Source organism: Cucurbita pepo, chromosome 17 (genome assembly GCF_057944985.1).
Source record: "Cucurbita pepo subsp. pepo isolate OVF chromosome 17, ASM5794498v1, whole genome shotgun sequence".
NCBI lineage: Eukaryota > Viridiplantae > Streptophyta > Magnoliopsida > Cucurbitales > Cucurbitaceae > Cucurbita > Cucurbita pepo.
The window spans coordinates 6,953,038-7,023,884 of NC_141814.1; the positions used below are offsets into that span (position 1 = coordinate 6,953,038).

Sequence of the window (70,847 nt, forward strand, 5' to 3'; positions counted from 1 at the left end):
ATGGTTTATGACATCTCGTGTGTTAACAAATAATATGTGTTCAGAGGTCGTTGCAGTGGTACAGTGGTGAGTATTTCCGCTTGTCGCTCGAGTTATTATGTTCCAGAGGTCGTTGCAGTACAAGGGTGAGCATTCCTGCTTGTCGCTCGAGTGACCCGACTTTGATCCCCGACAATAACAAGTTTAATCTTGTTTTGACAATTTTAATCGGATTCAAAATTGGACTACTCTCTGTAACGGCGATGGATGAAATCTGGTGTGTTAACAAATATTATAATTTTTCGAAAGTCGTCGTTGTAGAGTGGTGAGTACTCCCGCGAGTTTGATCCCCCGCAGCGACGATTTTAATTTTCTTTTGGTTTGTTTTAATTGAATTCGAAATTCGGCAGTGGTGAACCGGATGATTTGGGTTTGTTCCCCAACAACGAAATTCGGAATTGGATTCCTTTTTCTCTCGTGTGTGTTAGCGAATAATATATTTTACAGAGGTCGATGCAATACAGTAGTGAGTATTCCGGCTTGTCACTCGAGACACCTGAGTTTGAACCCCGACAATAATAAGTTTAATTTTCTTTTGACAATTTTCACCGGATTTGAAACTGGATTGCTTGTTCCGAATCTTCGACTGATAAAATCTAGAGCGTTAACGACGGATCACTCTTTCTAAAGACGATTGGTAAAATCTGGAGCGTTAACAAACAATTTATCTTTTATGAGTCGTTGTAGTATAGTGGTGAGTATTCCTGCCTGTCACGCAGGTGACCACCCGGGTTCGATCCCCGGCAACGGCGCGCGATTTTCATTTTATTTTCCGTAGTTTTGACGGAATTCGAAATTGGACAGCGGTGAACCTGGGTTCGGTCCCCGGCAACGGCGATTTTAATTTTTCATTTTATTTTCCGTAGTTTCGACGGAACTCGAAATTGGACAGCGGTGAACCTGGGTTCGGTCCCCGGCAACGGCGATTTTAATTTTATTTCCGTAGTTTTGACGGAACTCGAAATTGGACAGCGGTGAACCTGTCATGCCGGCAGTTTGGGTTCGATCCCCAACAACGGTAGTTGGACGAAAGTCGGAACTGGATTGCTGTTCCTAGCCTAAAAAATGGTTTATGACATCTCGTGTGTTAACAAATAATATGTGTTCAGAGGTCGTTGCAGTGGTACAGTGGTGAGTATTTCCGCTTGTCGCTCGAGTTATTATGTTCCAGAGGTCGTTGCAGTACAAGGGTGAGCATTCCTGCTTGTCGCTCGAGTGACCCGACTTTGATCCCCGACAATAACAAGTTTAATCTTGTTTTGACAATTTTAATCGGATTCAAAATTGGACTACTCTCTGTAACGGCGATGGATGAAATCTGGTGTGTTAACAAATATTATAATTTTTCGAAAGTCGTCGTTGTAGAGTGGTGAGTACTCCCGCGAGTTTGATCCCCCGCAGCGACGATTTTAATTTTCTTTTGGTTTGTTTTAATTGAATTCGAAATTCGGCAGTGGTGAACCGGATGATTTGGGTTTGTTCCCCAACAACGAAATTCGGAATTGGATTCCTTTTTCTCTCGTGTGTGTTAGCGAATAATATATTTTACAGAGGTCGATGCAATACAGTAGTGAGTATTCCGGCTTGTCACTCGAGACACCTGAGTTTGAACCCGACAATAATAAGTTTAATTTTCTTTTGACAATTTTCACCGGATTTGAAACTGGATTGCTTGTTCCGAATCTTCGACTGATAAAATCTAGAGCGTTAACGACGGATCACTCTTTCTAAAGACGATTGGTAAAATCTGGAGCGTTAACAAACAATTTATCTTTTATGAGTCGTTGTAGTATAGTGGTGAGTATTCCTGCCTGTCACGCAGGTGACCACCCGGGTTCGATCCCCGGCAACGGCGCGCGATTTTCATTTTATTTTCCGTAGTTTTGACGGAATTCGAAATTGGACAGCGGTGAACCTGGGTTCGGTCCCCGGCAACGGCGATTTTAATTTTTCATTTTATTTTCCGTAGTTTTGACGGAACTCGAAATTGGACAGCGGTGAACCTGGGTTCGGTCCCCGGCAACGGCGATTTTAATTTTATTTCCGTAGTTTTGACGGAACTCGAAATTGGACAGCGGTGAACCTGTCATGCCGGCAGTTTGGGTTCGATCCCCAACAACGGTAGTTGGACGAAAGTCGGAACTGGATTGCTGTTCCTAGCCTAAAAAATGGTTTATGACATCTCGTGTGTTAACAAATAATATGTGTTCAGAGGTCGTTGCAGTGGTACAGTGGTGAGTATTTCCGCTTGTCGCTCGAGTTATTATGTTCCAGAGGTCGTTGCAGTACAAGGGTGAGCATTCCTGCTTGTCGCTCGAGTGACCCGACTTTGATCCCCGACAATAACAAGTTTAATCTTGTTTTGACAATTTTAATCGGATTCAAAATTGGACTACTCTCTGTAACGGCGATGGATGAAAAATGGTGTGTTAACAAATATTATAATTTTTCGAAAGTCGTCGTTGTAGAGTGGTGAGTACTCCCGCGAGTTTGATCCCCCGCAGCGACGATTTTAATTTTCTTTTGGTTTGTTTTAATTGAATTCGAAATTCGGCAGTGGTGAACCGGATGATTTGGGTTTGTTCCCCAACAACGAAATTCGGAATTGGATTCCTTTTTCTCTCGTGTGTGTTAGCGAATAATATATTTTACAGAGGTCGATGCAATACAGTAGTGAGTATTCCGGCTTGTCACTCGAGACACCTGAGTTTGAACCCCGACAATAATAAGTTTAATTTTCTTTTGACAATTTTCACCGGATTTGAAACTGGATTGCTTGTTCCGAATCTTCGACTGATAAAATCTAGAGCGTTAACGACGGATCACTCTTTCTAAAGACGATTGGTAAAATCTGGAGCGTTAACAAACAATTTATCTTTTATGAGTCGTTGTAGTATAGTGGTGAGTATTCCTGCCTGTCACGCAGGTGACCACCCGGGTTCGATCCCCGGCAACAGCGCGCGATTTTCATTTTATTTTCCGTAGTTTTGACGGAATTCGAAATTGGACAGCGGTGAACCTGGGTTCGGTCCCCGGCAACGGCGATTTTAATTTTTCATTTTATTTTCCGTAGTTTCGACGGAACTCGAAATTGGACAGCGGTGAACCTGGGTTCGGTCCCCGGCAACGGCGATTTTAATTTTTCATTTTATTTTCCGTAGTTTTGACGGAACTCGAAATTGGACAGCGGTGAACCTGTCATGCCGGCAGTTTGGGTTCGATCCCCAACAACGGTAGTTGGACGTAAGTCGGAACTGGATTGCTGTTCCTAGCCTAAAAAATGGTTTATGAAATCTCGTGTGTTAACAAATAATATGTGTTCAGAGGTCGTTGCAGTGGTACAGTGGTGAGTATTTCCGCTTGTCGCTCGAGTTATTATGTTCCAGAGGTCGTTGCAGTACAAGGGTGAGCATTCCTGCTTGTCGCTCGAGTGACCCGACTTTGATCCCCGACAATAACAAGTTTAATCTTGTTTTGACAATTTTAATCGGATTCAAAATTGGACTAATCTCTGTGACGGCGATGGATGAAATCTGGTGTGTTAACAAATATTATAATTTTTCGAAAGTCGTCGTTGTAGAGTGGTGAGTACTCCCGCGAGTTTGATCCCCCGCAGCGACGATTTTAATTTTCTTTTGGTTTGTTTTAATTGAATTCGAAATTCGGCAGTGGTGAACCGGATGATTTGGGTTTGTTCCCCAACAACGAAATTCGGAATTGGATTCCTTTTTCTCTCGTGTGTGTTAGCGAATAATATATTTTACAGAGGTCGATGCAATACAGTAGTGAGTATTCCGGCTTGTCACTCGAGACACCTGAGTTTGAACCCCGACAATAATAAGTTTAATTTTCTTTTGACAATTTTCACCGGATTTGAAACTGGATTGCTTGTTCCGAATCTTCGACTGATAAAATCTAGAGCGTTAACGACGGATCACTCTTTCTAAAGACGATTGGTAAAATCTGGAGCGTTAACAAACAATTTATCTTTTATGAGTCGTTGTAGTATAGTGGTGAGTATTCCTGCCTGTCACGCAGGTGACCACCCGGGTTCGATCCCCGGCAACGGCGCGCGATTTTCATTTTATTTTCCGTAGTTTTGACGGAATTCGAAATTGGACAGCGGTGAACCTGGGTTCGGTCCCCGGCAACGGCGATTTTAATTTTATTTCCGTAGTTTTGACGGAACTCGAAATTGGACAGCGGTGAACCTGTCATGCCGGCAGTTTGGGTTCGATCCCCAACAACGGTAGTTGGACGAAAGTCGGAACTGGATTGCTGTTCCTAGCCTAAAAAATGGTTTATGAAATCTCGTGTGTTAACAAATAATATGTGTTCAGAGGTCGTTGCAGTGGTACAGTGGTGAGTATTTCCGCTTGTCGCTCGAGTTATTATGTTCCAGAGGTCGTTGCAGTACAAGGGTGAGCATTCCTGCTTGTCGCTCGAGTGACCCGACTTTGATCCCCGACAATAACAAGTTTAATCTTGTTTTGACAATTTTAATCGGATTCAAAATTGGACTACTCTCTGTAACGGCGATGGATGAAATCTGGTGTGTTAACAAATATTATAATTTTTCGAAAGTCGTCGTTGTAGAGTGGTGAGTACTCCCGCGAGTTTGATCCCCCGCAGCGACGATTTTAATTTTCTTTTGGTTTGTTTTAATTGAATTCGAAATTCGGCAGTGGTGAACCGGATGATTTGGGTTTGTTCCCCAACAACGAAATTCGGAATTGGATTCCTTTTTCTCTCGTGTGTGTTAGCGAATAATATATTTTACAGAGGTCGATGCAATACAGTAGTGAGTATTCCGGCTTGTCACTCGAGACACCTGAGTTTGAACCCCGACAATAATAAGTTTAATTTTCTTTTGACAATTTTCACCGGATTTGAAACTGGATTGCTTGTTCCGAATCTTCGACTGATAAAATCTAGAGCGTTAACGACGGATCACTCTTTCTAAAGACGATTGGTAAAATCTGGAGCGTTAACAAACAATTTATCTTTTATGAGTCGTTGTAGTATAGTGGTGAGTATTCCTGCCTGTCACGCAGGTGACCACCCGGGTTCGATCCCCGGCAACGGCGCGCGATTTTCATTTTATTTTCCGTAGTTTTGACGGAATTCGAAATTGGACAGCGGTGAACCTGGGTTCGGTCCCCGGCAACGGCGATTTTAATTTTTCATTTTATTTTCCGTAGTTTTGACGGAACTCGAAATTGGACAGCGGTGAACCTGGGTTCGGTCCCCGGCAACGGCGATTTTAATTTTATTTCCGTAGTTTTGACGGAACTCGAAATTGGACAGCGGTGAACCTGTCATGCCGGCAGTTTGGGTTCGATCCCCAACAACGGTAGTTGGACGAAAGTCGGAACTGGATTGCTGTTCCTAGCCTAAAAAATGGTTTATGACATCTCGTGTGTTAACAAATAATATGTGTTCAGAGGTCGTTGCAGTGGTACAGTGGTGAGTATTTCCGCTTGTCGCTCGAGTTATTATGTTCCAGAGGTCGTTGCAGTACAAGGGTGAGCATTCCTGCTTGTCGCTCGAGTGACCCGACTTTGATCCCCGACAATAACAAGTTTAATCTTGTTTTGACAATTTTAATCGGATTCAAAATTGGACTACTCTCTGTAACGGCGATGGATGAAATCTGGTGTGTTAACAAATATTATAATTTTTCGAAAGTCGTCGTTGTAGAGTGGTGAGTACTCCCGCGAGTTTGATCCCCCGCAGCGACGTTTTTAATTTTCTTTTGGTTTGTTTTAATTGAATTCGAAATTCGGCAGTGGTGAACCGGATGATTTGGGTTTGTTCCCCAACAACGAAATTCGGAATTGGATTCCTTTTTCTCTCGTGTGTGTTAGCGAATAATATATTTTACAGAGGTCGATGCAATACAGTAGTGAGTATTCCGGCTTGTCACTCGAGACACCTGAGTTTGAACCCCGACAATAATAAGTTTAATTTTCTTTTGACAATTTTCACCGGATTTGAAACTGGATTGCTTGTTCCGAATCTTCGACTGATAAAATCTAGAGCGTTAACGACGGATCACTCTTTCTAAAGACGATTGGTAAAATCTGGAGCGTTAACAAACAATTTATCTTTTATGAGTCGTTGTAGTATAGTGGTGAGTATTCCTGCCTGTCACGCAGGTGACCCGGTATCGATCCTCGGCAACGGCGCGCGATTTTTCATTTTATTTTCCGTAGTTTTGACGGAATTCGAAATTGGACAGCGGTGAACCTGGGTTCGGTCCCCGGCAACGGCGATTTTAATTTTATTTCCGTAGTTTTGACGGAACTCGAAATTGGACAGCGGTGAACCTGTCATGCCGGCAGTTTGGGTTCGATCCCCAACAACGGTAGTTGGACGAAAGTCGGAACTGGATTGCTGTTCCTAGCCTAAAAAATGGTTTATGAAATCTCGTGTGTTAACAAATAATATGTGTTCAGAGGTCGTTGCAGTGGTACAGTGGTGAGTATTTCCGCTTGTCGCTCGAGTGACCCGACTTTGATCCCCGACAATAACAAGTTTAATCTTGTTTTGACAATTTTAATCGGATTCAAAATTGGACTACTCTCTGTAACGGCGATGGATGAAATCTGGTGTGTTAACAAATATTATAATTTTTCGAAAGTCGTCGTTGTAGAGTGGTGAGTACTCCCGCGAGTTTGATCCCCCGCAGCGACGATTTTAATCGTCTTTAGGTTTGTTTTAATTGAATTCGAAATTCGGCAGTGGTGAACCGGATGATTTGGGTTTGTTCCCCAACAACGAAATTCGGAATTGGATTCCTTTTTCTCTCGTGTGTGTTAGCGAATAATATATTTTACAGAGGTCGATGCAATACAGTAGTGAGTATTCCGGCTTGTCACTCGAGACACCTGAGTTTGAACCCCGACAATAATAAGTTTAATTTTCTTTTGACAATTTTCACCGGATTTGAAATTGGATTGCTTGTTCCGAATCTTCGACTGATAAAATCTAGAGCGTTAACGACGGATCATTCTTTCTAAAGACGATTGGTAAAATCTGGAGCGTTAACAAACAATTCATCTTTTATCAGTCGTTGTAGTATAGTGGTGAGTATTTCTGCCTGTCACGCAGGTGACCCGGGTTCGATCCCCGGCAACGGCGCGCGATTTTCATTTTATTTTCCGTAGTTTTGACGGAATTCGAAATTGGACAGCGGTGAACCTGGGTTCGGTCCCCGGCAACGGCGATTTTAATTTTATTTCTGTAGTTTTGACGGAACTCGAAATTGGACAGCGGTGAACCTGTCATGCCGGCAGTTTGGGTTCGATCCCCAACAACGGTAGTTGGACGAAAGTCGGAACTGGATTGCTGTTCCTAGCCTAAAAAATGGTATATGAAATCTCGTGTGTTAACAAATAATATGTGTTCAGAGGTCGTTGCAGTGGTACAGTGGTGAGTATTTCTTCTTGTCGCTCGAGTTATTATGTTCCAGAGGTCGTTGCAGTACAAGGGTGAGCATTCCTGCATGTCGCTCGAGTGACCCGACTTTGATCCCCGACAATAACAAGTTTAACCTTGTTTTGACAATTTTAATCGGATTCAAAATTGGACTACTCTCTGTAACGGCGATGGATGAAATCTGGTGTGTTAACAAATATTATAATTTTTCGAAAGTCGTCGTTGTAGAGTGGTGAGTACTCCCGCGAGTTTGATCCCCCGCAGCGACGATTTTAATCGTCTTTTGGTTTGTTTTAATTGAATTCGAAATTCGGCAGTGGTGAACCGGATGATTTGGGTTTGTTCCCCAACAACGAAATTCGGAATTGGATTCCTTTTTCTCTCGTGTGTGTTAGCGAATAATATATTTTACAGAGGTCGATGCAATACAGTAGTGAGTATTCCGGCTTGTCACTCGAGACACCTGAGTTTGAACCCCGACAATAATAAGTTTAATTTTCTTTTGACAATTTTCACCGGATTTGAAACTGGATTGCTTGTTCCGAATCTTCGACTGATAAAATCTAGAGCGTTAACGACGGATCACTCTTTCTAAAGATGATTGGTAAAATCTGGAGCGTTAACAAACAATTTATCTTTTATGAGTCGTTGTAGTATAGTGGTGAGTATTCCTGCCTGTCACGCAGGTGACCCGGGTTCGATCCCCGGCAACGGCGCGCGATTTTCATTTTATTTTCCGTAGTTTTGACGGAATTCGAAATTGGACAGCGGTGAACCTGGGTTCGGTCCCCGGCAACGGCGATTTTAATTTTATTTCCGTAGTTTTGACGGAACTCGAAATTGGACAGCGGTGAACCTGTCATGCCGGCAGTTTGGGTTCGATCCCCAACAACAGTAGTTGGACAAAAGTCGGAACTGGATTGCTGTTCCTAGCCTAAAAAATGGTTTATGAAATCTCGTGTGTTAACAAATAATATGTGTTCAGAGGTCGTTGCAGTGGTACAGTGGTGAGTATTTCCGCTTGTCGCTCGAGTTATTATGTTCCAGAGGTCGTTGCAGTACAAGGGTGAGCATTCCTGCTTGTCGCTCGAGTGACCCGACTTTGATCCCTGACAATAACAAGTTTAATCTTGTTTTGACAATTTTAATCGGATTCAAAATTGGACTACTCTCTGTAACGGCGATGGATGAAATCTGGTGTGTTAACAAATATTATAATTTTTCGAAAGTCGTCGTTGTAGAGTGGTGAGTACTCCCGCGAGTTTGATCCCCCGCAGCGACGATTTTAATCGTCTTTTGGTTTGTTTTAATTGAATTCGAAATTCGGCAGTGGTGAACCGGATGATTTGGGTTTGTTCCCTAACAACGAAATTCGGAATTGGATTCCTTTTTCTCTCGTGTGTGTTAGCGAATAATATATTTTACAGAGGTCGATGCAATACAGTAGTGAGTATTCCGGCTTGTCACTCGAGACACCTGAGTTTGAACCCCGACAATAATAAGTTTAATTTTCTTTTGACAATTTTCACCGGATTTGAAACTGGATTGCTTGTTCCGAATCTTCGACTGATAAAATCTAGAGCGTTAACGACGGATCACTCTTTCTAAAGACGATTGGTAAAATCTGGAGCGTTAACAAACAATTTATCTTTTATGAGTCGTTGTAGTATAGTGGTGAGTATTCCTGCCTGTCACGCAGGTGACCCGGGTTCGATCCCCGGCAACGGCGCGCGATTTTCATTTTATTTTCCGTAGTTTTGACGGAATTCGAAATTGGACAGCGGTGAACCTGGGGTCGGTCCCCGGCAACGGCGATTTTAATTTTATTTCCGTAGTTTTGACGGAACTCGAAATTGGACAGCGGTGAACCTGTCATGCTGGCAGTTTGGGTTCGATCCCCAACAACGGTAGTTGGACGAAAGTCGGAACTGGATTGCTGTTCCTAGCCTAAAAAATGGTATATGAAATCTCGTGTGTTAACAAATAATAAATGTTCAGAGGTCGTTGCAGTGGTACAGTGGTGAGTATTTCCGCTTGTCGCTCGAGTTATTATGTTCCAGAGGTCGTTGCAGTACAAGGGTGAGCATTCCTGCTTGTCGCTCGAGTGACCCGACTTTGATCCCCGACAATAACAAGTTTAATCTTGTTTTGACAATTTTAATTGGATTCAAAATTGGACTACTCTCTGTAACGGCGATGGATGAAATCTGGTGTGTTAACAAATATTATAATTTTTCAAAAGTCGTCGTTGTAGAGTGGTGAGTACTCCCGCGAGTTTGATCCCCCGCAGCGACGATTTTAATTTTCTTTTGGTTTGTTTTAATTGAATTCGAAATTCGGCAGTGGTGAACCGGATGATTTGGGTTTGTTCCCCAACAACGAAATTCGGAATTGGATTCCTTTTTCTCTCGTGTGTGTTAGCGAATAATATATTTTACAGAGGTCGATGCAATACAGTAGTGAGTATTCCGGCTTGTCACTCGAGACACCTGAGTTTGAACCCCGACAATAATAAGTTTAATTTTCTTTTGACAATTTTCACCGGATTTGAAACTGGATTGCTTGTTCCGAATCTTCGACTGATAAAATCTAGAGCGTTAACGACGGATCACTCTTTCTAAAGACGATTGGTAAAATCTGGAGCGTTAACAAACAATTTATCTTTTATGAGTCGTTGTAGTATAGTGGTGAGTATTCTTGCTTGTCACGCAGGTGACCCGGGTTCGATCCTCGGCAACGGCGCGCGATTTTTCATTTTATTTTCCGTAGTTTTGACGGAATTCGAAATTGGACAGCGGTGAACCTGGGTTCGGTCCCCGGCAACGGCGATTTTAATTTTATTTCCGTAGTTTTGACGGAACTCGAAATTGGACAGCGGTGAACCTGTCATGCCGGCAGTTTGGGTTCGATCCCCAACAACGGTAGTTGGACGATAGTCGGAACTGGATTGCTGTTCCTAGCCTAAAAAATGGTTTATGAAATCTCGTGTGTTAACAAATAATATGTGTTCAGAGGTCGTTGCAGTGGTACAGTGGTGAGTATTTCCGCATGTCGCTCGAGTTATTATGTTCCAGAGGTCGTTGCAGTACAAGGGTGAGCATTCCTGCTTGTCGCTCGAGTGACCCGACTTTGATCCCCGACAATAACAAGTTTAATCTTGTTTTGACAATTTTAATCGGATTCAAAATTGGACTACTCTCTGTAACGGCGATGGATGAAATCTGGTGTGTTAACAAATATTATAATTTTTCGAAAGTCGTCGTTGTAGAGTGGTGAGTACTCCCGCGAGTTTGATCCCCCGCAGCGACGATCTTAATTTTCTTTTGGTTTGTTTTAATTGAATTCGAAATTCGGCAGTGGTGAACCGGATGATTTGGGTTTGTTCCCCAACAACGAAATTCGGAATTGGATTCCTTTTTCTCTCGTGTGTGTTAGCGAATAATATATTTTACAGAGGTCGATGCAATACAATAGTGAGTATTCCGGCTTGTCACTCGAGACACCTGAGTTTGAACCCCGACAATAATAAGTTTAATTTTCTTTTGACAATTTTCACCGGATTTGAAACTGGATTGCTTGTTCCGAATCTTCGACTGATAAAATCTAGAGCGTTAACGACGGATCACTCTTTCTAAAGACGATTGGTAAAATCTGGAGCGTTAACAAACAATTTATCTTTTATGAGTCGTTGTAGTATAGTGGTGAGTATTCCTGCCTGTCACGCAGGTGACCCAGGTTCGATCCCCGGCAACGGCGCGCGATTTTCATTTTATTTTCCGTAGTTTTGACGGAATTCGAAATTGGACAGCGGTGAACCTGGGGTCGGTCCCCGGCAACGGCGATTTTAATTTTATTTCCGTAGTTTTGACGGAACTCGAAATTGGACAGCGGTGAACCTGTCATGCTGGCAGTTTGGGTTCGATCCCCAACAACGGTAGTTGGACGAAAGTCGGAACTGGATTGCTGTTCCTAGCCTAAAAAATGGTATATGAAATCTCGTGTGTTAACAAATAATAAATGTTCAGAGGTCGTTGCAGTGGTACAGTGGTGAGTATTTCCGCTTGTCGCTCGAGTTATTATGTTCCAGAGGTCGTTGCAGTACAAGGGTGAGCATTCCTGCTTGTCGCTCGAGTGACCCGACTTTGATCCCCGACAATAACAAGTTTAATCTTGTTTTGACAATTTTAATTGGATTCAAAATTGGACTACTCTCTGTAACGGCGATGGATGAAATCTGGTGTGTTAACAAATATTATAATTTTTCAAAAGTCGTCGTTGTAGAGTGGTGAGTACTCCCGCGAGTTTGATCCCCCGCAGCGACGATTTTAATTTTCTTTTGGTTTGTTTTAATTGAATTCGAAATTCGGCAGTGGTGAACCGGATGATTTGGGTTTGTTCCCCAACAACGAAATTCGGAATTGGATTCCTTTTTCTCTCGTGTGTGTTAGCGAATAATATATTTTACAGAGGTCGATGCAATACACTAGTGAGTATTCCGGCTTGTCACTCGAGACACCTGAGTTTGAACCCCGACAATAATAAGTTTAATTTTCTTTTGACAATTTTCACCGGATTTGAAACTGGATTGCTTGTTCCGAATCTTCGACTGATAAAATCTAGAGCGTTAACGACGGATCACTCTTTCTAAAGACGATTGGTAAAATCTGGAGCGTTAACAAACAATTTATCTTTTATGAGTCGTTGTAGTATAGTGGTGAGTATTCCTGCCTGTCACGCAGGTGACCCGGTATCGATCCTCGGCAACGGCGCGCGATTTTTCATTTTATTTTCCGTAGTTTTGACGGAATTCGAAATTGGACAGCGGTGAACCTGGGTTCGGTCCCCGGCAACGGCGATTTTAATTTTATTTCCGTAGTTTTGACGGAACTCGAAATTGGACAGCGGTGAACCTGTCATGCCGGCAGTTTGGGTTCGATCCCCAACAACGGTAGTTGGACGAAAGTCGGAACTGGATTGCTGTTCCTAGCCTAAAAAATGGTTTATGAAATCTCGTGTGTTAACAAATAATATGTGTTCAGAGGTCGTTGCAGTGGTACAGTGGTGAGTATTTCCGCTTGTCGCTCGAGTTATTATGTTCCAGAGGTCGTTGCAGTACAAGGGTGAGCATTCCTGCTTGTCGCTCGAGTGACCCGACTTTGATCCCCGACAATAACAAGTTTAATCTTGTTTTGACAATTTTAATCGGATTCAAAATTGGACTACTCTCTGTAACGGCGATGGATGAAATCTGGTGTGTTAACAAATATTATAATTTTTCGAAAGTCGTCGTTGTAGAGTGGTGAGTACTCCCGCGAGTTTGATCCCCCGCAGCGACGATCTTAATTTTCTTTTGGTTTGTTTTAATTGAATTCGAAATTCGGCAGTGGTGAACCGGATGATTTGGGTTTGTTCCCCAACAACGAAATTCGGAATTGGATTCCTTTTTCTCTCGTGTGTGTTAGCGAATAATATATTTTACAGAGGTCGATGCAATACAGTAGTGAGTATTCCGGCTTGTCACTCGAGACACCTGAGTTTGAACCCCGACAATAATAAGTTTAATTTTCTTTTGACAATTTTCACCGGATTTGAAACTGGATTGCTTGTTCCGAATCTTCGACTGATAAAATCTAGAGCGTTAACGACGGATCACTCTTTCTAAAGACGATTGGTAAAATCTGGAGCGTTAACAAACAATTTATCTTTTATGAGTCGTTGTAGTATAGTGGTGAGTATTCCTGCTTGTCACGCAGGTGACCCGGGTTCGATCCTCGGCAACGGCGCGCGATTTTTCATTTTATTTTCCGTAGTTTTGACGGAATTCGAAATTGGACAGCGGTGAACCTGGGTTCGGTCCCCGGCAACGGCGATTTTAATTTTATTTCCGTAGTTTTGACGGAACTCGAAATTGGACAGCGGTGAACCTGTCATGCCGGCAGTTTGGGTTCGATCCCCAACAACGGTAGTTGGACGATAGTCGGAACTGGATTGCTGTTCCTAGCCTAAAAAATGGTTTATGAAATCTCGTGTGTTAACAAATAATATGTGTTCAGAGGTCGTTGCAGTGGTACAGTGGTGAGTATTTCCGCTTGTCGCTCGAGTTATTATGTTCCAGAGGTCGTTGCAGTACAAGGGTGAGCATTCCTGCTTGTCGCTCGAGTGACCCGACTTTGATCCCCGACAATAACAAGTTTAATCTTGTTTTGACAATTTTAATCGGATTCAAAATTGGACTACTCTCTGTAACGGCGATGGATGAAATCTGGTGTGTTAACAAATATTATAATTTTTCGAAAGTCGTCGTTGTAGAGTGGTGAGTACTCCCGCGAGTTTGATCCCCCGCAGCGACGATCTTAATTTTCTTTTGGTTTGTTTTAATTGAATTCGAAATTCGGCAGTGGTGAACCGGATGATTTGGGTTTGTTCCCCAACAACGAAATTCGGAATTGGATTCCTTTTTCTCTCGTGTGTGTTAGCGAATAATATATTTTACAGAGGTCGATGCAATACAGTAGTGAGTATTCCGGCTTGTCACTCGAGACACCTGAGTTTGAACCCCGACAATAATAAGTTTAATTTTCTTTTGACAATTTTCACCGGATTTGAAACTGGATTGCTTGTTCCGAATCTTCGACTGATAAAATCTAGAGCGTTAACGACGGATCACTCTTTCTAAAGACGATTGGTAAAATCTGGAGCGTTAACAAACAATTTATCTTTTATGAGTCGTTGTAGTATAGTGGTGAGTATTCCTGCCTGTCACGCAGGTGACCCAGGTTCGATCCCCGGCAACGGCGCGCGATTTTCATTTTATTTTCCGTAGTTTTGACGGAATTCGAAATTGGACAGCGGTGAACCTGGGTTCGGTCCCCGGCAACGGCGATTTTAATTTTATTTCCGTAGTTTTGACGGAACTCGAAATTGGACAGCGGTGAACCTGTCATGCCGGCAGTTTGGGTTCGATCCCCAACAACGGTAGTTGGACGAAAGTCGGAACTGGATTGCTGATCCTAGCCTAAAAAATGGTTTATGAAATCTCGTGTGTTAACAAATAATATGTGTTCAGAGGTCGTTGCAGTGGTACAGTGGTGAGTATTTCCGCTTGTCGCTCGAGTTATTATGTTCCAGAGGTCGTTGCAGTACAAGGGTGAGCATTCCTGCTTGTCGCTCGAGTGACCCGACTTTGATCCCCGACAATAACAAGTTTAATCTTGTTTTGACAATTTTAATCGGATTCAAAATTGGACTACTCTCTGTAACGGCGATGGATGAAATCTGGTGTGTTAACAAATATTATAATTTTTCGAAAGTCGTCGTTGTAGAGTGGTGAGTACTCCCGCGAGTTTGATCCCCCGCAGCGACGATCTTAATTTTCTTTTGGTTTGTTTTAATTGAATTCGAAATTCGGCAGTGGTGAACCGGATGATTTGGGTTTGTTCCCCAACAACGAAATTCGGAATTGGATTCCTTTTTCTCTCGTGTGTGTTAGCGAATAATATATTTTACAGAGGTCGATGCAATACAGTAGTGAGTATTCCGGCTTGTCACTCGAGACACCTGAGTTTGAACCCCGACAATAATAAGTTTAATTTTCTTTTGACAATTTTCACCGGATTTGAAACTGGATTGCTTGTTCCGAATCTTCGACTGATAAAATCTAGAGCGTTAACGACGGATCACTCTTTCTAAAGACGATTGGTAAAATCTGGAGCGTTAACAAACAATTTATCTTTTATGAGTCGTTGTAGTATAGTGGTGAGTATTCCTGCCTGTCACGCAGGTGACCCAGGTTCGATCCCCGGCAACGGCGCGCGATTTTCATTTTATTTTCCGTAGTTTTGACGGAATTCGAAATTGGACAGCGGTGAACCTGGGTTCGGTCCCCGGCAACGGCGATTTTAATTTTATTTCCGTAGTTTTGACGGAACTCGAAATTGGACAGCGGTGAACCTGTCATGCCGGCAGTTTGGGTTCGATCCCCAACAACGGTAGTTGGACGAAAGTCGGAACTGGATTGCTGATCCTAGCCTAAAAAATGGTTTATGAAATCTCGTGTGTTAACAAATAATATGTGTTCAGAGGTCGTTGCAGTGGTACAGTGGTGAGTATTTCCGCTTGTCGCTCGAGTTATTATGTTCCAGAGGTCGTTGCAGTACAAGGGTGAGCATTCCTGCTTGTCGCTCGAGTGACCCGACTTTGATCCCCGACAATAACAAGTTTAATCTTGTTTTGACAATTTTAATCGGATTCAAAATTGGACTACTCTCTGTAACGGCGATGGATGAAATCTGGTGTGTTAACAAATATTATAATTTTTCGAAAGTCGTCGTTGTAGAGTGGTGAGTACTCCCGCGAGTTTGATCCCCCGCAGCGACGATCTTAATTTTCTTTTGGTTTGTTTTAATTGAATTCGAAATTCGGCAGTGGTGAACCGGATGATTTGGGTTTGTTCCCCAACAACGAAATTCGGAATTGGATTCCTTTTTCTCTCGTGTGTGTTAGCGAATAATATATTTTACAGAGGTCGATGCAATACAGTAGTGAGTATTCCGGCTTGTCACTCGAGACACCTGAGTTTGAACCCCGACAATAATAAGTTTAATTTTCTTTTGACAATTTTCACCGGATTTGAAACTGGATTGCTTGTTCCGAATCTTCGACTGATAAAATCTAGAGCGTTAACGACGGATCACTCTTTCTAAAGACGATTGGTAAAATCTGGAGCGTTAACAAACAATTTATCTTTTATGAGTCGTTGTAGTATAGTGGTGAGTATTCCTGCCTGTCACGCAGGTGACCCGGGTTCGATCCCCGGCAACGGCGCGCGATTTTCATTTTATTTTCCGTAGTTTTGACGGAATTCGAAATTGGACAGCGGTGAACCTGGGTTCGGTCCCCGGCAACGGCGATTTTAATTTTATTTCCGTAGTTTTGACGGAACTCGAAATTGGACAGTGGTGAACCTGTCATGCCGGCAGTTTGGGTTCGATCCCCAACAACGGTAGTTGGACGAAAGTCGGAACTGGATTGCTGTTCCTAGCCTAAAAAATGGTATATGAAATCTCGTGTGTTAACAAATAATGTGTTCAGAGGTCGTTGCAGTGGTACAGTGGTGAGTATTTCCGCTTGTCGCTCGAGTTATTATGTTCCAGAGGTCGTTGCAGTACAAGGGTGAGCATTCCTGCTTGTCGCTCGAGTGACCCGACTTTGATCCCCGACAATAACAAGTTTAATCTTGTTTTGACAATTTTAATCGGATTCAAAATTGGACTACTCTCTGTAACGGCGATGGATGAAATCTGGTGTGTTAAGAAATATTATAATTTTTCGAAAGTCGTCGTTGTAGAGTGGTGAGTACTCCCGCGAGTTTGATCCCCCGCAGCGACGATTTTAATCGTCTTTTGGTTTGTTTTAATTGAATTCGAAATTCGGCAGTGGTGAACCGGATGATTTGGGTTTGTTCCCCAACAACGAAATTCGGAATTGGATTCCTTTTTCTCTCGTGTGTGTTAGCGAATAATATATTTTACAGAGGTCGATGCAATACACTAGTGAGTATTCCGGCTTGTCACTCGAGACACCTGAGTTTGAACCCCGACAATAATAAGTTTAATTTTCTTTTGACAATTTTCACCGGATTTGAAACTGGATTGCTTGTTCCGAATCTTCGACTGATAAAATCTAGAGCGTTAACGACGGATCACTCTTTCTAAAGACGATTGGTAAAATCTGGAGCGTTAACAAACAATTTATCTTTTATGAGTCGTTATAGTATAGTGGTGAGTATTCCTGCCTGTCACGCAGGTGACCCGGGTTCGATCCCCGGCAACGGCGCGCGATTTTCATTTTATTTTCCGTAGTTTTGACGGAATTCGAAATTGGACAGCGGTGAACCTGGGTTCGGTCCCCGGCAACGGCGATTTTAATTTTATTTCCGTAGTTTTGACGGAACTCGAAATTGGACAGCGGTGAACCTGTCATGCCGGCAGTTTGGGTTCGATCCCCAACAACGGTAGTTGGACGAAAGTCGGAACTGGATTGCTGTTCCTAGCCTAAAAAATGGTTTATGAAATCTCGTGTGTTAACAAATAATATGTGTTCAGAGGTCGTTGCAGTGGTACAGTGGTGAGTATTTCCGCTTGTCGCTCGAGTTATTATGTTCCAGAGGTCGTTGCAGTACAAGGGTGAGCATTCCTGCTTGTCGCTCGAGTGACCCGACTTTGATCCCCGACAATAACAAGTTTAATCTTGTTTTGACAATTTTAATCGGATTCAAAATTGGACTACTCTCTGTAACGGCGATGGATGAAATCTGGTGTGTTAAGAAATATTATAATTTTTCGAAAGTCGTCGTTGTAGAGTGGTGAGTACTCCCGCGAGTTTGATCCCCCGCAGCGACGATTTTAATCGTCTTTTGGTTTGTTTTAATTGAATTCGAAATTCGGCAGTGGTGAACCGGATGATTTGGGTTTGTTCCCCAACAACGAAATTCGGAATTGGATTCCTTTTTCTCTCGTGTGTGTTAGCGAATAATATATTTTACAGAGGTCGATGCAATACACTAGTGAGTATTCCGGCTTGTCACTCGAGACACCTGAGTTTGAACCCCGACAATAATAAGTTTAATTTTCTTTTGACAATTTTCACCGGATTTGAAACTGGATTGCTTGTTCCGAATCTTCGACTGATAAAATCTAGAGCGTTAACGACGGATCACTCTTTCTAAAGACGATTGGTAAAATCTGGAGCGTTAACAAACAATTTATCTTTTATGAGTCGTTATAGTATAGTGGTGAGTATTCCTTCCTGTCACGCAGGTGACCCGGGTTCGATCCCCGGCAACGGCGCGCGATTTTCATTTTATTTTCCGTAGTTTTGACGGAATTCGAAATTGGACAGCGGTGAACCTGGGTTCGGTCCCCGGCAACGGCGATTTTAATTTTATTTCCGTAGTTTTGATGGAACTCGAAATTGGACAGCGGTGAACCTGTCATGCCGGCAGTTTGGGTTCGATCCCCAACAACGGTAGTTAGACGAAAGTCGGAACTGGATTGCTGTTCCTAGCCTAAAAAATGGTTTATGAAATCTTGTGTGTTAACAAATAATATGTGTTCAGAGGTCGTTGCAGTGGTACAGTGGTGAGTATTTCCGCTTGTCGCTCGAGTTATTATGTTCCAGAGGTCGTTGCAGTACAAGGGTGAGCATTCCTGCTTGTCGCTCGAGTGACCCGACTTTGATCCCCGACAATAACAAGTTTAATCTTGTTTTGACAATTTTAATCGGATTCAAAATTGGACTACTCTCTGTAACGGCGATGGATGAAATCTGGTGTGTTAACAAATATTATAATTTTTCGAAAGTCGTCGTTGTAGAGTGGTGAGTACTCCCGCGAGTTTGATCCCCCGCAGCGACGATCTTAATTTTCTTTTGGTTTGTTTTAATTGAATTCGAAATTCGGCAGTGGTGAACCGGATGATTTGGGTTTGTTCCCCATCAACGAAATTCGGAATTGGATTCCTTTTTCTCTCGTGTGTGTTAGCGAATAATATATTTTACAGAGGTCGATGCAATACAGTAGTGAGTATTCCGGCTTGTCACTAGAGACACCTGAGTTTGAACCCCGACAATAATAAGTTTAATTTTCTTTTGACAATTTTCACCGGATTTGAAACTGGATTGCTTGTTCCGAATCTTCGACTGATAAAATCTAGAGCGTTAACGACGGATCACTCTTTCTAAAGACGATTGGTAAAATCTGGAGCGTTAACAAACAATTTATCTTTTATGAGTCGTTATAGTATAGTGGTGAGTATTCCTTCCTGTCACGCAGGTGACCCGGGTTCGATCCCCGGCAACGGCGCGCGATTTTCATTTTATTTTCCGTAGTTTTGACGGAATTCGAAATTGGACAGCGGTGAACCTGGGTTCGGTCCCCGGCAACGGCGATTTTAATTTTATTTCCGTAGTTTTGATGGAACTCGAAATTGGACAGCGGTGAACCTGTCATGCCGGCAGTTTGGGTTCGATCCCCAACAACGGTAGTTAGACGAAAGTCGGAACTGGATTGCTGTTCCTAGCCTAAAAAATGGTTTATGAAATCTTGTGTGTTAACAAATAATATGTGTTCAGAGGTCGTTGCAGTGGTACAGTGGTGAGTATTTCCGCTTGTCGCTCGAGTTATTATGTTCCAGAGGTCGTTGCAGTACAAGGGTGAGCATTCCTGCTTGTCGCTCGAGTGACCCGACTTTGATCCCCGACAATAACAAGTTTAATCTTGTTTTGACAATTTTAATCGGATTCAAAATTGGACTACTCTCTGTAACGGCGATGGATGAAATCTGGTGTGTTAACAAATATTATAATTTTTCGAAAGTCGTCGTTGTAGAGTGGTGAGTACTCCCGCGAGTTTGATCCCCCGCAGCGACGATCTTAATTTTCTTTTGGTTTGTTTTAATTGAATTCGAAATTCGGCAGTGGTGAACCGGATGATTTGGGTTTGTTCCCCAACAACGAAATTCGGAATTGGATTCCTTTTTCTCTCGTGTGTGTTAGCGAATAATATATTTTACAGAGGTCGATGCAATACAGTAGTGAGTATTCCGGCTTGTCACTCGAGACACCTGAGTTTGAACCCCGACAATAATAAGTTTAATTTTCTTTTGACAATTTTCACCGGATTTGAAACTGGATTGCTTGTTCCGAATCTACGACTGATAAAATCTAGAGCGTTAACGACGGATCACTCTTTCTAAAGACGATTGGTAAAATCTGGAGCGTTAACAAACAATTTATCTTTTATGAGTCGTTGTAGTATAGTGGTGAGTATTCCTGCCTGTCACGCAGGTGACCCGGGTTCGATCCTCGACAACGGCGCGCGATTTTTCATTTTATTTTCCGTAGTTTTGACGGAATTCGAAATTGGACAGCGGTGAACCTGGGTTCGGTCCCCGGCAACGGCGATTTTAATTTTATTTCCGTAGTTTTGACGGAACTCGAAATTGGACAGCGGTGAACCTGTCATGCCGGCAGTTTGGGTTCGATCCCCAACAACGGTAGTTGGACGAAAGTCGGAACTGGATTGCTGTTCCTAGCCTAAAAAATGGTTTATGAAATCTCGTGTGTTAACAAATAATATGTGTTCAGAGGTCGTTGCAGTGGTACAGTGGTGAGTATTTCCGCTTGTCGCTCGAGTTATTATGTTCCAGAGGTCGTTGCAGTACAAGGGTGAGAATTCCTGCTTGTCGCTCGAGTGACCCGACTTTGATCCCCGACAATAACAAGTTTAATCTTGTTTTGACAATTTTAATCGGATTCAAAATTGGACTACTCTCTGTAACGGAGATGGATGAAATCTGGTGTGTTAACAAATATTATAATTTTTCGAAAGTCGTCGTTGTAGAGTGGTGAGTACTCCCGCGAGTTTGATCCCCCGCAGCGACGATTTTAATTTTCTTTTGGTTTGTTTTAATTGAATTCGAAATTCGGCAGTGGTGAACCGGATGATTTGGGTTTGTTCCCCAACAACGAAATTCGGAATTGGATTCCTTTTTCTCTCGTGTGTGTTAGTGAATAATATATTTTACAGAGGTCGATGCAATACAGTAGTGAGTATTCTGGCTTGTCACTCGAGACACCTGAGTTTGAACCCCGACAATAATAAGTTTAATTTTCTTTTGACAATTTTCACCGGATTTGAAACTGGATTGCTTGTTCCGAATCTTCGACTGATAAAATCTAGAGCGTTAACGACGGATCACTCTTTCTAAATACGATTGGTAAAATCTGGAGCGTTAACAAACAATTTATCTTTTATGAGTCGTTGTAGTATAGTGGTGAGTATTCCTGCCTGTCACGCAGGTGACCCGGGTTCGATCCTCGGCAACGGCGCGCGATTTTTCATTTTATTTTCCGTAGTTTTGACGGAATTCGAAATTGGACAGCGGTGAACCTGGGTTCGGTCCCCGGCAACGGCGATTTTAATTTTATTTCCGTAGTTTTGACGGAACTCGAAATTGGACAGCGGTGAACCTGTCATGCCGGCAGTTTGGGTTCGATCCCCAACAACGGTAGTTGGACGAAAGTCGGAACTGGATTGCTGTTCCTAGCCTAAAAAATGGTTTATGAAATCTCGTGTGTTAACAAATAATATGTGTTCAGAGGTCGTTGCAGTGGTACAGTGGTGAGTATTTCCGCTTGTCGCTCGAGTTATTATGTTCCAGAGGTCGTTGCAGTACAAGGGTGAGCATTCCTGCTTGTCGCTCGAGTGACCCGACTTTGATCCCCGACAATAACAAGTTTAATCTTGTTTTGACAATTTTATTCGGATTCAAAATTGGACTACTCTCTGTAATGGCGATGGATGAAATCTGGTGTGTTAACAAATATTATAATTTTTCGAAAGTCGTCGTTGTAGAGTGGTGAGTACTCCCGCGAGTTTGATCCCCCGCAGCGACGATCTTAATTTTCTTTTGGTTTGTTTTAATTGAATTCGAAATTCGGCAGTGGTGAACCGGATGATTTGGGTTTGTTCCCCAACAACGAAATTCGGAATTGGATTCCTTTTTCTCTCGTGTGTGTTAGCGAATAATATATTTTACAGAGGTCGATGCAATACAGTAGTGAGTATTCCGGCTTGTCACTCGAGACACCTGAGTTTGAACCCCGACAATAATAAGTTTAATTTTCTTTTGACAATTTTCACCGGATTTGAAACTGGATTGCTTGTTCCGAATCTTCGACTGATAAAATCTAGAGCGTTAACGACGGATCACTCTTTCTAAAGACGATTGGTAAAATCTGGAGCGTTAACAAACAATTTATCTTTTATGAGTCGTTGTAGTATAGTGGTGAGTATTCATGCCTGTCACGCAGGTGACCCGGGTTCGATCCTCGGCAACGGCGCGCGATTTTTCATTTTATTTTCCGTAGTTTTGACGGAATTCGAAATTGGACAGCGGTGAACCTGGGTTCGGTCCCCGGCAACGGCGATTTTAATTTTATTTCCGTAGTTTTGACGGAACTCGAAATTGGACAGCGGTGAACCTGTCATGCCGGCAGTTTGGGTTCGATCCCCAACAACGGTAGTTGGACGAAAGTCGGAACTGGATTGCTGTTCCTAGCCTAAAAAATGGTTTATGAAATCTCGTGTGTTAACAAATAATATGTGTTCAGAGGTCGTTGCAGTGGTACAGTGGTGAGTATTTCCGCTTGTCGCTCGAGTTATTATGTTCCAGAGGTCGTTGCAGTACAAGGGTGAGCATTCCTGCTTGTCGCTCGAGTGACCCGACTTTGATCCCCGACAATAACAAGTTTAATCTTGTTTTGACAATTTTAATCGGATTCAAAATTGGACTACTCTCTGTAACGGCGATGGATGAAATCTGGTGTGTTAACAAATATTATAATTTTTCGAAAGTCGTCGTTGTAGAGTGGTGAGTACTCCCGCGAGTTTGATCCCCCGCAGCGACGATTTTAATCGTCTTTTGGTTTGTTTTAATTGAATTCGAAATTCGGCAGTGGTGAACCGGATGATTTGGGTTTGTTCCCCAACAACGAAATTCGGAATTGGATTCCTTTTTCTCTCGTGTGTGTTAGCGAATAATATATTTTACAGAGGTCGATGCAATACAGTAGTGAGTATTCCGGCTTGTCACTCGAGACACCTGAGTTTGAACCCCGACAATAATAAGTTTAATTTTCTTTTGACAATTTTCACCCGATTTGAAACTGGATTGCTTGTTCCGAATCTTCGACTGATAAAATCTAGAGCGTTAACGACGGATCACTCTTTCTAAAGACGATTGGTAAAATCTGGAGCGTTAACAAACAATTTATCTTTTATGAGTCGTTGTAGTATAGTGGTGAGTATTCCTGCCTGTCACGCAGGTGACCCGGGTTCGATCCTCGGCAACGGCGCGCGATTTTTCATTTTATTTTCCGTAGTTTTGACGGAATTCGAAATTGGACAGCGGTGAACCTGGGTTCGGTCCCCGGCAACGGCGATTTTAATTTTATTTCCGTAGTTTTGACGGAACTCGAAATTGGACAGCGGTGAACCTGTCATGCCGGCAGTTTGGGTTCGATCCCCAACAACGGTAGTTGGACGAAAGTCGGAACTGGATTGCTGTTCCTAGCCTAAAAAATGGTTTATGAAATCTCGTGTGTTAACAAATAATATGTGTTCAGAGGTCGTTGCAGTGGTACAGTGGTGAGTATTTCCGCTTGTCGCTCGAGTTATTATGTTCCAGAGGTCGTTGCAGTACAAGGGTGAGCATTCCTGCTTGTCGCTCGAGTGACCCGACTTTGATCCCCGACAATAACAAGTTTAATCTTGTTTTGACAATTTTAATCGGATTCAAAATTGGACTACTCTCTGTAACGGCGATGGATGAAATCTGGTGTGTTAACAAATATTATAATTTTTCGAAAGTCGTCGTTGTAGAGTGGTGAGTACTCCCGCGAGTTTGATCCCCCGCAGCGACGATTTTAATCGTCTTTTGGTTTGTTTTAATTGAATTCGAAATTCGGCAGTGGTGAACCGGATGATTTGGGTTTGTTCCCCAACAACGAAATTCGGAATTGGATTCCTTTTTCTCTCGTGTGTGTTAGCGAATAATATATTTTACAGAGGTCGATGCAATACAGTAGTGAGTATTCCGGCTTGTCACTCGAGACACCTGAGTTTGAACCCCGACAATAATAAGTTTAATTTTCTTTTGACAATTTTCACCCGATTTGAAACTGGATTGCTTGTTCCGAATCTTCGACTGATAAAATCTAGAGCGTTAACGACGGATCACTCTTTCTAAAGACGATTGGTAAAATCTGGAGCGTTAACAAACAATTTATCTTTTATGAGTCGTTGTAGTATAGTGGTGAGTATTCCTGCCTGTCACGCAGGTGACCCGGGTTCGATCCTCGGCAACGGCGCGCGATTTTTCATTTTATTTTCCGTAGTTTTGACGGAATTCGAAATTGGACAGCGGTGAACCTGGGTTCGGTCCCCGGCAACGGCGATTTTAATTTTATTTCCGTAGTTTTGACGGAACTCGAAATTGGACAGCGGTGAACCTGTCATGCCGGCAGTTTGGGTTCGATCCCCAACAACGGTAGTTGGACGAAAGTCGGAACTGGATTGCTGTTCCTAGCCTAAAAAATGGTTTATGAAATCTCGTGTGTTAACAAATAATATGTGTTCAGAGGTCGTTGCAGTGGTACAGTGGTGAGTATTTCCGCTTGTCGCTCGAGTTATTATGTTCCAGAGGTCGTTGCAGTACAAGGGTGAGCATTCCTGCTTGTCGCTCGAGTGACCCGACTTTGATCCCCGACAATAACAAGTTTAATCTTGTTTTGACAATTTTAATCGGATTCAAAATTGGACTACTCTCTGTAACGGCGATGGATGAAATCTGGTGTGTTAACAAATATTATAATTTTTCGAAAGTCGTCGTTGTAGAGTGGTGAGTACTCCCGCGAGTTTGATCCCCCGCAGCGACGATTTTAATCGTCTTTTGGTTTGTTTTAATTGAATTCGAAATTCGGCAGTGGTGAACCGGATGATTTGGGTTTGTTCCCCAACAACGAAATTCGGAATTGGATTCCTTTTTCTCTCGTGTGTGTTAGCGAATAATATATTTTACAGAGGTCGATGCAATACAGTAGTGAGTATTCCGGCTTGTCACTCGAGACACCTGAGTTTGAACCCCGACAATAATAAGTTTAATTTTCTTTTGACAATTTTCACCCGATTTGAAACTGGATTGCTTGTTCCGAATCTTCGACTGATAAAATCTAGAGCGTTAACGACGGATCACTCTTTCTAAAGACGATTGGTAAAATCTGGAGCGTTAACAAACAATTTATCTTTTATGAGTCGTTGTAGTATAGTGGTGAGTATTCCTGCCTGTCACGCAGGTGACCCGGGTTCGATCCTCGACAACGGCGCGCGATTTTTCATTTTATTTTCCGTAGTTTTGACGGAATTCGAAATTGGACAGCGGTGAACCTGGGTTCGGTCCCCGGCAACGGCGATTTTAATTTTATTTCCGTAGTTTTGACGGAACTCGAAATTGGACAGCGGTGAACCTGTCATGCCGGCAGTTTGGGTTCGATCCCCAACAACGGTAGTTGGACGAAAGTCGGAACTGGATTGCTGTTCCTAGCCTAAAAAATGGTTTATGAAATCTCGTGTGTTAACAAATAATATGTGTTCAGAGGTCGTTGCAGTGGTACAGTGGTGAGTATTTCCGCTTGTCGCTCGAGTTATTATGTTCCAGAGGTCGTTGCAGTACAAGGGTGAGCATTCCTGCTTGTCGCTCGAGTGACCCGACTTTGATCCCCGACAATAACAAGTTTAATCTTGTTTTGACAATTTTAATCGGATTCAAAATTGGACTACTCTCTGTAACGGCGATGGATGAAATCTGGTGTGTTAACAAATATTATAATTTTTCGAAAGTCGTCGTTGTAGAGTGGTGAGTACTCCCGCGAGTTTGATCCCCCGCAGCGACGATTTTAATCGTCTTTTGGTTTGTTTTAATTGAATTCGAAATTCGGCAGTGGTGAACCGGATGATTTGGGTTTGTTCCCCAACAACGAAATTCGGAATTGGATTCCTTTTTCTCTCGTGTGTGTTAGCGAATAATATATTTTACAGAGGTCGATGCAATACAGTAGTGAGTATTCCGGCTTGTCACTCAAGACACCTGAGTTTGAACCCCGACAATAATAAGTTTAATTTTCTTTTGACAATTTTCACCCGATTTGAAACTGGATTGCTTGTTCCGAATCTTCGACTGATAAAATCTAGAGCGTTAACGACGGATCACTCTTTCTAAAGACGATTGGTAAAATCTGGAGCGTTAACAAACAATTTATCTTTTATGAGTCGTTGTAGTATAGTGGTGAGTATTCCTGCCTGTCACGCAGGTGACCCGGGTTCGATCCTCGGCAACGGCGCGCGATTTTTCATTTTATTTTCCGTAGTTTTGACGGAATTCGAAATTGGACAGCGGTGAACCTGGGTTCGGTCCCCGGCAACGGTGATTTTAATTTTATTTCCGTAGTTTTGACGGAACTCGAAATTGGACAGCGGTGAACCTGTCATGCCGGCAGTTTGGGTTCGATCCCCAACAACGGTAGTTGGACGAAAGTCGGAACTGGATTGCTGTTCCTAGCCTAAAAAATGGTATATGAAATCTCGTGTGTTAACAAATAATATGTGTTCAGAGGTCGTTGCAGTGGTACAGTGGTGAGTATTTCCGCTTGTCGCTCGAGTTATTATGTTCCAGAGGTCGTTGCAGTAGTACAAGGGTGAGCATTCCTGCTTGTCGCTCGAGTGACCCGACTTTGATCCCCGACAATAACAAGTTTAATCTTGTTTTGACAATTTTAATCGGATTCAAAATTGGACTACTCTCTGTAACGGCGATGGATGAAATCTGGTGTGTTAACAAATATTATAATTTTTCGAAAGTCGTCGTTGTAGAGTGGTGAGTACTTACGCGAGTTTGATCCCCCGCAGCGACGATTTTAATCGTCTTTTGGTTTGTTTTAATTGAATTCGAAATTCGGCAGTGGTGAACCGGATGATTTGGGTTTGTTCCCCAACAACGAAATTCGGAATTGGATTCCTTTTTCTCTCGTGTGTGTTAGCGAATAATATATTTTACAGAGGTCGATGCAATACAGTAGTGAGTATTCCGGCTTGTCACTCGAGACACCTGAGTTTGAACCCCGACAATAATAAGTTTAATTTTCTTTTGACAATTTTCACCGGATTTGAAACTGGATTGCTTGTTCCGAATCTTCGACTGATAAAATCTAGAGCGTTAACGACGGATCACTCTTTCTAAAGACGATTGGTAAAATCTGGAGCGTTAACAAACAATTTATCTTTTATGAGTCGTTGTAGTATAGTGGTGAGTATTCTTGCCTGTCACGCAGGTGACCTGGGTTCGATCCTCGTCAACGGCGCGCGATTTTTCATTTTATTTTCCGTAGTTTTGACGGAATTCGAAATTGGACAGCGGTGAACCTGGGTTCGGTCCCCGGCAACGGCGATTTTAATTTTATTTCCGTAGTTTTGACGGAACTCGAAATTGGACAGCGGTGAACCTGTCATGCCGGCAGTTTGGGTTCGATCCCCAACAACGGTAGTTGGACGAAAGTCGGAACTGGATTGCTGTTCCTAGCCTAAAAAATGGTTTATGAAATCTCGTGTGTTAACAAATAATATGTGTTCAGAGGTCGTTGCAGTGGTACAGTGGTGAGTATTTCCGCTTGTCGCTCGAGTTATTATGTTCCAGAGGTCGTTGCAGTACAAGGGTGAGCATTCCTGCTTGTCGCTCGAGTGACCCGACTTTGATCCCCGACAATAACAAGTTTAATCTTGTTTTGACAATTTTAATCGGATTCAAAATTGGACTACTCTCTGTAACGGCGATGGATGAAATCTGGTGTGTTAACAAATATTATAATTTTTCGAAAGTCGTCGTTGTAGAGTGGTGAGTACTCCCGCGAGTTTGATCCCCCGCAGCGACGATTTTAATCGTCTTTTGGTTTGTTTTAATTGAATTCGAAATTCGGCAGTGGTGAACCGGATGATTTGGGTTTGTTCCCCAACAACGAAATTCGGAATTGGATTCCTTTTTCTCTCGTGTGTGTTAGCGAATAATATATTTTACAGAGGTCGATGCAATACAGTAGTGAGTATTCCGGCTTGTCACTCGAGACACCTGAGTTTGAACCCCGACAATAATAAGTTTAATTTTCTTTTGACAATTTTCACCCGATTTGAAACTGGATTGCTTGTTCCGAATCTTCGACTGATAAAATCTAGAGCGTTAACGACGGATCACTCTTTCTAAAGACGATTGGTAAAATCTGGAGCGTTAACAAACAATTTATCTTTTATGAGTCGTTGTAGTATAGTGGTGAGTATTCCTGCCTGTCACGCAGGTGACCCGGGTTCGATCCTCGGCAACGGCGCGCGATTTTTCATTTTATTTTCCGTAGTTTTGACGGAATTCGAAATTGGACAGCGGTGAACCTGGGTTCGGTCCCCGGCAACGGTGATTTTAATTTTATTTCCGTAGTTTTGACGGAACTCGAAATTGGACAGCGGTGAACCTGTCATGCCGGCAGTTTGGGTTCGATCCCCAACAACGGTAGTTGGACGAAAGTCGGAACTGGATTGCTGTTCCTAGCCTAAAAAATGGTATATGAAATCTCGTGTGTTAACAAATAATATGTGTTCAGAGGTCGTTGCAGTGGTACAGTGGTGAGTATTTCCGCTTGTCGCTCGAGTTATTATGTTCCAGAGGTCGTTGCAGTAGTACAAGGGTGAGCATTCCTGCTTGTCGCTCGAGTGACCCGACTTTGATCCCCGACAATAACAAGTTTAATCTTGTTTTGACAATTTTAATCGGATTCAAAATTGGACTACTCTCTGTAACGGCGATGGATGAAATCTGGTGTGTTAACAAATATTATAATTTTTCGAAAGTCGTCGTTGTAGAGTGGTGAGTACTTACGCGAGTTTGATCCCCCGCAGCGACGATTTTAATCGTCTTTTGGTTTGTTTTAATTGAATTCGAAATTCGGCAGTGGTGAACCGGATGATTTGGGTTTGTTCCCCAACAACGAAATTCGGAATTGGATTCCTTTTTCTCTCGTGTGTGTTAGCGAATAATATATTTTACAGAGGTCGATGCAATACAGTAGTGAGTATTCCGGCTTGTCACTCGAGACACCTGAGTTTGAACCCCGACAATAATAAGTTTAATTTTCTTTTGACAATTTTCACCGGATTTGAAACTGGATTGCTTGTTCCGAATCTTCGACTGATAAAATCTAGAGCGTTAACGACGGATCACTCTTTCTAAAGACGATTGGTAAAATCTGGAGCGTTAACAAACAATTTATCTTTTATGAGTCGTTGTAGTATAGTGGTGAGTATTCTTGCCTGTCACGCAGGTGACCTGGGTTCGATCCTCGTCAACGGCGCGCGATTTTTCATTTTATTTTCCGTAGTTTTGACGGAATTCGAAATTGGACAGCGGTGAACCTGGGTTCGGTCCCCGGCAACGGCGATTTTAATTTTATTTCCGTAGTTTTGACGGAACTCGAAATTGGACAGCGGTGAACCTGTCATGCCGGCAGTTTGGGTTCGATCCCCAACAACGGTAGTTGGACGAAAGTCGGAACTGGATTGCTGTTCCTAGCCTAAAAAATGGTTTATGAAATCTCGTGTGTTAACAAATAATATGTGTTCAGAGGTCGTTGCAGTGGTACAGTGGTGAGTATTTCCGCTTGTCGCTCGAGTTATTATGTTCCAGAGGTCGTTGCAGTACAAGGGTGAGCATTCCTGCTTGTCGCTCGAGTGACCCGACTTTGATCCCCGACAATAACAAGTTTAATCTTGTTTTGACAATTTTAATCGGATTCAAAATTGGACTACTCTCTGTAACGGCGATGGATGAAATCTGGTGTGTTAACAAATATTATAATTTTTCGAAAGTCGTCGTTGTAGAGTGGTGAGTACTCCCGCGAGTTTGATCCCCCGCAGCGACGATTTTAATCGTCTTTTGGTTTGTTTTAATTGAATTCGAAATTCGGCAGTGGTGAACCGGATGATTTGGGTTTGTTCCCCAACAACGAAATTCGGAATTGGATTCCTTTTTCTCTCGTGTGTGTTAGCGAATAATATATTTTACAGAGGTCGATGCAATACAGTAGTGAGTATTCCGGCTTGTCACTCGAGACACCTGAGTTTGAACCCCGACAATAATAAGTTTAATTTTCTTTTGACAATTTTCACCGGATTTGAAACTGGATTGCTTGTTCCGAATCTTCGACTGATAAAATCTAGAGCGTTAACGACGGATCACTCTTTCTAAAGACGATTGGTAAAATCTGGAGCGTTAACAAACAATTTATCTTTTATGAGTCGTTGTAGTATAGTGGTGAGTATTCCTGCCTGTCACGCAGGTGACCCGGGTTCGATCCTCGGCAACGGCGCGCGATTTTTCATTTTATTTTCCGTAGTTTTGACGGAATTCGAAATTGGACAGCGGTGAACCTGGGTTCGGTCCCCGGCAACGGCGATTTTAATTTTATTTCCGTAGTTTTGACGGAACTCAAAATTGGACAGCGGTGAACCTGTCATGCCGGCAGTTTGGGTTCGATCCCCAACAACGGTAGTTGGACGAAAGTCGGAACTGGATTGCTGTTCCTAGCCTAAAAAATGGTTTATGAAATCTCGTGTGTTAACAAATAATATGTGTTCAGAGGTCGTTGCAGTGGTACAGTGGTGAGTATTTCCGCTTGTCGCTCGAGTTATTATGTTCCAGAGGTCGTTGCAGTACAAGGGTGAGCATTCCTGCTTGTCGCTCGAGTGACCCGACTTTGATCCCCGACAATAACAAGTTTAATCTTGTTTTGACAATTTTAATCGGATTCAAAATTGGACTACTCTCTGTAACGGCGATGGATGAAATCTGGTGTGTTAACAAATATTATAATTTTTCGAAAGTCGTCGTTGTAGAGTGGTGAGTACTCCCGCGAGTTTGATCCCCCGCAGCGACGATTTTAATTTTCTTTTGGTTTGTTTTAATTGAATTCGAAATTCGGCAGTGGTGAACCGGATGATTTGGGTTTGTTCCCCAACAACGAAATTCGGAATTGGATTCCTTTTTCTCTCGTGTGTGTTAGCGAATAATATATTTTACAGAGGTCGATGCAATACAGTAGTGAGTATTCCGGCTTGTCACTCGAGACACCTGAGTTTGAACCCCGACAATAATAAGTTTAATTTTCTTTTGACAATTTTCACCCGATTTGAAACTGGATTGCTTGTTCCGAATCTTCGACTGATAAAATCTAGAGCGTTAACGACGGATCACTCTTTCTAAAGACGATTGGTAAAATCTGGAGCGTTAACAAACAATTTATCTTTTATGAGTCGTTGTAGTATAGTGGTGAGTATTCCTGCCTGTCACGCAGGTGACCCGGGTTCGATCCTCGGCAACGGCGCGCGATTTTTCATTTTATTTTCCGTAGTTTTGACGGAATTCGAAATTGGACAGCGGTGAACCTGGGTTCGGTCCCCGGCAACGGCGAATTTAATTTTATTTCCGTAGTTTTGACGGAACTCGAAATTGGACAGCGGTGAACCTGTCATGCCGGCAGTTTGGGTTCGATCCCCAACAACGGTAGTTGGACGAAAGTCGGAACTGGATTGCTGTTCCTAGCCTAAAAAATGGTATATGAAATCTCGTGTGTTAACAAATAATATGTGTTCAGAGGTCGTTGCAGTGGTACAGTGGTGAGTATTTCCGCTTGTCGCTCGAGTTATTATGTTCCAGAGGTCGTTGCAGTACAAGGGTGAGCATTCCTGCTTGTCGCTCGAGTGACCCGACTTTGATCCCCGACAATAACAAGTTTAATCTTGTTTTGACAATTTTAATCGGATTCAAAATTGGACTACTCTCTGTAACGGCGATGGATGAAATCTGGTGTGTTAACAAATATTATAATTTTTCGAAAGTCGTCGTTGTAGAGTGGTGAGTACTCCCGCGAGTTTGATCCCCCGCAGCGACGATTTTAATCGTCTTTTGGTTTGTTTTAATTGAATTCGAAATTCGGCAGTGGTGAACCGGATGATTTGGGTTTGTTCCCCAACAACGAAATTCGGAATTGGATTCCTTTTTCTCTCGTGTGTGTTAGCGAATAATATATTTTACAGAGGTCGATGCAATACAGTAGTGAGTATTCCGGCTTGTCACTCGAGACACCTGAGTTTGAACCCCGACAATAATAAGTTTAATTTTCTTTTGACAATTTTCACCGGATTTGAAACTGGATTGCTTGTTCCGAATCTTCGACTGATAAAATCTAGAGCGTTAACGACGGATCACTCTTTCTAAAGACGATTGGTAAAATCTGGAGCGTTAACAAACAATTTATCTTTTATGAGTCGTTGTAGTATAGTGGTAAGTATTCCTGCCTGTCACGCAGGTGACCCGGGTTCGATCCTCGGCAACGGCGCGCGATTTTTCATTTTATTTTAGTTTTGACGGAATTCGAAATTGGACAGCGGTGAACCTGGGTTCGGTCCCCGGCAACGGCGATTTTAATTTTATTTCCGTAGTTTTGACGGAACTCGAAATTGGACAGCGATGAACCTGTCATGCCGGCAGTTTGGGTTCGATCCCCAACAACGGTAGTTGGACGAAAGTCGGAACTGGATTGCTGTTCCTAGCCTAAAAAATTGTTTATGAAATCTCGTGTGTTAACAAATAATATGTGTTCAGAGGTCGTTGCAGTGGTACAGTGGTGAGTATTTCCGCTTGTCGCTCGAGTTATTATGTTCCAGAGGTCGTTGCAGTACAAGGGTGAGCATTCCTGCTTGTCGCTCGAGTGACCCGACTTTGATCCCCGACAATAACAAGTTTAATCTTGTTTTGACAATTTTAATCGGATTCAAAATTGGACTACTCTCTGTAACGGCGATGGATGAAATCTGGTGTGTTAAGAAATATTATAATTTTTCGAAAGTCGTCGTTGTAGAGTGGTGAGTACTCCCGCGAGTTTGATCCCCCGCAGCGACGATTTTAATCGTCTTTTGGTTTGTTTTAATTGAATTCGAAATTCGGCAGTGGTGAACCGGATGATTTGGGTTTGTTCCCCAACAACGAAATTCGGAATTGGATTCCTTTTTCTCTCGTGTGTGTTAGCGAATAATATATTTTACAGAGGTCGATGCAATACAGTAGTGAGTATTCCGGCTTGTCACTCGAGACACCTGAGTTTGAACCCCGACAATAATAAGTTTAATTTTCTTTTGACAATTTTCACCGGATTTGAAACTGGATTGCTTGTTCCGAATCTTCGACTGATAAAATCTAGAGCGTTAACGACGGATCACTCTTTCTAAAGACGATTGGTAAAATCTGGAGCGTTAACAAACAATTTATCTTTTATGAGTCGTTGTAGTATATTGGTGAGTATTCCTGCCTGTCACGCAGGTGACCCGGGTTCGATCCCCGGCAACGGCGCGCGATTTTCATTTTATTTTCCGTAGTTTTGACGGAATTCGAAATTGGACAGCGGTTAACCTGGGTTCGGTCCCCGGCAACGGCGATTTTAATTTTATTTCCGTAGTTTTGACGGAACTCGAAATTGGACAGCGGTGAACCTGTCATGCCGGCAGTTTGGGTTCGATCCCCAACAACGGTAGTTGGACGAAAGTCGGAACTGGATTGCTGTTCCTAGCCTAAAAAATGGTATATGAAATCTCGTGTGTTAACAAATAATGTGTTCAGAGGTCGTTGCAGTGGTACAGTGGTGAGTATTTCCGCTTGTCGCTCGAGTTATTATGTTCCAGAGGTCGTTGCAGTACAAGGGTGAGCATTCCTGCTTGTCGCTCGAGTGACCCGACTTTGATCCCCGACAATAACAAGTTTAATCTTGTTTTGACAATTTTAATCGGATTCAAAATTGGACTACTCTCTGTAACGGCGATGGATGAAATCTGGTGTGTTAACAAATATTATAATTTTTCGAAAGTCGTCGTTGTAGAGTGGTGAGTACTCCCGCGAGTTTGATCCCCCGCAGCGACGATTTTAATCGTCTTTTGGTTTGTTTTAATTGAATTCGAAATTCGGCAGTGGTGAACCGGATGATTTGGGTTTGTTCCCCAACAACGAAATTCGGAATTGGATTCCTTTTTCTCTCGTGTGTGTTAGCGAATAATATATTTTACAGAGGTCGATGCAATACAGTAGTGAGTATTCCGGCTTGTCACTCGAGACACCTGAGTTTGAACCCCGACAATAATAAGTTTAATTTTCTTTTGACAATTTTCACCGGATTTGAAACTGGATTGATTGTTCCGAATCTTCGACTGATAAAATCTAGAGCGTTAACGACGGATCACTCTTTCTAAAGACGATTGGTAAAATCTGGAGCGTTAACAAACAATTTATCTTTTATGAGTCGTTGTAGTATAGTGGTGAGTATTCCTGCCTGTCACGCAGGTGACCCGGGTTCGATCCCCGGCAACGGCGCGCGATTTTCATTTTATTTTTCGTAGTTTTGACGGAATTCGAAATTCGACAGCGGTGAACCTGGGTTCGGTCCCCGGCAACGGCGATTTTAATTTTATTTCCGTAGTTTTGACGGAACTCGAAATTGGACAGCGGTGAACCTGTCATGCCGGCAGTTTGGGTTCGATCCCCAACAACGGTAGTTGGACGAAAGTCGGAACTGGATTGCTGTTCCTAGCCTAAAAAATGGTTTATGAAATCTCGTGTGTTAACAAATAATGTGTTCAGAGGTCGTTGCAGTGGTACAGTGGTGAGTATTTCCGCTTGTCGCTCGAGTTATTATGTTCCAGAGGTCGTTGCAGTACAAGGGTGAGCATTCCTGCTTGTCGCTCGAGTGACCCGACTTTGATCCCCGACAATAACAAGTTTAATCTTGTTTTGACAATTTTAATCGGATTCAAAATTGGACTACTCTCTGTAACGGCGATGGATGAAATCTGGTGTGTTAACAAATATTATAATTTTTCGAAAGTCGTCGTTGTAGAGTGGTGAGTACTCCCGCGAGTTTGATCCCCCGCAGCGACGATTTTAATCGTCTTTTGGTTTGTTTTAATTGAATTCGAAATTCGGCAGTGGTGAACCGGATGATTTGGGTTTGTTCCCCAACAACGAAATTCGGAATTGGATTCCTTTTTCTCTCGTGTGTGTTAGCGAATAATATATTTTACAGAGGTCGATGCAATACAGTAGTGAGTATTCCGGCTTGTCACTCGAGACACCTGAGTTTGAACCCCGACAATAATAAGTTTAATTTTCTTTTGACAATTTTCACCGGATTTGAAACTGGATTGCTTGTTCCGAATCTTCGACTGATAAAATCTAGAGCGTTAACGACGGATCACTCTTTCTAAAGACGATTGGTAAAATCTGGAGCGTTAACAAACAATTTATCTTTTATGAGTCGTTGTAGTATAGTGGTGAGTATTCCTGCCTGTCACGCAGGTGACCCGGGTTCGATCCCCGGCAACGGCGCGCGATTTTCATTTTATTTTTCGTAGTTTTGACCGAATTCGAAATTGGACAGTGGTGAACCTGGGTTCGGTCCCCGGCAACGGCGTTTTTAATTTTATTTCCGTAGTTTTGACGGAACTCGAAATTGGACAGCGGTGAACCTGTCATGCCGGCAGTTTGGGTTCGATCCCCAACAACGGTAGTTGGACGAAAGTCGGAACTGGATTGCTGTTCCTAGCCTAAAAAATGGTATATGAAATCTCGTGTGTTAACAAATAATATGTGTTCAGAGGTCGTTGCAGTGGTACAGTGGTGAGTATTTCCGCTTGTCGCTCGAGTTATTATGTTCCAGAGGTCGTTGCAGTACAAGGGTGAGCATTCCTGCTTGTCGCTCGAGTGACCCGACTTTGATCCCCGACAATAACAAGTTTAATCTTGTTTTGACAATTTTAATCGGATTCAAAATTGGACTACTCTCTGTAACGGCGATGGATGAAATCTGGTGTGTTAACAAATATTATAATTTTTCGAAAGTCGTCGTTGTAGAGTGGTGAGTACTCCCGCGAGTTTGATCCCCCGCAGCGACGATTTTAATCGTCTTTTGGTTTGTTTTAATTGAATTCGAAATTCGGCAGTGGTGAACCGGATGATTTGGGTTTGTTCCCCAACAACGAAATTCGGAATTGGATTCCTTTTTCTCTCGTGTGTGTTAGCGAATAATATATTTTACAGAGGTCGATGCAATACAGTAGTGAGTATTCCGACTTGTCACTCGAGACACCTGAGTTTGAACCCCGACAATAATAAGTTTAATTTTCTTTTGACAATTTTCACCGGATTTGAAACTGGATTGCTTGTTCCGAATCTTCGACTGATAAAATCTAGAGCGTTAACGACGGATCACTCTTTCTAAAGACGATTGGTAAAATCTGGAGCGTTAACAAACAATTTATCTTTTATCAGTCGTTGTAGTATAGTGGTGAGTATTCCTGCCTGTCACGCAGGTGACCCGGGTTCGATCCCCGGCAACGGCGCGCGATTTTCATTTTATTTTTCGTAGTTTTGACCGAATTCGAAATTGGAAAGTGGTGAACCTGGGTTCGGTCCCCGGCAACGGCGTTTTTAATTTTATTTCCGTAGTTTTGACGGAACTCGAAATTGGACAGCGGTGAACCTGTCATGCCGGCAGTTTGGGTTCGATCCCCAACAACGGTAGTTGGACGAAAGTCGGAACTGGATTGCTGTTCCTAGCCTAAAAAATGGTATATGAAATCTCGTGTGTTAACAAATAATATGTGTTCAGAGGTCGTTGCAGTGGTACAGTGGTGAGTATTTCCGCTTGTCGCTCGAGTTATTATGTTCCAGAGGTCGTTGCAGTACAAGGGTGAGCATTCCTGCATGTCGCTCGAGTGACCCGACTTTGATCCCCGACAATAACAAGTTTAATCTTGTTTTGACAATTTTAATCGGATTCAAAATTGGACTACTCTCTGTAACGGCGATGGATGAAATCTGGTGTGTTAACAAATATTATAATTTTTCGAAAGTCGTCGTTGTAGAGTGGTGAGTACTCCCGCGAGTTTGATCCCCCGCAGCGACGATTTTAATCGTCTTTTGGTTTGTTTTAATTGAATTCGAAATTCGGCAGTGGTGAACCGGATGATTTGGGTTTGTTCCCCAACAACGAAATTCGGAATTGGATTCCTTTTTCTCTCGTGTGTGTTAGCGAATAATATATTTTACAGAGGTCGATGCAATACAGTAGTGAGTATTCCGGCTTGTCACTCGAGACACCTGAGTTTGAACCCCGACAATAATAAGTTTAATTTTCTTTTGACAATTTTCACCGGATTTGAAACTGGATTGCTTGTTCCGAATCTTCGACTGATAAAATCTAGAGCGTTAACGACGGATCACTCTTTCTAAAGACGATTGGTAAAATCTGGAGCGTTAACAAACAATTTATCTTTTATGAGTTGTTGTAGTATAGTGGTGAGTATTCCTGCCTGTCACGCAGGTGACCCGGGTTCGATCCCCGGCAACGGCCCGCGATTTTTCATTTTATTTTCCGTAGTTTTGACGGAATTCGAAATTGGACAGCGGTGAACCTGGGTTCGGTCCCCGGCAACGGCGATTTTAATTTTATTTCCGTAGTTTTGACGGAACTCGAAATTGGACAGCGGTGAACCTGTCATGCCGGCAGTTTGGGTTCGATCCCCAACAACGGTAGTTGGACGAAAGTCGGAACTGGATTGCTGTTCCTAGCCTAAAAAATGGTTTATGAAATCTCGTGTGTTAACAAATAATATGTGTTCAGAGGTCGTTGCAGTGGTACAGTGGTGAGTATTTCCGCTTGTCGCTCGAGTTATTATGTTCCAGAGGTCGTTGCAGTACAAGGGTGAGCATTCCTGCTTGTCGCTCGAGTGACCCGACTTTGATCCCCGACAATAACAAGTTTAATCTTGTTTTGACAATTTTAATCGGATTCAAAATTGGACTACTCTCTGTAACGGCGATGGATGAAATCTGGTTTGTTAACAAATATTATAATTTTTCGAAAGTCGTCGTTGTAGAGTGGTGAGTACTCCCGCGAGTTTGATCCCCCGCAGCGACGATCTTAATTTTCTTTTGGTTTGTTTTAATTGAATTCGAAATTCGGCAGTGGTGAACCGGATGATTTGGGTTTGTTCCCCAACAACGAAATTCGGAATTGGATTCCTTTTTCTCTGGTGTGTGTTAGCGAATAATATATTTTACAGAGGTCGATGCAATACAGTAGTGAGTATTCCGGCTTGTCACTCGAGACACCTGAGTTTGAACCCCGACAATAATAAGTTTAATTTTCTTTTGACAATTTTCACCGGATTTGAAACTGGATTGCTTGTTCCGAATCTTCGACTGATAAAATCTAGAGCGTTAACGACGGATCACTCTTTCTAAAGACGATTGGTAAAATCTGGAGCGTTAACAAACAATTTATCTTTTATGAGTCGTTGTAGTATAGTGGTGAGTATTCCTGCCTGTCACGCAGGTGACCCGGGTTCGATCCCCGGCAACGGCGCGCGATTTTCATTTTATTTTCCGTAGTTTTGACGGAATTCGAAATTGGACAGCGGTGAACCTGGGTTCGGTCCCCGGCAACGGCGATTTTAATTTTATTTCCGTAGTTTTGACGGAACTCGAAATTGGACAGCGGTGAACCTGTCATGCCGGCAGTTTGGGTTCGATCCCCAACAACGGTAGTTGGACGAAAGTCGGAACTGGATTGCTGTTCCTAGCCTAAAAAATGGTTTATGAAATCTCGTGTGTTAACAAATAATATGTGTTCAGAGGTCGTTGCAGTGGTACAGTGGTGAGTATTTCCGCTTGTCGCTCGAGTTATTATGTTCCAGAGGTCGTTGCAGTACAAGGGTGAGCATTCCTGCTTGTCGCTCGAGTGACCCGACTTTGATCCCCGACAATAACAAGTTTAATCTTGTTTTGACAATTTTAATCGGATTCAAAATTGGACTACTCTCTGTAACGGCGATGGATGAAATCTGGTGTGTTAACAAATATTATAATTTTTCGAAAGTCGTCGTTGTAGAGTGGTGAGTACTCCCGCGAGTTTGATCCCCCGCAGCGACGATTTTAATCGTCTTTTGGTTTGTTTTAATTGAATTCGAAATTCGGCAGTGGTGAACCGGATGATTTGGGTTTGTTCCCCAACAACGAAATTCGGAATTGGATTCCTTTTTCTCTCGTGTGTGTTAGCGAATAATATATTTTACAGAGGTCGATGCAATACAGTAGTGAGTATTCCGGCTTGTCACACGAGACACCTGAGTTTGAACCCCGACAATAATAAGTTTAATTTTCTTTTGACAATTTTCACCGGATTTGAAACTGGATTGCTTGTTCCGAATCTTCGACTGATAAAATCTAGAGCGTTAACGACGGATCACTCTTTCTAAAGACGATTGGTAAAATCTGGAGCGTTAACAAACAATTTATCTTTTATGAGTCGTTGTAGTATAGTGGTGAGTATTCCTGCCTGTCACGCAGGTGACCCGGGTTCGAACCCCGGCAACGGCGCGCGATTTTTCATTTTATTTTCCGTAGTTTTGACGGAATTCGAAATTGGACAGCGGTGAACCTGGGTTCGGTCCCCGGCAACGGCGATTTTAATTTTATTTCCGTAGTTTTGACGGAACTCGAAATTGGACAGCGGTGAACCTGTCATGCCGGCAGTTTGGGTTCGATCCCCAACAACGGTAGTTGGACGAAAGTCGGAACTGGATTGCTGTTCCTAGCCTAAAAAATGGTTTATGAAATCTCGTGTGTTAACAAATAATATGTGTTCAGAGGTCGTTGCAGTGGTACAGTGGTGAGTATTTCCGCTTGTCGCTCGAGTTATTATGTTCCAGAGGTCGTTGCAGTACAAGGGTGAGCATTCCTGCTTGTCGCTCGAGTGACCCGACTTTGATCCCCGACAATAACAAGTTTAATCTTGTTTTGACAATTTTAATCGGATTCAAAATTGGACTACTCTCTGTAACGGCGATGGATGAAATCTGGTTTGTTAACAAATATTATAATTTTTCGAAAGTCGTCGTTGTAGAGTGGTGAGTACTCCCGCGAGTTTGATCCCCCGCAGCGACGATCTTAATTTTCTTTTGGTTTGTTTTAATTGAATTCGAAATTCGGCAGTGGTGAACCGGATGATTTGGGTTTGTTCCCCAACAACGAAATTCGGAATTGGATTCCTTTTTCTCTGGTGTGTGTTAGCGAATAATATATTTTACAGAGGTCGATGCAATACAGTAGTGAGTATTCCGGCTTGTCACTCGAGACACCTGAGTTTGAACCCCGACAATAATAAGTTTAATTTTCTTTTGACAATTTTCACCGGATTTGAAACTGGATTGCTTGTTCCGAATCTTCGACTGATAAAATCTAGAGCGTTAACGACGGATCACTCTTTCTAAAGACGATTGGTAAAATCTGGAGCGTTAACAAACAATTTATCTTTTATGAGTCGTTGTAGTATAGTGGTGAGTATTCCTGCCTGTCACGCAGGTGACCCGGGTTCGATCCCCGGCAACGGCGCGCGATTTTCATTTTATTTTCCGTAGTTTTGACGGAATTCGAAATTGGACAGCGGTGAACCTGGGTTCGGTCCCCGGCAACGGCGATTTTAATTTTATTTCCGTAGTTTTGACGGAACTCGAAATTGGACAGCGGTGAACCTGTCATGCCGGCAGTTTGGGTTCGATCCCCAACAACGGTAGTTGGACGAAAGTCGGAACTGGATTGCTGTTCCTAGCCTAAAAAATGGTTTATGAAATCTCGTGTGTTAACAAATAATATGTGTTCAGAGGTCGTTGCAGTGGTACAGTGGTGAGTATTTCCGCTTGTCGCTCGAGTTATTATGTTCCAGAGGTCGTTGCAGTACAAGGGTGAGCATTCCTGCTTGTCGCTCGAGTGACCCGACTTTGATCCCCGACAATAACAAGTTTAATCTTGTTTTGACAATTTTAATCGGATTCAAAATTGGACTACTCTCTGTAACGGCGATGGATGAAATCTGGTGTGTTAACAAATATTATAATTTTTCGAAAGTCGTCGTTGTAGAGTGGTGAGTACTCCCGCGAGTTTGATCCCCCGCAGCGACGATTTTAATCGTCTTTTGGTTTGTTTTAATTGAATTCGAAATTCGGCAGTGGTGAACCGGATGATTTGGGTTTGTTCCCCAACAACGAAATTCGGAATTGGATTCCTTTTTCTCTCGTGTGTGTTAGCGAATAATATATTTTACAGAGGTCGATGCAATACAGTAGTGAGTATTCCGGCTTGTCACACGAGACACCTGAGTTTGAACCCCGACAATAATAAGTTTAATTTTCTTTTGACAATTTTCACCGGATTTGAAACTGGATTGCTTGTTCCGAATCTTCGACTGATAAAATCTAGAGCGTTAACGACGGATCACTCTTTCTAAAGACGATTGGTAAAATCTGGAGCGTTAACAAACAATTTATCTTTTATGAGTCGTTGTAGTATAGTGGTGAGTATTCCTGCCTGTCACGCAGGTGACCCGGGTTCGAACCCCGGCAACGGCGCGCGATTTTTCATTTTATTTTCCGTAGTTTTGACGGAATTCGAAATTGGACAGCGGTGAACCTGGGTTCGGTCCCCGGCAACGGCGATTTTAATTTTATTTCCGTAGTTTTGACGGAACTCGAAATTGGACAGCGGTGAACCTGTCATGCCTGCAGTTTGGGTTCGATCCCCAACAACGGTAGTTGGACGAAAGTCGGAACTGGATTGCTGTTCCTAGCCTAAAAAATGGTTTATGAAATCTCGTGTGTTAACAAATAATATGTGTTCAGAGGTCGTTGCAGTGGTACAGTGGTGAGTATTTCCGCTTGTCGCTCGAGTTATTATGTTCCAGAGGTCGTTGCAGTACAAGGGTGAGCATTCCTGCTTGTCGCTCGAGTGACCCGACTTTGATCCCCGACAATAACAAGTTTAATCTTGTTTTGACAATTTTAATCGGATTCAAAATTGGACTACTCTCTGTAACGGCGATGGATGAAATCTGGTGTGTTAACAAATATTATAATTTTTCGAAAGTCGTCGTTGTAGAGTGGTGAGTACTCCCGCGAGTTTGATCCCCCGCAGCGACGATTTTAATCGTCTTTTGGTTTGTTTTAATTGAATTCGAAATTCGGCAGTGGTGAACCGGATGATTTGGGTTTGTTCCCCAACAACGAAATTCGGAATTGGATTCCTTTTTCTCTCGTGTGTGTTAGCGAATAATATATTCTACAGAGGTCGATGCAATACAGTAGTGAGTATTCCGGCTTGTCACTCGAGACACCTGAGTTTGAACCCCGACAATAATAAGTTTAATTTTCTTTTGACAATTTTCACCGGATTTGAAACTGGATTGCTTGTTCCGAATCTTCGACTGATAAAATCTAGAGCGTTAACGACGGATCACTCTTTCTAAAGACGATTGGTAAAATCTGGAGCGTTAACAAACAATTTATCTTTTATGAGTCGTTGTAGAATAGTGGTGAGTATTCCTGCCTGTCACGCAGGTGACCCGGGTTCGATCCCCGGCAACGGCGCGCGATTTTCATTTTATTTTCCGTAGTTTTGACGGAATTCGAAATTGGACAGCGGTGAACCTGGGTTCGGTCCCCGGCAACGGCGATTTTTATTTTATTTCCGTAGTTTTGACGGAACTCGAAATTGGACAGCGGTGAACCTGTCATGCCGGCAGTTTGGGTTCGATCCCCAACAACGGTAGTTGGACGAAAGTCGGAACTGGATTGCTGTTCCTAGCCTAAAAAATGGTTTATGAAATCTCGTGTGTTAACAAATAATATGTGTTCAGAGGTCGTTGCAGTGGTACAGTGGTGAGTATTTCCGCTTGTCGCTCGAGTTATTATGTTCCAGAGGTCGTTGCAGTACAAGGGTGAGCATTCCTGCTTGTCGCTCGAGTGACCCGACTTTAATCCCCGACAATAACAAGTTTAATCTTGTTTTGACAATTTTAATCGGATTCAAAATTGGACTACTCTCTGTAACGGCGATGGATGAAATCTGGTGTGTTAACAAATATTATAATTTTTCGAAAGTCGTCGTTGTAGAGTGGTGAGTACTCCCGCGAGTTTGATCCCCCGCAGCGACGATTTTAATCGTCTTTTGGTTTGTTTTAATTGAATTCGAAATTCGGCAGTGGTGAACCGGATGATTTGGGTTTGTTCCCCAACAACGAAATTCGGAATTGGATTCCTTTTTCTCTCGTGTGTGTTAGCGAATAATATATTTTACAGAGGTCGATGCAATACAGTAGTGAGTATTCCGGCTTGTCACTCGAGACACCTGAGTTTGAACCCCGACAATAATAAGTTTAATTTTCTTTTGACAATTTTCACCGGATTTGAAACTGGATTGCTTGTTCCGAATCTTCGACTGATAAAATCTAGAGCGTTAACGACGGATCACTCTTTCTAAAGACGATTGGTAAAATCTGGAGCGTTAACAAACAATTCATCTTTTATGAGTCGTTGTAGTATAGTGGTGAGTATTCCTGCCTGTCACGCAGGTGACCCGGGTTCGATCCCCGGCAACGGCGCGCGATTTTCATTTTATTTTCCGTAGTTTTGACGGAATTCGAAATTGGACAGCGGTGAACCTGGGTTCGGTCCCCGGCAACGGCGATTTTTATTTTATTTCCGTAGTTTTGACGGAACTCGAAATTGGACAGCGGTGAACCTGTCATGCCGGCAGTTTGGGTTCGATCCCCAACAACGGTAGTTGGACGAAAGTCGGAACTGGATTGCTGTTCCTAGCCTAAAAAATGGTATATGAAATCTCGTGTGTTAACAAATAATATGTGTTCAGAGGTCGTTGCAGTGGTACAGTGGTGAGTATTTCCGCTTGTCGCTCGAGTTATTATGTTCCAGAGGTCGTTGCAGTACAAGGGTGAGCATTCCTGCTTGTCGCTCGAGTGACCCGACTTTGATCCCCGACAATAACAAGTTTAATCTTGTTTTGACAATTTTAATCGGATTCAAAATTGGACTACTCTCTGTAACGGCGATGGATGAAATCTGGTGTGTTAACAAATATTATAATTTTTCGAAAGTCGTCGTTGTAGAGTGGTGAGTACTCCCGCGAGTTTGATCCCCCGCAGCGACGATTTTAATCGTCTTTTGGTTTGTTTTAATTGAATTCGAAATTCGGCAGTGGTGAACCGGATGATTTGGGTTTGTTCCCCAACAACGAAATTCGGAATTGGATTCCTTTTTCTCTCGTGTGTGTTAGCGAATAATATATTTTACAGAGGTCGATGCAATACAGTAGTGAGTATTCCGGCTTGTCACTCGAGACACCTGAGTTTGAACCCCGACAATAATAAGTTTAATTTTCTTTTGACAATTTTCACCGGATTTGAAACTGGATTGCTTGTTCCGAATCTTCGACTGATAAAATCTAGAGCGTTAACGACGGATCACTCTTTCTAAAGACGATTGGTAAAATCTGGAGCGTTAACAAACAATTTATCTTTTATGAGTCGTTGTAGTATAGTGGTGAGTATTCCTGCCTGTCACGCAGGTGACCCGGGTTCGATCCCCGGCAACGGCGCGCGATTTTCATTTTATTTTCCGTAGTTTTGACGGAATTCGAAATTGGACAGCGGTGAACCTGGGTTCGGTCCCCGGCAACGGCGATTTTTATTTTATTTCCGTAGTTTTGACGGAACTCGAAATTGGACAGCGGTGAACCTGTCATGCCGGCAGTTTGGGTTCGATCCCCAACAACGGTAGTTGGACGAAAGTCGGAACTGGATTGCTGTTCCTAGCCTAAAAAATGGTTTATGAAATCTCGTGTGTTAACAAATAATATGTGTTCAGAGGTCGTTGCAGTGGTACAGTGGTGAGTATTTCCGCTTGTCGCTCGAGTTATTATGTTCCAGAGGTCGTTGCAGTACAAGGGTGAGCATTCCTGCTTGTCGCTCGAGTGACCCGACTTTGATCCCCGACAATAACAAGTTTAATCTTGTTTTGACAATTTTAATCGGATTCAAAATTGGACTACTCTCTGTAACGGCGATGGATGAAATCTGGTGTGTTAACAAATATTATAATTTTTCGAAAGTCGTCGTTGTAGAGTGGTGAGTACTCCCGCGAGTTTGATCCCCCGCAGCGACGATTTTAATCGTCTTTTGGTTTGTTTTAATTGAATTCGAAATTCGGCAGTGGTGAACCGGATGATTTGGGTTTGTTCCCCAACAACGAAATTCGGAATTGGATTCCTTTTTCTCTCGTGTGTGTTAGCGAATAATATATTTTACAGAGGTCGATGCAATACAGTAGTGAGTATTCCGGCTTGTCACACGAGACACCTGAGTTTGAACCCCGACAATAATAAGTTTAATTTTCTTTTGACAATTTTCACCGGATTTGAAACTGGATTGCTTGTTCCGAATCTTCGACTGATAAAATCTAGAGCGTTAACGACGGATCACTCTTTCTAAAGACGATTGGTAAAATCTGGAGCGTTAACAAACAATTTATCTTTTATGAGTCGTTGTAGTATAGTGGTGAGTATTCCTGCCTGTCACGCAGGTGACCCGGGTTCGATCCCCGGCAACGGCGCGCGATTTTTCATTTTATTTTCCGTAGTTTTGACGGAATTCGAAATTGGACAGCGGTGAACCTGGGTTCGGTCCCTGGCAACGGCGATTTTAATTTTATTTCCGTAGTTTTGACGGAACTCGAAATTGGACAGCGGTGAACCTGTCATGCCGGCAGTTTTGGTTCGATCCCCAACAACGGTAGTTGGACGAAAGTCGGAACTGGATTGCTGTTCCTAGCCTAAAAAATGGTTTATGAAATCTCGTGTGTTAACAAATAATATGTGTTCAGAGGTCGTTGCAGTGGTACAGTGGTGAGTATTTCCGCTTGTCGCTCGAGTTATTATGTTCCAGAGGTCGTTGCAGTACAAGGGTGAGCATTCCTGCTTGTCGCTCGAGTGACCCGACTTTGATCCCCGACAATAACAAGTTTAATCTTGTTTTGACAATTTTAATCGGATTCAAAATTGGACTACTCTCTGTAACGGCGATGGATGAAATCTGGTGTGTTAACAAATATTATAATTTTTCGAAAGTCGTCGTTGTAGAGTGGTGAGTACTCCCGCGAGTTTGATCCCCCGCAGCGACGATTTTAATCGTCTTTTGGTTTGTTTTAATTGAATTCGAAATTCGGCAGTGGTGAACCGGATGATTTGGGTTTGTTCCCCAACAACGAAATTCGGAATTGGATTCCTTTTTCTCTCGTGTGTGTAAGCGAATAATATATTTTACAGAGGTCGATGCAATACAGTAGTGAGTATTCCGGCTTGTCACTCGAGACACCTGAGTTTGAACCCCGACAATAATAAGTTTAATTTTCTTTTGACAATTTTCACCGGATTTGAAACTGGATTGCTTGTTCCGAATCTTCGACTGATAAAATCTAGAGCGTTAACGACGGATCACTCTTTCTAAAGACGATTGGTAAAATCTGGAGCGTTAACAAACAATTTATCTTTTATGAGTCGTTGTAGTATAGTGGTGAGTATTCCTGCCTGTCACGCAGGTGACCCGGGTTCGATCCCCGGCAACGGCGCGCGATTTTTCATTTTATTTTCCGTAGTTTTGACGGAATTCGAAATTGGACAGCGGTGAACCTGGGTTCGGTCCCCGGCAACGGCGATTTTAATTTTATTTCCGTAGTTTTGACGGAACTCGAAATTGGACAGCGGTGAACCTGTCATGCCGGCAGTTTTGGTTCGATCCCCAACAACGGTAGTTGGACGAAAGTCGGAACTGGATTGCTGTTCCTAGCCTAAAAAATGGTTTATGAAATCTCGTGTGTTAACAAATAATATGTGTTCAGAGGTCGTTGCAGTGGTACAGTGGTGAGTATTTCCGCTTGTCGCTCGAGTTATTATGTTCCAGAGGTCGTTGCAGTACAAGGGTGAGCATTCCTGCTTGTCGCTCGAGTGACCCGACTTTGATCCCCGACAATAACAAGTTTAATCTTGTTTTGACAATTTTAATCGGATTCAAAATTGGACTACTCTCTGTAACGGCGATGGATGAAATCTGGTGTCTTAACAAATATTATAATTTTTCGAAAGTCGTCGTTGTAGAGTGGTGAGTACTCCCGCGAGTTTGATCCCCCGCAGCGACGATTTTAATCGTCTTTTGGTTTGTTTTAATTGAATTCGAAATTCGGCAGTGGTGAACCGGATGATTTGGGTTTGTTCCCCAACAACGAAATTCGGAATTGGATTCCTTTTTCTCTCGTGTGTGTAAGCGAATAATATATTTTACAGAGGTCGATGCAATACAGTAGTGAGTATTCCGGCTTGTCACTCGAGACACCTGAGTTTGAACCCCGACAATAATAAGTTTAATTTTCTTTTGACAATTTTCACCGGATTTGAAACTGGATTGCTTGTTCCGAATCTTCGACTGATAAAATCTAGAGCGTTAACGACGGATCACTCTTTCTAAAGACGATTGGTAAAATCTGGAGCGTTAACAAACAATTTATCTTTTATGAGTCGTTGTAGTATAGTGGTGAGTATTCCTGCCTGTCACGCAGGTGACCCGGGTTCGATCCCCGGCAACGGCGCGCGATTTTTCATTTTATTTTCCGTAGTTTTGACGGAATTCGAAATTGGACAGCGGTGAACCTGGGTTCGGTCCCCGGCAACGGCGATTTTAATTTTATTTCCGTAGTTTTGACGGAACTCGAAATTGGACAGCGGTGAACCTGTCATGCCGGCAGTTTTGGTTCGATCCCCAACAACGGTAGTTGGACGAAAGTCGGAACTGGATTGCTGTTCCTAGCCTAAAAAATGGTTTATGAAATCTCGTGTGTTAACAAATAATATGTGTTCAGAGGTCGTTGCAGTGGTACAGTGGTGAGTATTTCCGCTTGTCGCTCGAGTTATTATGTTCCAGAGGTCGTTGCAGTACAAGGGTGAGCATTCCTGCTTGTCGCTCGAGTGACCCGACTTTGATCCCCGACAATAACAAGTTTAATCTTGTTTTGACAATTTTAATCGGATTCAAAATTGGACTACTCTCTGTAACGGCGATGGATGAAATCTGGTGTCTTAACAAATATTATAATTTTTCGAAAGTCGTCGTTGTAGAGTGGTGAGTACTCCCGCGAGTTTGATCCCCCGCAGCGACGATTTTAATCGTCTTTTGGTTTGTTTTAATTGAATTCGAAATTCGGCAGTGGTGAACCGGATGATTTGGGTTTGTTCCCCAACAACGAAATTCGGAATTGGATTCCTTTTTCTCTCGTGTGTGTTAGCGAATAATATATTTTACAGAGGTCGATGCAATACAGTAGTGAGTATTCCGGCTTGTCACTCGAGACACCTGAGTTTGAACCCCGACAATAATAAGTTTAATTTTCTTTTGACAATTTTCACCGGATTTGAAACTGGATTGCTTGTTCCGAATCTTCGACTGATAAAATCTAGAGCGTTAACGACGGATCACTCTTTCTAAAGACGATTGGTAAAATCTGGAGCGTTAACAAACAATTTATCTTTTATGAGTCGTTGTAGTATAGTGGTGAGTATTCTTGCCTGTCACGCAGGTGACCCGGGTTCAATCCCCGGCAACGGCGCGCGATTTTTCATTTTATTTTCCGTAGTTTTGACGGAATTCGAAATTGGACAGCGGTGAACCTGGGTTCGGTCCCCGGCAACGGCGATTTTAATTTTATTTCCGTAGTTTTGACGGAACTCGAAATTGGACAGCGGTGAACCTGTCATGCCGGCAGTTTGGGTTCGATCCCCAACAACGGTAGTTGGACGAAAGTCGGAACTGGATTGCTGTTCCTAGCCTAAAAAATGGTTTATGAAATCTCGTGTGTTAACAAATAATATGTGTTCAGAGGTCGTTGCAGTGGTACAGTGGTGAGTATTTCTGCTTGTCGCTCGAGTTATTATGTTCCAGAGGTCGTTGCAGTACAAGGGTGAGCATTCCTGCTTGTCGCTCGAGTGACCCGACTTTGATCCCCGACAATAACAAGTTTAATCTTGTTTTGACAATTTTAATCGGATTCAAAATTGGACTACTCTCTGTAACGGCGATGGATGAAATCTGGTGTTTTAACAAATATTATAATTTTTCGAAAGTCGTCGTTGTAGAGTGGTGAGTACTCCCGCGAGTTTGATCCCCCGCAGCGACGATTTTAATCGTCTTTTGGTTTGTTTTAATTGAATTCGAAATTCGGCAGTGGTGAACCGGATGATTTGGGTTTGTTCCCCAACAACGAAATTCGGAATTGGATTCCTTTTTCTCTCGTGTGTGTTAGCGAATAATATATTTTACAGAGGTCGATGCAATACAGTAGTGAGTATTCCGGCTTGTCACTCGAGACACCTGAGTTTGAACCCCGACAATAATAAGTTTAATTTTCTTTTGACAATTTTCACCGGATTTGAAACTGGATTGCTTGTTCCGAATCTTCGACTGATAAAATCTAGAGCGTTAACGACGGATCACTCTTTCTAAAGACGATTGGTAAAATCTGGAGCGTTAACAAACAATTTATCTTTTATGAGTCGTTGTAGTATAGTGGTGAGTATTCCTGCCTGTCACGCAGGTGACCCGGGTTCGAACCCCGGCAACGGCGCGCGATTTTTCATTTTATTTTCCGTATTTTTGACGGAATTCGAAATTGGACAGCGGTGAACCTGGGTTCGGTCCCCGGCAACGGCGATTTTAATTTTATTTCCGTAGTTTTGACGGAACTCGAAATTGGACAGCGGTGAACCTGTCATGCCGGCAGTTTTGGTTCGATCCCCAACAACGGTAGTTGGACGAAAGTCGGAACTGGATTGCTGTTCCTAGCCTAAAAAATGGTTTATGAAATCTCGTGTGTTAACAAATAATATGTGTTCAGAGGTCGTTGCAGTGGTACAGTGGTGAGTATTTCCGCTTGTCGCTCGAGTTATTATGTTCCAGAGGTCGTTGCAGTACAAGGGTGAGCATTCCTGCTTGTCGCTCGAGTGACCCGACTTTGATCCCCGACAATAACAAGTTTAATCTTGTTTTGACAATTTTAATCGGATTCAAAATTGGACTACTCTCTGTAACGGCGATGGATGAAATCTGGTGTGTTAACAAATATTATAATTTTTCGAAAGTCGTCGTTGTAGAGTGGTGAGTACTCCCGCGAGTTTGATCCCCCGCAGCGACGATTTTAATTTTCTTTTGGTTTGTTTTAATTGAATTCGAAATTCGGCAGTGGTGAACCGGATGATTTGGGTTTGTTCCCCAACAACGAAATTCGGAATTGGATTCCTTTTTCTCTCGTGTGTGTTAGCGAATAATATATTTTACAGAGGTCGATGCAATACAGTAGTGAGTATTCCGGCTTGTCACTCGAGACACCTGAGTTTGAACCCCGACAATAATAAGTTTAATTTTCTTTTGACAATTTTCACCGGATTTGAAACTGGATTGCTTGTTCCGAATCTTCGACTGATAAAATCTAGAGCGTTAACGACGGATCACTCTTTCTAAAGACGATTGGTAAAATCTGGAGCGTTAACAAACAATTCATCTTTTATGAGTCGTTGTAGTATAGTGGTGAGTATTCCTACCTGTCACGCAGGTGACCCGGGTTCGATCCCCGGCAACGGCGCGCGATTTTTCATTTTATTTTTCGTAGTTTTGACGGAATTCGAAATTGGACAGCGGTGAACCTGGGTTCGGTCCCCGGCAACGGCGATTTTAATTTTATTTCCGTAGTTTTGACGGAACTCGAAATTGGACAGCGGTGAACCTGTCATGCCGGCAGTTTGGGTTCGATCCCCAACAACGGTAGTTGGACGAAAGTCGGAACTGGATTGCTGTTCCTAGCCTAAAAAATGGTTTATGAAATCTCGTGTGTTAACAAATAATATGTGTTCAGAGGTCGTTGCAGTGGTACAGTGGTGAGTATTTCTGCTTGTCGCTCGAGTTATTATGTTCCAGAGGTCGTTGCAGTACAAGGGTGAGCATTCCTGCTTGTCGCTCGAGTGACCCGACTTTGATCCCCGACAATAACAAGTTTAATCTTGTTTTGACAATTTTAATCGGATTCAAAATTGGACTACTCTCTGTAACGGCGATGGATGAAATCTGGTGTGTTAACAAATATTATAATTTTTCGAAAGTCGTCGTTGTAGAGTGGTGAGTACTCCCGCGAGTTTGATCCCCCGCAGCGACGATTTTAATCGTCTTTTGGTTTGTTTTAATTGAATTCGAAATTCGGCAGTGGTGAACCGGATGATTTGGGTTTGTTCCCCAACAACGAAATTCGGAATTGGATTCCTTTTTCTCTCGTGTGTGTTAGCGAATAATATATTTTACAGAGGTCGATGCAATACAGTAGTGAGTATTCCGGCTTGTCACTCGAGACACCTGAGTTTGAACCCCGACAATAATAAGTTTAATTTTCTTTTGACAATTTTCACCGGATTTGAAACTGGATTGCTTGTTCCGAATCTTCGACTGATAAAATCTAGAGCGTTAACGACGGATCACTCTTTCTAAAGACGATTGGTAAAATCTGGAGCGTTAACAAACAATTTATCTTTTATGAGTCGTTGTAGTATAGTGGTGAGTATTCCTGCCTGTCACGCAGGTGACCCGGGTTCGATCCCCGGCAACGGCGATTTTAATTTTATTTCCGTAGTTTTGACGGAACTCGAAATTGGACAGCGGTGAACCTGTCATGCCGGCAGTTTGGGTTCGATCCCCAACAACGGTAGTTGGACGAAAGTCGGAACTGGATTGCTGTTCCTAGCCTAAAAAATGGTTTATGAAATCTCGTGTGTTAACAAATAATATGTGTTCAGAGGTCGTTGCAGTGGTACAGTGGTGAGTATTTCCGCTTGTCGCTCGAGTTATTATGTTCCAGAGGTCGTTGCAGTACAAGGGTGAGCATTCCTGCTTGTCGCTCGAGTGACCTGACTTTGATCCCCGACAATAACAAGTTTAATCTTGTTTTGACAATTTTAATCGGATTCAAAATTGGACTACTCTCTGTAACGGCGATGGATGAAATCTGGTGTGTTAACAAATATTATAATTTTTCGAAAGTCGTCGTTGTAGAGTGGTGAGTACTCCCGCGAGTTTGATCCCCCGCAGCGACGATTTTAATTTTCTTTTGGTTTGTTTTAATTGAATTCGAAATTCGGCAGTGGTGAACCGGATGATTTGGGTTTGTTCCCCAAGAACGAAATTCGGAATTGGATTCCTTTTTCTCTCGTGTGTGTTAGCGAATAATATATTTTACAGAGGTCGATGCAATACAGTAGTGAGTATTCCGGCTTGTCACTCGAGACACCTGAGTTTGAACCCCGACAATAATAAGTTTAATTTTCTTTTGACAATTTTCACAGGATTTGAAACTGGATTGCTTGTTCTGAATCTTCGACTGATAAAATCTAGAGCGTTAACGACGGATCACTCTTTCTAAAGACGATTGGTAAAATCTGGAGCGTTAACAAACAATTTATCTTTTATGAGTCGTTGTAGTATAGTGGTGAGTATTCCTGCCTGTCACGCAGGTGACCCGGGTTCGATCCCCAACAACGGCAGTCCCCGGCAACGGTTATTTTAATTTTATTTCCGTAGTTTTGACGGAACTCGAAATTGGACAGCGGTGAACCTGTCATGCCGGCAGTTTGGGTTCGATCCCCAACAACGGTAGTTGGACGAAAGTCGGAACTGGATTGCTGTTCCTAGCCTAAAAAATGGTTTATGAAATCTCGTGTGTTAACAAATAATATGTGTTCAGAGGTCGTTGCAGTGGTACAGTGGTGAGTATTTCCGCTTGTCGCTCGAGTTATTATGTTCCAGAGGTCGTTGCAATACAAGGGTGAGCATTCCTGCTTGTCGCTCGAGTGACCTGACTTTGATCCCCGACAATAACAAGTTTAATCTTGTTTTGACAATTTTAATCGGATTCAAAATTGGACTACTCTCTGTAACGGCGATGGATGAAATCTGGTGTGTTAACAAATATTATAATTTTTCGAAAGTCGTCGTTGTAGAGTGGTGAGTACTCCCGCGAGTTTGATCCCCCGCAGCGACGATTTTAATTTTCTTTTGGTTTGTTTTAATTGAATTCGAAATTCGGCAGTGGTGAACCGGATGATTTGGGTTTGTTCCCCAACAACGAAATTCGGAATTGGATTCCTTTTTCTCTCGTGTGTGTTAGCGAATAATATATTTTACAGAGGTCGATGCAATACAGTAGTGAGTATTCCGGCTTGTCACTCGAGACACCTGAGTTTGAACCCCGACAATAATAAGTTTAATTTTCTTTTGACAATTTTCACCGGATTTGAAACTGGATTGCTTGTTCCGATTCTTCGACTGATAAAATCTAGAGCGTTTACGACGGATCACTCTTTCTAAAGACGATTGGTAAAATCTGGAGCGTTAACAAAAAATTTATCTTTTATGAGTCGTTGTAGTATAGTGGTGAGTATTCCTGCCTGTCACGCAGGTGACCCGGGTTCGATCCCCGGCAACGACGCGCGATTTTCAATTTATTTTCCGTAGTTTTGACGGAACTCGAAATTGGACAGCGGTGAACGTGTCATGCCGGCAGTTTGGGTTCGATCCCCAACAACGGTAGTTGGACGAAAGTCGGAACTGGATTGCTGTTCCTAGCCTAAAAAATGGTTTATGAAATCTCGTGTGTTAACAAATAATATGTGTTCAGAGGTCGTTGCAGTGGTACAGTGGTGAGTATTTCCGCTTGTCGCTCGAGTTATTATGTTCCAGAGGTCGTTGCAGTACAAGGGTGAGCATTCCTGCTTGTCGCTCGAGTGACCCGACTTTGATCCCCGACAATAACAACTTTAATCTTGTTTTGACAATTTTAATCGGATTCAAAATTGGACTACTCTCTGTAACGGCGATGGATGAAATCTGGTGTGTTAACAAATATTATAATTTTTCGAAAGTCGTCGTTGTAGAGTGGTGAGTACTCCCGCGAGTTTGATCCCCCGCAGCGACGATTTTAATTTTCTTTTGGTTTGTTTTAATTGAATTCGAAATTCGGCAGTGGTGAACCGGATGATTTGGGTTTGTTCCCCAACAACGAAATTCGGAATTGGATTCCTTTTTCTCTCGTGTGTGTTAGCGAATAATATATTTTACAGAGGTCGATGCAATACAGTAGTGAGTATTCCGGCTTGTCACACGAGACACCTGAGTTTGAACCCCGACAATAATAAGTTTAATTTTCTTTTGACAATTTTCACCGGATTTGAAACTGGATTGCTTGTTCCGAATCTTCGACTGATAAAATCTAGAGCGTTAACGACGGATCACTCTTTCTAAAGACGATTGGTAAAATCTGGAGCGTTAACAAACAATTTATCTTTTATGAGTCGTTGTAGTATAGTGGTGAGTATTCCTGCCTGTCACGCAGGTGACCCGGGTTCGATCCCCGGCAACGGCGCGCGATTTTTCATTTTATTTTCCGTAGTTTTGACGGAATTCGAAATTGGACAGCGGTGAACCTGGGTTCGGTCCCCGGCAACGGCGATTTTAATTTTATTTCCGTAGTTTTGACGGAACTCGAAATTGGACAGCGGTGAACCTGTCATGCCGGCAGTTTGGGTTCGATCCCCAAACACGGTAGTTGGACGAAAGTCGGAACTGGATTGCTGTTCCTAGCCTAAAAAATGGTTTATGAAATCTCGTGTGTTAACAAATAATATGTGTTCAGAGGTCGTTGCAGTGGTACAGTGGTGAGTATTTCCGCTTGTCGCTCGAGTTATTATGTTCCAGAGGTCGTTGCAGTACAAGGGTGAGCATTCCTGCTTGTCGCTCGAGTGACCCGACTTTGATCCCCGACAATAACAAGTTTAATCTTGTTTTGACAATTTTAATCGGATTCAAAATTGGACTACTCTCTGTAACGGCGATGGATGAAATCTGGTGTGTTAAGAAATATTATAATTTTTCGAAAGTCGTCGTTGTAGAGTGGTGAGTACTCCCGCGAGTTTGATCCCCCGCAGCGACGATTTTAATTTTCTTTTGGTTTGTTTTAATTGAATTCGAAATTCGGCAGTGGTGAACCGGATGATTTGGGTTTGTTCCCCAACAACGAAATTCGGAATTGGATTCCTTTTTCTCTCGTGTGTGTTAGCGAATAATATATTTTACAGAGGTCGATGCAATACAGTAGTGAGTATTCCGGCTTGTCACTCGAGACACCTGAGTTTGAACCCCGACAATAATAAGTTTAATTTTCTTTTGACAATTTTCACCGGATTTGAAACTGGATTGCTTGTTCCGAATCTTCGACTGATAAAATCTAGAGCGTTAACGACGGATCACTCTTTCTAAAGACGATTGGTAAAATCTGGAGCGTTAACAAACAATTTATCTTTAAACCTTCCATATTAGGGTTTTAAAATTATGGTTTCAATTTTAAGCACTCTTTTACTATGTTATACACTCCGTTTCTTTGACATTTTATTATAAATCATTATGCCTGATCACACCCCACTAAAATTTTGAAAAACGTAGACTGTTACTCAGTTTATTTAGCACATGCATCAAATGCCCTAGATTAGGGTTTCCAGATTAGGGTTTCAATTTTAAGCAATCGTTTACTGTTTTATACACTCCGTTTCTTCGAAATTCTATTCTAAATCATGAAGCATAATCATTCCCCACAAAAATTTCTTAAAATGTCGCATATTACTCGGTTTTTATAGCACGTACTTCAAACCTTCCAGATTAGGGTTTTCAAATTATGGTTTCAATTTTAAGCACTCCTTTACTATTTTATACACTCCGTTTCTTTGACATTCTATTATAAATCATTATGCCTGATCACACCCCACTAAAATTTTGAAAAACGTAGACTGTTACTCAGTTTATTTAGCACATGCTTCAAACGCCCTGGATTAGGGTTTCCAGATTAGGGTTTCAATTTTAAGCAATCGTTTACTGTTTTATACACTCCGTTTCTTCGAAATTCTATTCTAAATCATGAAGCCTAATCATTCCCCACAAAAATTTCTTAAAATGTCGCATATTACTCGGTTTTTATAGCACGTACTTCAAACCTTCCAGATTACGGTTTTCAAATTATGGTTTCAATTTTAAGCACTCTTTTACTATTTTATACACTCCGTTTCTTTGACATTCTATTATAAATCGTTATGCCTGATCACACCCCACTAAAATTTTGAAAAACGTAGACTGTTACTCAGTTTATTTAGCACATGCATCAAACGCCTAGATTAGGATTTCCAGATTAGGGTTTCAATTTTAAGCAATCGTTTACTGTTTTATACACTCCGTTTCTTCGAAATTCTATTCTAAATCATGAAGCCAAATCATTCCCCACAAAATTTTCTTAAAATGTCGCATATTACTCGATTTTTATAGCACGTACTTCAAACCTTCCATATTAGGGTTTTAAAATTATGGTTTCAATTTTAAGCACTCTTTTACTATGTTATACACTCCGTTTCTTTGACATTTTATTATAAATCATTATGCCTGATCACACCCCACTAAAATTTTGAAAAACGTAGACTGTTACTCAGTTTATTTAGCACATGCATCAAACGCCCTAGATTAGGGTTTCCAGATTAGGGTTTCAATTTTAAGCAATCGTTTACTATTTTATACACTTTGTTTCTTCGAAATTCTATTCTAAATCATGAAGCATAATCATTCCCCACAAAAATTTCTTAAAATGTCGCATATTACTCGGTTTTTATAGCACGTACTTCAAACCTTCCAGATTAGGGTTTTCAAATTATGGTTTCAATTTTAAGCACTCCTTTACTATTTTATACACTCCGTTTCTTTGACATTCTATTATAAATCATTATGCCTGATCACACCCCACTAAAATTTTGAAAAACGTAGACTGTTACTCAGTTTATTTAGCACATGCATCAAACGCCCTAGATTAGGGTTTCCACATTAGGGTTTCAATTTTAAGCAATCGTTTACTGTTTTATACACTCCGTTTCTTCGAAATTCTATTCTAAATCATGAAGCCTAATCATTCCCCACAAAAATTTCTTAAAATGTCGCATATTACTCGGTTTTTATAGCACGTACTTCAAACCTTCCAGATTAGGGTTTTCAAATTATGGTTTCAATTTTAAGCACTCTTTTACTATTTTATACACTCCGTTTCTTTGACATTCTATTATAAATCGTTATGCCTGATCACACCCCACTAAAATTTAGAAAAACGTAGACTGTTACTCAGTTTATTTAGCACATGCATCAAACGCCTAGATTAGGGTTTCCAGATTAGGGTTTCAATTTTAAGCAATCGTTTACTGTTTTATACACTCCGTTTCTTCGAAATTCTATTCTAAATCATGAAGCCTAATCATTCCCCACAAAAATTTCTTAAAATGTCACATATTGTGACCCGGGTTCGATCCCAGGCAACGGCGCGCGATTTTCATTTTATTTTCCGTAGTTTTGACGGAATTCGAAATTGGACAGCGGTGAACCTGGGTTCGGTCCCCGGCAACGGCGATTTTAATTTTATTTCCGTAAATTTGACGGAACTCGAAATTGGACAGCGGTGAACCTATCATGCCGGCAGTTTGGGTTCGATCCCCAACAACGGTAGTTGGACGAAAGTCGGAACTGGATTGCTGTTCCTAGCCTAAAAAATGGTTTATGAAATCTCGTGTGTTAACAAATAATATGTGTTCAGAGGTCGTTGCAGTGGTACAGTGGTGAGTATTTCCGCTTGTCGCTCGAGTTATTATGTTCCAGAGGTCGTTGCAGTACAAGGGTGAGCATTCCTGCTTGTCGCTCGAGTGACCCGACTTTGATCCCCGACAATAACAAGTTTAATCTTGTTTTGACAATTTTAATCGGATTCAAAATTGGACTACTCTCTGTAACGGCGATGGATGAAATCTGGTGTGTTAACAAATATTATAATTTTTCGAAAGTCGTCGTTGTAGAGTGGTGAGTACTCCCGCGAGTTTGATACCCCGCAGCGACGATTTTAATTTTCTTTTGGTTTGTTTTAATTGAATTCGAAATTCGGCAGTGGTGAACCGGATGATTTGGGTTTGTTCCCCAACAACGAAATTCGGAATTGGATTCCTTTTTCTCTCGTGTGTGTTAGCGAATAATATATTTTACAGAGGTCGATGCAATACAGTAGTGAGTATTCCGGCTTGTCACTCGAGACACCTGAGTTTGAACCCCGACAATAATAAGTTTAATTTTCTTTTGACAATTTTCACCGGATTTGAAACTGGATTGCTTGTTCCGAATCTTCGACTGATAAAATCTAGAGCGTTAACGACGGATCACTCTTTCTAAAGACGATTGGTAAAATCTGGAGCGTTAACAAACAATTTATCTTTTATGAGTCGTTGTAGTATAGTGGTGAGTATTCCTGCCTGTCACGCAGGGTGACCCGGGTTCGATCCCCGGCAACGGCGCGCGATTTTCATTTTATTTTCCGTAGTTTTGACGGAATTCGAAATTGGACAGCGGTGAACCTTGGTTCGGTCCCCGGCAACGGCGATTTTAATTTTATTTCCGTAGTTTTGACGGAACTCGAAATTGGACAGCGGTGAACCTGTCATGCCGGCAGTTTGGGTTCGATCCCCAAACACGGTAGTTGGACGAAAGTCGGAACTGGATTGCTGTTCCTAGCCTAAAAAATGGTTTATGAAATCTCGTGTGTGAACAAATAATATGTGTTCAGAGGTCGTTGCAGTGGTACAGTGGTGAGTATTTCCGCTTGTCGCTCGAGTTCTTATGTTCCAGAGGTCGTTGCAGTACAAGGGTGAGCATTCCTGCTTGTCGCTCGAGTGACCCGACTTTGATCCCCGACAATAACAAGTTTAATCTTGTTTTGACAATTTTAATCGGATTCAAAATTGGACTACTCTCTGTAACGGCGATGGATGAAATCTGGTGTGTTAACAAATATTATAATTTTTCGAAAGTCGTCGTTGTAGAGTGGTGAGTACTCCCGCGAGTTTGATCCCCCGCAGCGACGATTTTAATTTTCTTTTGGTTTGTTTTAATTGAATTCGAAATTTGGCAGTGGTGAACCGGATGATTTGGGTTTGTTCCCCAACAACGAAATTCGGAATTGGATTCCTTTTTCTCTCGTGTGTGTTAGCGAATAATATATTTTACAGAGGTCGATGCAATACAGTAGTGAGTATTCCGGCTTGTCACTCGAGACACCTGAGTTTGAACCCCGACAATAATAAGTTTAATTTTCTTTTGACAATTTTCACCGGATTTGAAACTGGATTGCTTGTTCCGAATCTTCGACTGATAAAATCTAGAGCGTTAACGACGGATCACTCTTTCTAGAGACGATTGGTAAAATCTGGAGTGTTAACAAACAATTTATCTTTTATGAGTCGTTGTAGTATAGTGGTGAGTATTCCTGCCTGTCACGCAGGTGACCTGGGTTCGATCCCCGGCAACGGCGCGCGATTTTCATTTTATTTTCCGTAGTTTTGACGGAATTCGAAATTGGACAGCGGTGAACCTGGGTTCGGTCCCCGGCAACGGCGATTTTTATTTTATTTCCGTAGTTTTGACGGAACTCGAAATTGGACAGCGGTGAACCTGTCATGCCGGCAGTTTGGGTTCGATCCCCAACAACGGTAGTTGGACGAAAGTCGGAACTGGATTGCTGTTCCTAGCCTAAAAAATGGTTTATGAAATCTCGTGTGTTAACAAATAGTATGTGTTCAGAGGTCGTTGCAGTGGTACAGTGGTGAGTATTTCCGCTTGTCGCTCGAGTTATTATGTTCCAGAGGTCGTTGCAGTACAAGGGTGAGCATTCCTGCTTGTCGCTCGAAGAAACGGAGTGCATAAATAAAACAGCAAAAGAGTGCTTATAATCGAAACCATAATCTGGGATGTCTGAAGCACGTGCAAAAAAAAATCCGAGTACCGCTCGACATTTGTCAAAATTTTTGTCAGGATTGATCAGGCTCGATCATTTATAATAGAATGTCAAAGAAACGGAGTGTATAACATAGAAAAAGAGTGCTTAAAATTGAAACCATAATTTGAAAACCCTAATCTGGAAGGATTGAAGTAAGTGCTATAAAAACCGAGTAATATGCGACATTTTAAGAAATTTTTGTGGGGAATGATTAGGCTTCATGATTTAGAATAGAATTTCGAAGAAACGGAGTGTATAAAATAGTAAAGACTGCTTAAAATTGAAAACCTAATTTGGAAACCCTAATCCAGGGCGTTTGAAACATGTGCTAAATAAACTGTGTAACAGTCTACGTTTTTCAAAATTTTAGTGGGCAATGATCAGGCATAATGATTTATAATAGAATGACAAAGAAACGGAGTGTATAAAATAGTAAAAGAGTGCTTAAAACTGAAACCATAATTTGAAAACCCTAATCTGGAAGGTTTGAAGTACGTGCTATAAAAACCGAGTAATATGCGACATTTTAAGAAATTTTTGTGGGGAATGATTAAGCTTCATGATTTAGAATAGAATTTCGAAGAAACGGAGTGTATAAAACAGTAAACGATTGCTTAAAATTGAAACCCTAATCTGGAAACCCTAATCCAGGGCGTTTGAAGCATGTGCTAAACAAACTGAGTAACAGTCTACGTTTTTCAAAATTTTAGTGGGGAATGATCAGTCATAATGATTTATAATAGAATTTCGAAGAAACGGAGTGCATAAATAAAACATCAAAATAGTGCTTATAATCAAAACCCTAATATGGGATGTCTGAAGCACGTGCAAAAAAAATCCGAGTAACGCTCGACATTTGTCAAAATTTTTGTTAGGATTGATCAGGCTCGATCATTTATATTAGAATGTCAAAGAAACGGAGTGTATAACATAGTAAAAGAGTGCTTAAAATTGAAACCATAATTTGAAAACCCTAATCTGGAAGGATTGAAGTAAGTGCTATAAAAACCGAGTAATATGCGACATTTTAAGAAATTTTTGTGGGGAATGATTAGGCTTCATGATTTAGAATAGAATTTCGAAGAAACGGAGTGTATAAAATAGTAAAGACTGCTTAAAATTGAAAACCTAATTTGGAAACCCTAATCCAGGGCGTTTGAAACATGTGCTAAATAAACTGTGTAACAGTCTACGTTTTTCAAAATTTTAGTGGGCAATGATCAGGCATAATGATTTATAATAGAATGACAAAGAAACGGAGTGTATAAAATAGTAAAAGAGTGCTTAAAACTGAAACCATAATTTGAAAACCCTAATCTGGAAGGTTTGAAGTACGTGCTATAAAAACCGAGTAATATGCGACATTTTAAGAAATTTTTGTGGGGAATGATTAAGCTTCATGATTTAGAATAGAATTTCGAAGAAACGGAGTGTATAAAACAGTAAACGATTGCTTAAAATTGAAACCCTAATCTGGAAACCCTAATCCAGGGCGTTTGAAGCATGTGCTAAACAAACTGAGTAACAGTCTACGTTTTTCAAAATTTTAGTGGGGAATGATCAGTCATAATGATTTATAATAGAATTTCGAAGAAACGGAGTGCATAAATAAAACATCAAAATAGTGCTTATAATCAAAACCCTAATATGGGATGTCTGAAGCACGTGCAAAAAAAATCCGAGTAACGCTCGACATTTGTCAAAATTTTTGTTAGGATTGATCAGGCTCGATCATTTATATTAGAATGTCAAAGAAACGGAGTGTATAACATAGTAAAAGAGTGCTTAAAATTGAAACCATAATTTGAAAACCCTAATCTGGAAGGATTGAAGTAAGTGCTATAAAAACCGAGTAATATGCGACATTTTAAGAAATTTTTGTGGGGAATGATTAGGCTTCATGATTTAGAATAGAATTTCGAAGAAACGGAGTGTATAAAATAGTAAAGACTGCTTAAAATTGAAAACCTAATTTGGAAACCCTAATCCAGGGCGTTTGAAACATGTGCTAAATAAACTGTGTAACAGTCTACGTTTTTCAAAATTTTAGTGGGCAATGATCAGGCATAATGATTTATAATAGAATGACAAAGAAACGGAGTGTATAAAATAGTAAAAGAGTGCTTAAAACTGAAACCATAATTTGAAAACCCTAATCTGGAAGGTTTGAAGTACGTGCTATAAAAACCGAGTAATATGCGACATTTTAAGAAATTTTTGTGGGGAATGATTAAGCTTCATGATTTAGAATAGAATTTCGAAGAAACGGAGTGTATAAAACAGTAAACGATTGCTTAAAATTGAAACCCTAATCTGGAAACCCTAATCCAGGGCGTTTGAAGCATGTGCTAAACAAACTGAGTAACAGTCTACGTTTTTCAAAATTTTAGTGGGGAATGATCAGTCATAATGATTTATAATAGAATTTCGAAGAAACGGAGTGCATAAATAAAACATCAAAATAGTGCTTATAATCAAAACCCTAATATGGGATGTCTGAAGCACGTGCAAAAAAAATCCGAGTAACGCTCGACATTTGTCAAAATTTTTGTTAGGATTGATCAGGCTCGATCATTTATATTAGAATGTCAAAGAAACGGAGTGTATAACATAGTAAAAGAGTGCTTAAAATTGAAACCATAATTTGAAAACCCTAATCTGGAAGGATTGAAGTAAGTGCTATAAAAACCGAGTAATATGCGACATTTTAAGAAATTTTTGTGGGGAATGATTAGGCTTCATGATTTAGAATAGAATTTCGAAGAAACGGAGTGTATAAAATAGTAAAGACTGCTTAAAATTGAAAACCTAATTTGGAAACCCTAATCCAGGGCGTTTGAAACATGTGCTAAATAAACTGTGTAACAGTCTACGTTTTTCAAAATTTTAGTGGGCAATGATCAGGCATAATGATTTATAATAGAATGACAAAGAAACGGAGTGTATAAAATAGTAAAAGAGTGCTTAAAACTGAAACCATAATTTGAAAACCCTAATCTGGAAGGTTTGAAGTACGTGCTATAAAAACCGAGTAATATGCGACATTTTAAGAAATTTTTGTGGGGAATGATTAAGCTTCATGATTTAGAATAGAATTTCGAAGAAACGGAGTGTATAAAACAGTAAACGATTGCTTAAAATTGAAACCCTAATCTGGAAACCCTAATCCAGGGCGTTTGAAGCATGTGCTAAACAAACTGAGTAACAGTCTACGTTTTTCAAAATTTTAGTGGGGAATGATCAGTCATAATGATTTATAATAGAATTTCGAAGAAACGGAGTGCATAAATAAAACATCAAAATAGTGCTTATAATCAAAACCCTAATATGGGATGTCTGAAGCACGTGCAAAAAAAATCCGAGTAACGCTCGACATTTGTCAAAATTTTTGTTAGGATTGATCAGGCTCGATCATTTATATTAGAATGTCAAAGAAACGGAGTGTATAACATAGTAAAAGAGTGCTTAAAATTGAAACCATAATTTGAAAACCCTAATCTGGAAGGATTGAAGTACGTGCTATAAAAACCAAGTAATATGCGACATTTTAAGAAATTTTTGTGTGGAATGATTAGGCTTCATGATTTATTATAGAATTTCGAAGAAACGGAGTGTATAAAATAGTAAAGAGTGCTTAAAATTGAAACCATAATTTGAAAACCCTAATCTGGAAGGATTGAAGTAAGTGCTATAAAAACCGAGTAATATGCGACATTTTAAGAAATTTTTGTGGGGAATGATTAGGCTTCATGATTTAGAATAGAATTTCGAAGAAACGGAGTGTATAAAATAGTAAAGACTGCTTAAAATTGAAAACCTAATTTGGAAACCCTAATCCAGGGCGTTTGAAACATGTGCTAAATAAACTGTGTAACAGTCTACGTTTTTCAAAATTTTAGTGGGCAATGATCAGGCATAATGATTTATAATAGAATGACAAAGAAACGGAGTGTATAAAATAGTAAAAGAGTGCTTAAAACTGAAACCATAATTTGAAAACCCTAATCTGGAAGGTTTGAAGTACGTGCTATAAAAACCGAGTAATATGCGACATTTTAAGAAATTTTTGTGGGGAATGATTAAGCTTCATGATTTAGAATAGAATTTCGAAGAAACGGAGTGTATAAAACAGTAAACGATTGCTTAAAATTGAAACCCTAATCTGGAAACCCTAATCCAGGGCGTTTGAAGCATGTGCTAAACAAACTGAGTAACAGTCTACGTTTTTCAAAATTTTAGTGGGGAATGATCAGTCATAATGATTTATAATAGAATTTCGAAGAAACGGAGTGCATAAATAAAACATCAAAATAGTGCTTATAATCAAAACCCTAATATGGGATGTCTGAAGCACGTGCAAAAAAAATCCGAGTAACGCTCGACATTTGTCAAAATTTTTGTTAGGATTGATCAGGCTCGATCATTTATATTAGAATGTCAAAGAAACGGAGTGTATAACATAGTAAAAGAGTGCTTAAAATTGAAACCATAATTTGAAAACCCTAATCTGGAAGGATTGAAGTACGTGCTATAAAAACCAAGTAATATGCGACATTTTAAGAAATTTTTGTGTGGAATGATTAGGCTTCATGATTTATTATAGAATTTCGAAGAAACGGAGTGTATAAAATAGTAAAGAGTGCTTAAAATTGAAAACCTAATTTGGAAACCTAATCCAGGGCATTTGAAGCATGTGTTAAATAAACTGAGTAACAGTCTACGTTTTTCAAAATTTTAGTGGGGAGTGATCAGGCATAATGATTTATAATAGAATGTCAAAGAAACGGAGTGTATAAAATAGTAAAAGAGTGCTTAAAATTGAAACCATAATTTGAAAAACCTAATCTTGAAGGTTTGAAGTACGTGCTATAAAAACCGAGTAATATGCGACATTTTAAGAAATTTTTGTGGGGAATGATTAGGCTTCATGATTTAGAATAGAATTTCGAATAAACGGAGTGTATAAAACTATAAACGATTGCTTAAAATTGAAACCCTAATCTGGAAACCGTAATCCAGGGCGTTTGAAGCATGTGCTAAACAAACTGAGTAACAGTCTACGTTTTTCAAAATTTTAGTGGGGAATGATCAGGCATAATGATTTATAATAGAATTTCGAAGAAACGGAGTGCATAAATAAAACAGCAAAAGAGTGCTTATAATCAAAACCATAATCTGGGATGTTTGAAGCACGTGCAAAAAAAATCCAAATACCGCTCGACATTTGTCAAAATTTTTGTCAGGATTGATCAGGCTCGATAATTTATAATAGAATGTCACAGAAACAAAGTGTATAACATAGTAAAAGAGTGGTTAAAATTGAAACCATAATTTGAAAACCCTAATCTGGAAGGTTTGAAGTACGTGCTATAAAAACCGAGTAATATGCGACATTTTAAGAAATTTTTGTGGGGAATGATTAGGCTTCATGATTTAGAATAGAATTTCGAACAAACGGAGTGTATAAAACAGTAAACGATTGCTTAAAATGGAAACCCTAATTTTGAAACCCTAATACAGGGCGTTTGAAGCATGTGCTAAATAAACTGAGTAACAGTCTACGTTTTTCAAAATTTTAGTGGGGAATGATCAGGCATAATGATTTATAATAGAATTTCGAAGAAACGGCGTGCATAAATAAAAGAGCAAAAGAGTTCTTATAATCGAAACCCTTATCTGGGATGTTTGAAGCACGTGCGAAAAAAATCCGAGTACCGCTCGAAATATTTCAATATTTTTGTCAGGATTGATCAGGCTCGATCATTTATAATAGAATGTCAAAGAAACGGAGTGTATAAAATAGTAAAAGAGTGCTTAAAATTGAAACCATAATTTGGAAACCCTAATCTAGAAGGTTTGAAGTACGTGCTATAAAAACCGAGTAATATGCGACATTTTAAGAAATTTTTGTGGGGAATGATTAGGCTTCATGATTTAGAATAGAATTTCGAATAAACGGAGTGTATAAAACAGTAAACGATTGCTTAAAATGGAAACCCTAATTTTGAAACCCTAATACAGGGCGTTTGAAGCATGTGCTAAATAAACTGAGTAACAGTCTACGTTTTTCAAAATTTTAGTGGGGAATGATCAGGCATAATGATTTATAATAGAATTTCGAAGAAACGGCGTGCATAAATAAAAGAGCAAAAGAGTTCTTATAATCGAAACCCTAATCTGGGATGTTTGAAGCACGTGCGAAAAAAATCCGAGTACCGCTCGAAATATTTCAAAATTTTTGTCAAGATTGATCAGGCTCGATCATTTATAATAGAATGTCAAAGAAACGGAGTGTATAAAATAGTAAAAGAGTGCTTAAAATTGAAACCATAATTTGGAAACCCTAATCTAGAAGGTTTGAAGTACGTGCTATAAAAACCGAGTAATATGCGACATTTTAAGAAATTTTTGTGGGGAATGATTAGGCTTCATGATTTAGAATAGAATTTCGCAGAAACGGAGTGTATAAAACAGTAAACGATTGCTTAAAATTGAAACCCTAATCTGGAAACCCTAATCCAGGGCGTTTGAAGCATGTGCTAAATAAACTGAGTAACAGTCTACGTTTTTCAAAATTTAGTGGGGAATGATCAGGCATAATGATTTATAATAGAATTTCGAAGAAACGGAGTGCATAAATAAAACAGCAAAATAGTGCTTATAATCGAAACCCTAATCTGGGATGTTTGAAGCACGTGCAAAAAAAATCCGAGTACCGCTCGACATTTGTCAAAATTTTTGTTAGGATTGATCAGGCTCGATCATTTATAATAGAATGTCAAAGAAACGAAGTGTATAACATAGTAAAAGAGTGCTTAAAATTGAAATCATAATTTGAAAACCCTAATCTGGAAGGTTTGAAGTACGTGCTATAAAAACCGATTAATATGCGACATTTTAAGAAATTTTTGTGGGGAATGATTAGGCTTCATGATTTAGAATAGAATTTCGAAGAAACGGAGTGTATAAAACTGTAAACGATTGCTTAAAATTGAAACCCTAATCTGGAAACCCTAATCTAGGGCGTTTGAAGCATGTGCTAAATAAACTGAGTAACAGTCTACGTTTTTCAAAATTTTAGTGGGGAATGATCAGGCATAATGATTTATAATAGAATTTCGAAGAAACGGAGTGCATAAATAAAACAGCAAAATAGTGCTTATAATCGAAACCCTAATATGGGATGTCTGAAGCACGTGCAAAAAAAATCCGAGTACCGCTCGACATTTGTCAAAATTTTTGTTAGGATTGATCAGGCTCGATCATTTATAATAGAATGTCAAAGAAACGAAGTGTATAACATAGTGAAAGAGTGCTTAAAATTGAAATCATAATTTGAAAACCCTAATCTGGAAGGTTTGAAGTACGTGCTATAAAAACCGATTAATATGCGACATTTTAAGAAATTTTTGTGGGGAATGATTAGGCTTCATGATTTAGAATAGAATTTCGAAGAAACGGTGTGTATAAAACAGTAAACGATTGCTTAAAATTGAAACCCTAATCTGGAAACCCTAATCTAGGGCGTTTGAAGCATGTGCTAAATAAACTGAGTAACAGTCTACGTTTTTCAAAATTTTAGTGGGGAATGATCAGGCATAATGATTTATAATAGAATTTCGAAGAAATGGAGTGCATAAATATAACAGCAAAAGAGTGCTCATAATCGAAACCCTAATCTGGGATGTTTGAAGCACGTGCAAAAAAAATCCGAGTACCGCTCGACATTTGTCAAAATTTTTGTCAGGATTGATCAGGCTCGATCATTTATAGTAGAATGTCACAGAAACAAAGTGTATAACATAGTAAAAGAGTGGTTAAAATTGAAACCATAATTTGAAAACCCTAATCTGGAAGGTTTGAAGTACGTGCTATAAAAACCGAGTAATATGCGACATTTTAAGAAATTTTTGTGGGGAATGATTAGGGTTCATGATTTAGAATAGAATTTCGAATAAACGGAGTGTATAAAACTGTAAACGATTGCTTAAAATTGAAACCCTAATCTTGAAACCCTAATAGAGGGCGTTTGAAGCATGTGCTAAATAAACTGAGTAACAGTCTACGTTTTTCAAAATTTTAGTGGGGAATGATCAGGCATAATGATTTATAATAGAATTTCGAAGAAACGGCGTGCATAAATAAAACAGCAAAAGAGTTCTTATAATCGAAACCCTAATTTGGGATGTTTGAAGCACGTGCGAAAAAAATCTGAGTACCGCTCGAAATTTGTCAAAATTTTTGTCAGGATTGATCAGGCTCGATCATTTATCATAGAATGTCAAAGAAACGGAGTGTATAAAATAGTAAAAGAGTGCTTAAAATTGAAACCATAATTTGAAAACCCTAATCTAGAAGGTTTGAAGTACGTGCTATAAAAACCGAGTAATATGCGACATTTTAAGAAATTTTTGTGGGGAATGATTAGGCTTCATGATTTAGAATAGAATTTCGAAGAAACGGAGTGTATAAAATAGTAAAGAGTGCTTAAAATTGAAAACCTAATTTGGAAACCCTAATCCAGGGCGTTTGAAGCATGTGCTAAATAAACTGAGTAACAGTCTACGTTTTTCAAAATTTTAGTGGGGAATGATCAGGCATAATCATTTATAATAGAATGTCAAAGAAACGGAGTGTATAAAATAGTAAAAGAGTGCTTAAAATTGAAACCATAATTTGGAAACCCTAATCTGGAAGGTTTAAAGTACGTGCTATAAAAACCGAGTAATATGCGACATTTTAAGAAATTTTTGTGGGGAATGATTAGGCTTCATGATTTAGAATAGAATTTCGAATAAACGGAGTGTATAAAACATTAAACGATTGCTTAAAATTGAAACCCTAATCTTGAAACCCTAATACAGGGCGTTTGAAGCATGTGCTAAATAAACTGAGTAACAGTCTACGTTTTTCAAAATTTTAGTGGGGAATGATCAGGCCTAATGATTTATAATAGAATTTCGAAGAAACGGAGTGCATAAATAAAACAGCAAAATAGTGCTTATAATCGAAACCCTAATATGGGATGTCTGAAGCACGTGCAAAAACAATCCGAGTACCGCTCGACATTTGTCAAAATTTTTTTTAGGATTGATCAGGCTCGATCATTTATAATAGAATGTCAAAGAAACGAAGTGTATAACATAGTAAAAGAGTGCTTAAAATTGAAACCATAATTTGAAAACCCTAATCTAGAAGGATTGAAGTACGTGCTCTAAAAACCCAGTAATATGCGACATTTTAAGAAATTTTTGTGGGGAATGATTAGGCTTCATGATTTATTATAGAATTTCGAAGAAACGGAGTGTATAAAATAGTAAAGAGTGCTTAAAATTGAAAACCTAATTTGGAAACCTAATCTAGGGCGTTTGAAGCATGTGCTAAATAAACTGAGTAACAGTCTACGTATTTCAAAATTTTAGTGGGGAATAATCAGGCATAATGATTTATAATAGAATTTTGAAGAAACGGCGTGCATAAATAAAACAGCAAAAGAGTTCTTATAATCGAAACCCTAATCTGGGATGTTTGAAGCACGTGCGAAAAAAATCCGAGTACCGCTCGAAATTTGTCAAATTTTTTGTCAGGATTGATCAGGCTCAATCATTTATAATAGAATGTCAAAGAAACGGAGTGTATAAAATAGTAAAACAGTGCTTAAAATTGAAACCATAATTTGAAAACCCTAATCTAGAAGGTTTGAAGTACGTGCTATAAAAACCGAGTAATATGCGACATTTTAAGAAATTTTTGTGGGGAATGATTAGGCTTCATGATTTAGAATAGAATTTCGAAGAAACGGAGTTTATAAAACAGTAAACGATTGCTTAAAATTGAAACCCTAATCTGGAAACCCTAATCCAGGGCGTTTGAAGCATGTGCTAAATAAACTGAGTAACAGTCTACGTTTTTCAAAATTTTAGTGGGGAATGATCAGGCATAATGATTTATAATAGAATTTCGAAGAAATGGAGTGCATAAATATAACAGCAAAAGAGTGCTCATAATCGAAACCCTAATCTGGGATGTTTGAAGCACGTGCAAAAAAAATCCGAGTACCGCTCGACATTTGTCAAAATTTTTGTCAGGATTGATCAGACTCGATCATTTATAGTAGAATGTCACAGAAACGAAGTGTATAACATAGTAAAAGAGTGGTTAAAATTGAAACCATAATTTGAAAACCCTAATCTGGAAGGTTTGAAGTACGTGCTATAAAAACCGAGTAATATGCGACATTTTAAGAAATTTTTGTGGGGAATGATTAGGGTTCATGATTTAGAATAGAATTTTGAATAAACGGAGTGTATAAAACAGTAAACGATTGCTTAAAATTGAAACCCTAATCTTGAAACCCTAATAGAGGGCGTTTGAAGCATGTGCTAAATAAACTTAGTAACAGTCTACGTTTTTCAAAATTTTAGTGGGGAATGATCAGGCATAATGATTTATAATAGAATTTCGAAGAAACGGCGTGCATAAATAAAACAGCAAAAGAGTTCTTATAATCGAAACCCTAATTTGGGATGTTTGAAGCACGTGCGAAAAAAATCCGAGTACCGCTCGAAATATTTCAAAATTTTTGTCAGGATTGATCAGGCTCGATCATTTATCATAGAATGTCAAAGAAACGGAGTGTATATAATAGTACAAGAGTGCTTAAAATTGAAACCATAATTTGAAAACCCTAATCTAGAAGGTTTGAAGTACGTGCTATAAAAACCGAGTAATATGCGACATTTTAAGAAATTTTTGTGGGGAATGATTAGGCTTCATGATTTAGAATAGAATTTCG

General features: G+C 40.8%; 19 non-coding genes across 19 annotated transcripts; all 19 read left to right on the forward strand.

Annotated features, from left to right (window-relative positions):
- The first annotated feature begins 8,123 nt into the window (after positions 1-8,123).
- On the forward strand, positions 8,124-8,195 carry TRNAD-GUC (transfer RNA aspartic acid (anticodon GUC)). The gene has a single exon. It is a non-coding gene; the product is annotated as a tRNA-Asp (tRNA).
- A 941-nt stretch (positions 8,196-9,136) lies between these two features.
- TRNAD-GUC (transfer RNA aspartic acid (anticodon GUC)) lies at positions 9,137-9,208 on the forward strand. The gene has a single exon. It is a non-coding gene; the product is annotated as a tRNA-Asp (tRNA).
- A 7,022-nt stretch (positions 9,209-16,230) lies between these two features.
- On the forward strand, positions 16,231-16,302 carry TRNAD-GUC (transfer RNA aspartic acid (anticodon GUC)). The gene has a single exon. It is a non-coding gene; the product is annotated as a tRNA-Asp (tRNA).
- An 18,173-nt stretch (positions 16,303-34,475) lies between these two features.
- Positions 34,476-34,547, forward strand: TRNAD-GUC (transfer RNA aspartic acid (anticodon GUC)). The gene has a single exon. It is a non-coding gene; the product is annotated as a tRNA-Asp (tRNA).
- Positions 34,548-35,486: 939 nt separating this feature from the next.
- Positions 35,487-35,558, forward strand: TRNAD-GUC (transfer RNA aspartic acid (anticodon GUC)). The gene has a single exon. It is a non-coding gene; the product is annotated as a tRNA-Asp (tRNA).
- Positions 35,559-36,499: 941 nt separating this feature from the next.
- Positions 36,500-36,571, forward strand: TRNAD-GUC (transfer RNA aspartic acid (anticodon GUC)). The gene has a single exon. It is a non-coding gene; the product is annotated as a tRNA-Asp (tRNA).
- A 1,955-nt stretch (positions 36,572-38,526) lies between these two features.
- TRNAD-GUC (transfer RNA aspartic acid (anticodon GUC)) lies at positions 38,527-38,598 on the forward strand. Its single transcript has one exon. It is a non-coding gene; the product is annotated as a tRNA-Asp (tRNA).
- A 941-nt stretch (positions 38,599-39,539) lies between these two features.
- TRNAD-GUC (transfer RNA aspartic acid (anticodon GUC)) lies at positions 39,540-39,611 on the forward strand. Its single transcript has one exon. It is a non-coding gene; the product is annotated as a tRNA-Asp (tRNA).
- A 942-nt stretch (positions 39,612-40,553) lies between these two features.
- On the forward strand, positions 40,554-40,625 carry TRNAD-GUC (transfer RNA aspartic acid (anticodon GUC)). Its single transcript has one exon. It is a non-coding gene; the product is annotated as a tRNA-Asp (tRNA).
- Positions 40,626-41,566: 941 nt separating this feature from the next.
- Positions 41,567-41,638, forward strand: TRNAD-GUC (transfer RNA aspartic acid (anticodon GUC)). The gene has a single exon. It is a non-coding gene; the product is annotated as a tRNA-Asp (tRNA).
- Positions 41,639-43,593: 1,955 nt separating this feature from the next.
- TRNAD-GUC (transfer RNA aspartic acid (anticodon GUC)) lies at positions 43,594-43,665 on the forward strand. The gene has a single exon. It is a non-coding gene; the product is annotated as a tRNA-Asp (tRNA).
- A 941-nt stretch (positions 43,666-44,606) lies between these two features.
- TRNAD-GUC (transfer RNA aspartic acid (anticodon GUC)) lies at positions 44,607-44,678 on the forward strand. Its single transcript has one exon. It is a non-coding gene; the product is annotated as a tRNA-Asp (tRNA).
- A 941-nt stretch (positions 44,679-45,619) lies between these two features.
- Positions 45,620-45,691, forward strand: TRNAD-GUC (transfer RNA aspartic acid (anticodon GUC)). The gene has a single exon. It is a non-coding gene; the product is annotated as a tRNA-Asp (tRNA).
- Positions 45,692-46,633: 942 nt separating this feature from the next.
- TRNAD-GUC (transfer RNA aspartic acid (anticodon GUC)) lies at positions 46,634-46,705 on the forward strand. The gene has a single exon. It is a non-coding gene; the product is annotated as a tRNA-Asp (tRNA).
- Positions 46,706-47,647: 942 nt separating this feature from the next.
- On the forward strand, positions 47,648-47,719 carry TRNAD-GUC (transfer RNA aspartic acid (anticodon GUC)). The gene has a single exon. It is a non-coding gene; the product is annotated as a tRNA-Asp (tRNA).
- A 1,956-nt stretch (positions 47,720-49,675) lies between these two features.
- TRNAD-GUC (transfer RNA aspartic acid (anticodon GUC)) lies at positions 49,676-49,747 on the forward strand. Its single transcript has one exon. It is a non-coding gene; the product is annotated as a tRNA-Asp (tRNA).
- Positions 49,748-51,703: 1,956 nt separating this feature from the next.
- On the forward strand, positions 51,704-51,775 carry TRNAD-GUC (transfer RNA aspartic acid (anticodon GUC)). The gene has a single exon. It is a non-coding gene; the product is annotated as a tRNA-Asp (tRNA).
- Positions 51,776-53,575: 1,800 nt separating this feature from the next.
- On the forward strand, positions 53,576-53,647 carry TRNAD-GUC (transfer RNA aspartic acid (anticodon GUC)). The gene has a single exon. It is a non-coding gene; the product is annotated as a tRNA-Asp (tRNA).
- An 861-nt stretch (positions 53,648-54,508) lies between these two features.
- TRNAD-GUC (transfer RNA aspartic acid (anticodon GUC)) lies at positions 54,509-54,580 on the forward strand. Its single transcript has one exon. It is a non-coding gene; the product is annotated as a tRNA-Asp (tRNA).
- The last annotated feature ends 16,267 nt before the right edge of the window (positions 54,581-70,847 follow it).